The following is a 72,089-nucleotide window of genomic DNA, read 5'->3' as shown; positions in this document are numbered from 1 at the left end:
AATTGGGGTTAAGTGACTTGCCCAGGGTCACACAGCTAGTAAGTGTTAAGTATTTGGTCTGAGGCCGGATTTGAACTCAGGTCCTTCTGACTTCAGGGCTGGTGCTCTATCCACTGCACCACCTAGCTTCCCCCTAAAAATTACTTTTCTAAAGAGGAAAATTTGTGTCCTAGATAGTCTTCATTAGAAATAATGGACAGTGCCCTTCTACTTGAATTTTCTTGGTAATTAGAGGAATATTTCTTGGACTGAAATAATACTGGACTTGATGACACAAATCTTTTAGAGTATATAAGGGGCAGCTAGGTGGCACAGTGGATAGAGCTCCAGCTTTGGAGTCATGAGAACCTGAGTTCAAATCCAACCTCAGACACTTGATATTAGCTGTTTGACCCTGGGCAAGTCACTTAACCTCAACTGCCTTACCAAAGAAAAAAAGAGTATATAATATGTCTATCTTATTACATAGATATCCATCTTATTACCTTTACCATAATGTTTTGAAAAAGTGCCACTTGGAAGGTGCTTTACCCAGGAAGGAACTTATTTATACGCAGCAACATCTAGCAATATATAGAGATAGGTAGTGGTGCACAGAGCTGTTATCTAGTTATATTACAGTAATCAAAATGAAACACCTTTGGTAAGAATGAAAAAAGATAAATATTAGGAAAAGTTTCTTAACTTGGTAAAGGAAATTGTAGCATCACCTTCTTTAGAAATTTTAAGAAAGAGAACATGGACTCCTATTTCAATAATAGTCTAAGCATGAACATAACTGAAAGTAAAGGGATATCTCCCAACTAATGGTTTTAGACTGTAACCTGTTGGATTAGGAACAAAAGGATCTCAAATTATCATACCCCTAAAACATTTGTGTCATACTTTGAATTCAAGGTTTCTATTTCTTTGTTCAACTTTGAAGTTTAAAAGCTTTAGTAAATGTGTAAAATAACATAACATCCAGGTATAATTTTCAGAAGACAGGATAGTGGCTTATATACTACTCCTTACAATGATGTCTTCTATTGTAAACTTTACAGTTTTTTAAAATTAAGTATTATAAACAAGAATGCTTCATATATTAGAGGAGAGGTCAAATACTGGTAGTTTAAAATGTTTAGTGCACTTTAAAATCGTGTTTTTCTTAAGGTTTTGTGTTTTTACTAAAACTATCGAGGCAACATATCCTCTTTCTCTACTTCCCCTACGTTAAAAAAAGACCCTAAACTCCTTCTTTATAGATGTCTTAGTTCAGAATTAGAATTATTCTTTGAGCTAACTGCCACAATTAAAAAACAATGTAAAGATTTTTAATGTTATTTATTTTTGTATTATAGGTTTAAAAGAAACTACAGGAGCATCAGCAGGACAATGGGTGCATGTTAGTGATACTCATGTGCAAATGGTTCCAGAATCCAGAGCACTTAATGCACAGGCGTACCTTCTTTTTTATGAAAGGATATTATAGTGATCATTGTTCATAATTGTTAAAAAGTAATGATTATTTATACCCCCTTTATTTAAATGTTGCAGGGGTAAACTGAATATATAGTGTGCCTTTGTTATGTTTTTTCTTTCATATAGTTTTTTGCATCCCATGGATAGTCCTGAACTTTTAAAAAGTTTTTCATTTATTCCCTTTTAAAACAAGTTATATTTCCTCAAAACTTTTAATGTTCCATCTCCTTAAATCATATGCATAATACCTGTTTTTTCTAAGCGTATGTCAAAAAATATATAATTTATGTCTTGGGATTGGCAGCACTTGAGTTCTGGGTGGTGTAATTAAATGGTATTAGAATTTGTCTCATTATTGTATAGATTTAGATTTTTGCAAGTTACTACCCCTAAAACATAACTGCTAACAGTAAAACCTAACATAATACAATATAACATGAAGTTAGATGCATTCTTTTTTGCCAAATCTTCTATATGGTTTCAACTTTTTTTAGTAATAGGTTTATTAATAAGTAATTGGCTTACTGCTTTGATGTATTTTGAGAACTAAAAGTATAAAAAAAAAAATTGGCCAAGGTTATGTTCTCAGCCAACATGTAATAGAGTTCAAAGAACATCCTGCATGTGGATCACCAAGTAAAATATTATATGTAGGCAACTTGTAATGGGTTCCCAGTAGATAGTTGTCAGTTCGTTTAGTACCATGGGAAAATTGCTAGATTACATTTTAAAGTTATCAGAATTGTATTCTTTATAACATTCTCTTATAAGAAATTATAAAACTTTGTAGTCTTATATTTTAGTAAATATTGACTTCAGTTTTTGGGAGAGAAGTTCCAAGGTCACAATTCCTTTCTGTACTCAGCATATCATACACATTCAGGTTGGGTTAATTTTAATTTAATTAAATATAATGTTAGCTTTTCTGATTGTGTCTTACATACAAGTATTTGGGGAATAGTTTTTTCTTTGACCTTGTGACTATCATGAAAATATTGCTTTTTTAAAATAAATACAAATAATAGCTTTATCAGAAAATGAAAGTACAAGTAAAATTAAATCTATTTATTGTATACTTGACCTGAAAAGTATTAAAATTACTTCTCAGGGTTAGATTTTTTTTTTTAAGATACTCAGAGTACTTTTTTTTCCAGCCATAGAAATATTGCATACAATTTTATTTATTACAAATGAGCCTATAATCAGTATTTAACTATAAAAGTTTGATTTCACAATATCACTTTTAAAAATTCAATAAATAGAATTATTATCCAAGAAAATAGTTTGTCACAAAAAATACTCACATAGGACATGACAACTCAAAACTTTTAAATTGGCTAATAGAAGCAAGCTAAGGTTACATTTTCTTTTAAGTTCCCATTGTATACCACCACTTTAATGGTATATCATTGACCCCAGTCCTGTAAGTTCAGGGTACCCCAGTCAAATGCATAGGAATTAATAGCTGTCCCTATCCAGGGAGTTTGGTAAATGAATGCCTTCCAGTTACATTCTCTTTTTGAGAAGAAAGTTAGGAAATGTTGGGAAATATGAGTAAAACAGTGACTGTGCATTGGTTGAACATTGCTACCTCGTTAGACCACGACCCTCTGACACAAAAATATGAAGTAGACCTCTTAATAATTTAATGACTACTAAAGTTTGTGATTAGTTTTTAAGCTTTTGATAGAATAGAAAATATGAGGCTTGAATAGTACACACTTTAACAATTGTTTTTGTCTCGTAAAGCATCAACATTCATATTTCAATTGCATCTTTATGTTCAGAATTTTTAGTCATTTGAGAGAGATATACATGCTAAGATTTTGGGAAAAGTCTGCATGTATAATCTGGAAAAGCTAAGCTTTTTTTAATTATCAAAATCATGATCTAATAGGTTACATTCTAATCCAAGGAGATGCTAAGAAAGTGTAGTGGAGTTTTTTTTTAGGTTAATTATTAGTAAGCTATCTGTTTGCTAATCTAGCTATTTCTTTTTGATGATGCTAAGTATCAGTTATCTCTGTTTCTAAACCTACCAGGTCATTACTAATAATGGCACATTTCTCAGAGACAATGGACTAAAGAATTTCTGTTGAAAAGCTCTTTCCTATTGTGTTAGGTTGAGTTTTTTTTAAAGGAAAGGAGAGCCAGCCTTTCCTTACTTTATGTCTGCTTACTTAAACAAATAAAACCTTAGATAGTAATGGATTATCTCAGGAAGGTCTAAAATTAAGGGAAGTGAAGAATTCTTCCCAACCAGATAAAGCAAAGTAAGTACGGAGAATAAAGAAATTTCAGCTCCTACTTAGCACTAGTGATTAATTCATGAAACCGCTTCTTAAGCATTGATTTGATTATTGCGTGATTTTTATGCATATTGCATAAATATTGCATAAGTTTTATAATCATAGAATTTTAGAGCTAAAGAAAGCTTTAGTGATCTGATCCAGGGGTTGCCAGGGCCACTGTAGATCTTTACTATTATGCAGCTTTTAGTGTTTTGATTCCTCTCATTAATAGGCAAAAGCCTTAACTATTAGGAACAATGGATTGCTGACCCAAAACTGTCAGAGCTTTCATATTCCAAGGTTGGAAGCATAGTGTCCTAAAAGGAGGAGTTACCCCATCTGGAGCTATTCTCATCATTTAGGCTCTCATTCAGCATAGGAGCAGTGTAGGTAGAGCTTGTTTTTTGCCTACTACCTGTGATTCCTCCTGTCTTATACCTCATTGCTTCAGAGCCAGGTTCTCTCTGCCTTTGACAGCTACTTTAAGAAATTTGTACAAATATGCAAACAGGAAGAAGTTTTAGGAGTTCTCCAGTGCCCGTCTTCCATTTTAAAATGTGTAAATTGCACATAAAGTTGATGTAAAAATCTTTGACATCAATTGTTTTTAAAGAATTATTTTCTAAAAAATAACAAAAATGGCTCTTTTCCCTTAAAAGGTTATTGATTCCTGATGTAGTTCAGTCTATTTATTTTACAGATGAAGAAACTGAGATTAGGAGATTAACTGATTTTAATTGATTTGTTCTGGTTACTATTACTATTTGGTTACTGGTTACTATTTGTTCAGGTTACTATTCTCATAGTGGCAGAGCTAGAGCCAGAACTTCACATGACTGGAATTCCCAGTGATCTTTCCACTCACCCCTGCTGCATGTTTATCAGTGTATTCTGGGTTTGACATTTTACCTCACTGTTCTGAAAGCTTGCACTTACTTTTTTATAGTTCACTTAGCAAATATTTTAGTATGCAAAAGCCAGAGTGGATTTTATTTATTACTCCAGAAATAACATGGAAGAATGGTGGTTCACTTTTAATTTCCTTAGCTTTTATACTAATTATGAAATCTTTAGTCTTGAAATTTCTTCTCAGGTGACCTTGAGTTTAGGAGCTCTCTTTTTTCATTATGCAGAGTCTAGAATATTCATCTTCTGAAAAGATACTGTTTGACTAAGAATATAATATGCTGATAATGGCTTTTGCTATAGAAGTATGTATTCTATTTATCATACATAGTACATTTTCAAATATAATTTTTGTTTTGAATGTTGCCAAAGTTTATTCAATACAATCTTATTAATGGAAAGATGCATACCTTCAGGGATACTTACGTGATAGGCCACTATGATAAGGAAATTTGGAAAAAAAAAAAAAAAGGCAGAACAAGTAACTGAAAATTTTATAGATACCTAACTCAACTGCCGTGGTCTAAAATTCTGCCCTTAGCTGAATGAAAGCTTCAGTAATTGAGGTTTAGTTTATAGTATATGTTTAACTGTACTTTTTTTCCCTAATTTTTTGTATTTCAGTGGTAAAATTATGACTGTCAAGTACATGTATTTGCTAGAGAAAGCAGTATTGCTTACTGTACTCAAGATTTTACCATTTAAAATAAAGCTAAAGAGATGCTTTCTTCAGACTTTTTTTAGATGTCTAGAAAGGGTGGTGGTGAGTTAGGAGATGAATGATGATAAACCATCCACAGAAAGGGTTTTATATGAATTTGGATTTGCAAACAACTGTTTGGTTGTGTATTTAATAGCTTGCATTCTTTCTGTGATTATTGACATTAGAACTCAAATACATACTTGCTGAATATAACTTCCTGAAGAAGTAAATGTAGCTTAATGTGAGAATAAAAATTTTGCTAATGTCTGATATTTTTAGTATCATTAAAAGTGTTCTACCTATTTCTAAGTCCTTTTTCATGCAAATTATTTCTTCTGCATGATCTCTTATAGAATAACCTTAGCAGAATTTATATTTTATGTGCAATAAAACTGAGCCTTCAGTTTAATACTTAGTGCATTATCAAATTGATTGTATTTTTAGTTATTTGAAATGTTTATTGTTAATGTAAAGTTGCCAAGAGAAAATGTATTTATAGTACAACAGGCAGATGAGATGAGAATATATTTTTTATTTTCAGAAATATTTTAGATTGATTATAAATTCATATCTTTCATTATACTTGTAATTTAAAACATTCTGCAATGTTTTATAAAAGATAATCATGCATCTCATTTAACATGTTGATTTTATTGGGGGAAACATGTACATTCTTAATAAATGTTGGTTTGTTTGATGTATGTGTTGAGACTGATGTAACATAATTGGCTTTGCAAAGAAGCCTGTCGGCAACATTTTTGGCTACCAGTGTTTCATATTTGTTAAGGATGCTTTTACTACTTTGGTGGATCCCTGATTTCATTGTTATGGATATTTTCTTCTTTACTATGATCACAAACTCTTCACATCTTATTCCTCATTATGTGTAATTCTGGTTCCTATCTTTAAATAAATCCTCTGTAGTAGTATCCATCCAGGGCAACATCATGGGCCTTCTACTTATCCTTTTTTTTTTTCCCCTTCAACGTCTTTGGGAATGCTTAGCCTACTCTTGAAATAATCTCTATTTTTAGATTTTCGCAAAGTGTTTAATTGTTTCATAAAACCTTAGAGCTAGAAGAAACTTCAGCAGTCATTTAGTTCAATTTCCCACTTGGTACAACAGTACCCCCTCTACCACATCCCTAACTAATGATCAGCTAGTGTTCAAGTCTTTATAATGTAAAATATTCACCTTTTAGATAGCCAGTTCCTTTTTTAATAGCTGTAATTGTTAGAAAAGCCCATAAGTCTTCTCTTTTCAAGGTTCCTTTCAGCATACAATGGTTTCCAGGTTTACCAATGTCCTTCCAAAAATGTGGTGCTGAGATGTGGATATCATCACCTAGTTATGGTTTGATGAGTTCAAGTTAACTGTTCCTCTTACCTCCTTTCAACTTGACATTATGCTTCTAATATTGCTATATAAAAATGCATGAATTTTTCATGTTTGTAATCAGTTAAAATTAGCAGTTACTTCACACAAATTATTAAGCCAGGTCTCTCCTATCCTATATTGGTGCAATTAATTTTTTTAAGCCTAAATTCAGTACTTTATTTTTATCCGTATTAGATATCATCATCTTAGTTTCAACCCATCACTACTATATATTCCATTTGTTCTACTTCTTGCTTTTAGCAATGATTACATAAAAGAAAGGCCAGTAATCCAAAGAGTGATTTGGAGGATTTTGAAATTGTAAAGAAGGTCAGAGACTGAATGTGAGAAAAGAAGTTCAAGAGGACCTGAGAAATCAAGGGAGAATGACTAATACAAAAAGGATTCAAGGAGAGAAACCCAAGAAGGAGGTGAAAGGCTAGAGCTGAAAGGATAGAGAGTCTGAAGAAGAACCTGAGGAGGAGAAGAGCAGAAGGACTTCTGGCAGATAGAGGACTCAAGAACAGTTGTTAGTTCAAGTGCTTCAGTCTATGACTGAGATGTAAAGGGATTTGAGCAGAAGAATAAAAATAATCCATTTATGCAAAGCAACAGACCTTTAACATACAAGAGAAGGCATGTGACTTAAAATGAGACAACCAAGGCTATGAAGATTGAGTAAGTGAAGAAAGTCTTTATTAAGGCTTAATATGTGCAAAGTACTGGGGATATAAATATAAAAGTAGGACAGCCCCTATTCTCAAGGAGCTCACATTCTAATGAGAAGGGAAACACATATAGAAGGATTCAGCTACATGTCAGATGGAAAGGTCCTGTGGTCCTTAGGGTGCAGCAATAAAGCAGATGGTAATACCTCTTTAATGTCATTTCCACTGATAAAATTATAGCAATTTCTGATGTTGAGTCATTTGACAGTTCCAAGGACTTTGATGGCAAGAACTTTGTTTTCTGGGTCCTCGATAGATGAGACTGTTGCAGTGGCAAAGTGGCCAGGCTCTCTCTCTCCACAAGGGTTGCTTCCCAGAGTGATGGCTAAAGGCGTCAATACTGGAAGGTTTGTTTTTCTCAAGGCTTTTGGGTTCAGAATCCTGAGCTGTCTCTATCAAGATCTAAGGGGAGAGAGTGATGAAGGTGGTGATGGTGGTCTGGCATATGCTGCTTCCTGCCACTCCCTCAAGGTGCCTCACTACTTCCTCAGCTGGCAGTTTTGACTGCCCTGTGAGTGGCAGTTAGTTGGCAGTTGGTGGGAATGGCTGACCCCTTCTCCGCAGTTGGTGGGAATGGCTGACCCCTTCTCCACAGTTGGAATTTGAAAAGGGGGAAAGATCTTGGTCACCAGTGAGATGAGGATATGTACAGAATCCAGACGGAACAGGGATAGATAGTCTGGAGCCTTGACTACTGTAATCTGAAGGCCAGGGCAGAAAGGGGGAAAGCAATTAATGATCCTTTGAAAGGCACCCTCCTTATATGACACCAGGGTTATAATAGGCTCAATTCTCTCCCCAATTGTGATTGTCAATCCTGGTAGGCATTTTATAGCAAGGGGCAGAATTTCACAAGGCACAGCTGATTGGTTTTTCACCTCATATTGTAGCCATTGAGGCTTCGGTTAGTGAAGTTTTGCAAGAAGTGGGAGTTTCTAGCAAAGCATTCCTAGCGAATTCCAGAAAGAGTGATTGTAGAGGGTCACAGACATAAGGAGGCATGTCTAAAGCAGGGACAGCCTGTCCCAAAAACTACATTGAAAATGTAAGAAGAAAAGAGCTTGTATTCAAGCTTTATGTGCTAAAAAGACTAGCCATGTATCAGGGTAGAAGAGATAATAAAGAAAATTGACAACTCTTAGAGTTATAGTCATCCACAAGGCCTAGCTAATCTCCAAGGAAAATATCAAGAATGACAAGAACTTGATATTTCACTTCCAATAAACAATAAAAATAGGTAGAATTTTGCAATAACTAATCCTGAGTATAATGTGAGTTTTTTTCATTTTGAATTCCAAATTTTTTGCCTCACTCTAGCCACTACCCCACTTATTGAAAAAAGTGATACCCATTATACGTATGAAGTTGTGCAAAAATGTTTGTATTTCTGTCTCAATCAAATACTACTAATGTTTAAGGTGCAGACTGGTATCCCTCCTAGAAAAAAGGGCAAATGGGCTTGAGGAATACAGAAGGAGTGTGTTATCCAGAATAATAAAGTATAAAAGCTCTTTAGTGTGAAAATGAAGAAGGAGCCAAAGTAGTAGAGGTGAATCAAGTTATACATCAGAAAGTTGGAGAATGAAAAAAATGTCACAGGGAAGAAGCACCGAAAACCTGGAACCAAAAAACATCTTCCCCAAGGAAAACATCCCAACATTTGTCAAAAGCAAATGATTACTACCCGCATTTGTTGATTCACATGAATGCAGATGAAACTTCAAGAAGGAGCCTAGAAAGTATTGTCAAAGATGAGGAAGACTTGGGCAAAAATTTTAGACCTTAAGTCATAGGTGATAGTTTCATCACTGCTGCCTGTCAAAAGACAAAGGATACAGAAGAGGAAAGCAGATTTGAGAAGTGAACCTCTGGTTAAACACCGTTTCAAGGCTAAAATATTCAAATGACAGCCTCCTGGACAGGAATTGAGTACTCCTAACAAAGGCTACTAAGAATTTGTCTTGGAGTCTTGCAAAAATAATCAAAACGTCTTTAAATGGAGAGGAAGGGGAATGGAGAATACCCCCTATGTATACCCACCAAATTAGACACCACATGAAGTAGATGTAATGTGGGAATAAATAGCAGTTAAAATACTCAGAAGTTTAGCAGTCACAATCCAAGAAAGGAATCATTCAACCCATGGTCTCAGAAGTCTACAAATTCACAAAGCATGGGTACCAAATGATAAGAAATAGTAATCCTACCACCAGGACATAAATTTAGAGCCATGACTATAATTATGTGAAAAAATGTGGGAAATAAAGGAGCAAAGGAGAAGCTTTAGGTTCTCAGTGGAGCCAGTAACGTTTTTATCATTAGAGTATCCTGCAAACTACATGAATAGGAAGTTGAAATAGTTAAGTTCAGGAAACATCAGTCTGAACTAGAGGCATCCTCCCAATCGCCTAGGCTTGTGACCTAGTGTCATCTTTGATTCCTCATTCACTGTCCTCCACCCCCATAGCCAATTTGTTGCCAAGGCCTGTCATTTCTACTTTCACAACATATTTCTCCAACTGTCTGCTTTGTCCACAAGGAGGCCTTGAGGCCACACGTGGCCTTGAAAAATAGCATTTGTTCTGTGAAGTTTGGATTCAGTCAAAGGGCTGCACTTCAGGCCCTAGAGGGCCATATGTGGCCTTGAGGTTGCAGGTTCCCCACCCCTGGTCCAGACCCTCAACACTTCACACCTGGGCTATTGCAACAGCCTGTTGATTGGTCTCCCTGTCACATGGTCTCTCCCCATTCCAATCCATCTTCCACTCAGCTTAAATCTTCACAGTTTTAAATTTGACCTGTCATCCCCTACTCAATAAACTTCGGTTATTTTTCAGTCATGTTTAACTCTTTGTGACCCCATTTGGGGTTTTCTTGGCAGAGATACTGAAATGGTTTGCCATTTCCTTCTCCAGTTCATTTTACAGATGAGGAAACCAACCTGCTCCATTTCTGACCTGGACCAGTTCACCCTTCCTTAGGCAGTCTGGTGGTCCCTACCTTCAAGGATCTTATATTCTGTAGTCAACGAGCCATATTTTGTTTTAGAAAGTTCCAGGGATAGTGAATGGAGACATAGGACAGTACACCTGACATTCCCTTAGCAAGAATAAATGGGGAGAGTCAGGGAGAAGGTGGAGGGTACCAACATGGCAGCTGGCAAGGAGATGGCTGGGGAGTGAAGAAGGCTTAGATGTGGGTGAGTAAGGCAACCTACAGTAAGGACATCAGATTTCCATGGTAGGAATTCCGTGGATAAAAGGGTTCCAAGTCTTCCAAGGCTTGAATTTTGGTCCAGGTGGTATGATAGCAGATGAGGAGATCAATATTTTGTCCTAGAAATAAAAGGGAGGCCTAGGAGCTTCATGAACAGGGAAGTAACATGGTTAGATCTGTGCTTTAGAAATATCAATTTGGGAATGATTAATTGGCAAAATAATTGGGGTACAGTGTACAGAGGGAATGAAGACAGTTCAAGTGCAAAACCTGGAAACATTTATTGGGCAAGTATAGCATATGCATGGAGAACAGCAAGAACCTAGTCTGCTGCTCTAAAGATTGGGGATTTAGAGAGTGGTTTATATGGTTTTACAAAAAAGGGAGGCAGAAGGCTAGTAATAAGAGTACCTTTAACTGGAGTGTTTGTCAAGCGCTATCCATTTGGGGCTGGTTTGAACCAGTTTGAACTGGCCCCATGGTTGTTGGCACAGCAGAGTTCATCCAGTGGACACCACAAAGAATCACTGGTAGGTCAAACTTGAGCAACATTCATTCTGCCTCCTGATTGGCTGATTTTGATTCCCAGATTATTTCAGCCTTTCCTGGATAGTAATAAGCTCAAACAAATCAAAGTGATTAGTGAACTCATTATTCATTCCATTTCTACAGGAGCTATATGGAGGATATATTGGAGATGGGAGAGACTAGCAGCAGGGAGCCCAAATAGGAGCTTATTATGGAATCTCAAGATGACAAGATTGACGATTTTAAAAAAAGAAATGCACTACATAGAGAGTAATTAAAGGTTAAGGATTCCTACAGATGATGAAAACCTTATGAAATAACATCAGAGGACTTAAATGTTTAAGAGATTACACTCAGCATCCACACCCTCCAATCCTCTCCGTAAGCCAAGCACAAGTAACATCTCACAAGCTAATGCTTCAGGGACAAATTATGGGGTTTCTTATTTGATCCCATTCTAGCAGTAATAGACTAAACCTGTTTCCCTCCTCCCCGAAAGAGATGGAAGACATAGATTCTGACCATCCAAAGAAAGGGTAAGTTCAACAGGGCAGGAGAAAAAGCTTATCTGTCCAAATAAAAGACTGGAAACCTAGATCAGTCAATTCTTGCCCCCAGTAGTTTACTCTAGGCAGGGACACTGGTCACATTTTTGTGTTCCCCCAAAATGAAAGAGGAAGGTGTCAGTGAAAAAGGGAAATCAACATTAAGCACTTACTATATGTCAAGAACAGTGCCAAGCACTAGAAATACAAAACGAGGCAAAAGACAGTCCCCCACCCACAAGGAGCTCACAATCTGATAGGGTAGACTACATGCAAACAAATCTAAACAAACAAGCTATATACAGGATAAATAAGATATAATTAACAGAGGGAAGGTACTAGAATTAAGAAGGATCAGGAAAGGCTTACTTTAAAAGATGGGATTTTAGTTGGGATTTCAAGGAAGCCAGTAGGTGGAATTGAGGGAGAGCATTCCAGACATAAGACAGTCAGAGAAAATGTCCAGAACTGAGAAATGGAATGTCTTATGCATGGAACAGCAAGGAGGCCAGTGTTATTGGATAGAAGAATATGTGGTGGTGAGTGAAGTGTGAAGACTAAAGGTAGGTGGGGATTAGGTTATAAAGGTCTTTGAATGCTTTTTGATCTGTGAGGTGATAAAAGTCACTGTAGTTTATATGTGAAGGGGAAGGAATGATATGATCAGAACTGCATTTAGGAAAATGACCTAAGTGCCTGAATGGAGGATGGATTCAAGTGGGGAGAGACTTGAGGCAGACAGACCATCACAGGTCATTGCAATAATCAAGGCATGAGGTGATAATCCCTTCATCAGAGGGGAGGCAGTGTAAACCAGAAAAAAGTGACTGGCAGTACAAGAGAAAGACTAAAAGACCAAAAATCCAAGGGAAAAAAGTAAATGCCTTGGTTGAAAGCAGAAAAACCTATAACAAAGCTTATAAAGACTGGAAGAAAAATGAGTAAATGCCCAAAACACAAAACAAAAATATTATATTATGAACAAAAGTGAACCAACATTTTCCAGTCAAAAAAAATTATGCCTTTCTACCCAAAAATCATGCACAATAGCAAAAACAATGATTTGAAGGAGAAAATCTTTAAAAGAAGAAATTAGGTTGGAAATCAGATCTCTCAATATAGAATTAAGAAATATAAATAACAGTGTGCATAATTTAAGGGCAGCTAGGTAGCACAACTGTCCTGGGCCTGAAGTTGAACAGGGTTTCATTCCTTTTAATCTTATTCAGATGCACTTTCCTCCCTGGCCCTAAAAAGAACCTGGCTCTGATCTGTCTACAATTCCCAGAAAAAAACCTTAAACTTTAGATTCCTTGTAGACTCACTCTATCTCTCTTTGAAAGCACCTTTGAAGAAGTTTGTCTACTGGTTCCAGCTCCATTTGAAAGCAAACTCCCCCCCTTCCAGTTCCTTTCATTATATATTCTCATTGTTTATTCAAATCTCTCAGACCTTCCAAACACCTGGACCCTTTTTTTTGTCAACCACCTCCCCTCTTCAACTGGCCTTTCCCATTGTTTTACTTTCCTGTGACCCCTGACCATTTCTCACCCTTAATCCTAGCTAGGTGCCATGAGGTCCAGGACCCAGGAGTCTGTTCACCCCAGCTTACTAGCCACTCCCATCCATATCTCTTTAGACCCCTCCTCCAGTCACTCCAAACTACTTGGCCACTGCTAGACCCCTCCCACAGTCTTTCTGTACTTAAGACTCACCTTTGCCCCATTCTGCTGCTGAGCTGTTCTCAAGCCTAGAGGCGGAGACTGTTTCACGCCCACTCGTCCTTACAGAGTGACCTGGCCTATATGTGATTTATCTTTAATAAACTTTTTCTCTGGCTGGAAGAAGATTTTTGGGTTGAATTCTTTCAGGCAAGCCTTCGTTGCAATCTGGGGCTTTTCCCAGCACCCAAAACCCCCCGCGACCTTGGGGTGCCTCTGTGCAACTAGGAGCACCCCAAAACCCCTCCACCTCTTCAGAGTCAAGCCTCATCTTTATGATTTCAAATCTGGCCTCACTAGCTGTTGACCCTTGGCAGGTCACTTAACCCTGTTTGCCTCACTTCCTCATCTGTAAAATGAGCTGGAGAAGGAAATGGCAAACTCCACTATCTTTTCCAAGAAAACCCCAAACGGGATCATGAAGAGTTGTCCATGACTGAAATGTTCAAACAACAACAATAAGAAGTGCATAATTTAGTACTCAAGATGGATAATCTCTCAAGAAGTAGAGACACAGAGGAAAAACAACAAATTTGGAATACAAAAATACAGAAATGGAAGAAAATTTGCAGAAGAAAAACAAAGGCAACAACTTTAAAAAAAATAGAAAATAATTAACAATGAATAATGCTTCTGGTCTCTCTCCCAACTTGAACATCCACAAATTCAGTGGATGACTACTTCTCCCCTCTGGTGATAACCTTAAAGACGTGGAGTTTCTAGTATTATAGCTCTTGAGCCCCCACTAACATACTCCTCATTATCAATGAGAATCAGTTGATCTCTATTAGCTTTTACCAATGGGATTTACTGAGAAAGTATGCCAAGAACAGTTACAAAAACATTCTTCCCAAAACCTAAAGCACACTCTCCTCTTCCTCCCCCTCATTATCCCCCATCTGTACCCCACACAAGGTTGCTATGGAGAGTAGGTTCAAAAATCAAACTGAAAAATACAAAGATAGTGAGACACACTTGTAGAGAACATGTGGCAAACTGTTCGTGGTTTCTAACTGTTTTCTCTTTGTAGAGGTGTTCCCTTTTGGAGTGTCTCTCTGCTAGGCTCAGAGGACAAATGTCTTTCTGGAGTCCATAGCTAACCCTTCTCTGCATCACTAAAGGCCAAAGTCCATGAAAGCTGCCATCCTTGGGTGATTGTCTACATATGCAGGCACTTTCTCTCTTGTTGGTTATTGATACCACCTCTAGTAGATGATAATATTTTTGTGTATTGAGACTTCTGATGGTTCTGATAGATCACCTTAACTTACATTGTCATTTGGGCCCTCCCTCCTCAGAATATGTATTCACATAGATCAGGAAAGAATAAATACAAAGGAGGTGTCAAGAGCTCATAGCTACACAGTGGGTTCCCCACTCTCTCTACATACACTTCACAGCTGTCCTTGCCTCACTTGCTGCCATTTAATAAGAAAGAGAGATCAGCATGTTGTCCCTTTTGTTGTTTATCCTTCCTTTTCAAAGAGAACCAAAGACATCAGGAAGGTGATGTCTTGACTTGCAAGTGAATTGGATTTAAGTGAGGCAAGGAGGGCTGTGCAAAGTCACCAGCCTGACTCTCTCCTTGGCAGCCATCTGGGTCCAGTGGCAAGATATAGATCAGGACAACTGGAGATGGCCCCAGATGCAGTGGGAGACCTTGGCCTTTTTAAGTTAAGGTATTTCCCAGGTCTCAATTTGTCTGAGGCATTACCCAATCAGTGATTAAACCTAGGTAAGAAATGAGACAAAAAATGACCTCTTTTACCTACTAAAAAAAAAAATCCCATCTGGGAAAGGAAGACCCTCAGGGTTTCTGGCCAAAACAGAAACAATTGCTATTTACCTTCATTGTGAGCCTTCAAAACCCAAACAATCAAGTGAGGCTTCAGCTGGGTCCTATTGTTAGCCAATCAGTGAGAGCCAGAGTGATTTGGGTTTAAGGCATGGTCTAGTACCTCCATTTGAATTCTGATGTGCTTTATCAAAGCCTGTTTTTTTCCATTGCTGTATTTCAAGAAATCATAAATGAAACTACATGGAACAAAGGAGTTAATTGTCCTAGATTTTTTTTTTAATGATAGAATAAATAAGCAGGGAAGAGAAAAAAAAAATCTATCCCGTGAGCCCCAAGACATCTTGGTAGGTTTCAGTGGTCAATATTTATATTCCTTTAGGCAAAGCACAATTTTTTTTGAATGCTCTGGTGGATGTCACTAGCAAAAGTCAGCACAACCCTGGTAAATAGGAAGCAGTACTTAGGTCTCGAAGGTGGGGGAAGGGGGAGAAGACGAAGGAATGGGAGAAAAGATAGCCTCTAGAATACAGGATGGAGGAAACCTCAGAGACAGAGGAGACCTCAGCCTCCAGCTTTCCTTCATGTCAGGGCAAACATTGCCCTGCTATGCCAGGGCCTAAGCACCACTCCCTCTCCCATTCTGGGACCTGAGAACATTTTCACTGCCCCCTGCCCTCAGGCAGGAGCACTGCTGCAGACATTGCCACTGTTGTGGTCTGAGATCCATTCTCCTCTGTTGAAAACTGAACATTGATTCCCTGTGACACTACCTCCCTTTGCCAGGGCCTGAGCAATGCTAAGGGCACTTCCATTGTTCCCCTGTGCTGGGGCAGGAGGGCTGCCAGAGGCATTGACACTACTGGAGTCTGAACTCTGTTTCTCTGCTGGCTGCATAGTAACTTACTTGAAGATGTAATGTTATCTAGATTTTATTGTATTTTTATTTATTTTGTTAAAATATTTCCAAATTATATTTTATTCTGATTGGGGCATTGGAGAGGCCACATATATGACACCTCTGCTCTTGATATATTTAGGACTGTGTCATTAAGGGGTATAGTGTCCTAGAAGATATCTACAGTATCCTCTGCCATCTGAGCCAGGCTGGTTCTTTTCCTTAAAAGGTACTGAAATTATAGGATTGTCGGTTTTGGTTTCCTTGTTTTTCTCATTTAGTGGGGGAGGAAAGTTAGAAGGTAGAGAATTCAGAACAGAAAATAAAATTGAATTACCAAAAAAAAAAATGGAAGATTGTCAAAGATGACAGTATATAAGGAAATGTACAACCCAGCTCTCTCCCACAACTTTTCCAACTAAAATCAAGAAAAAGTACCAGACTGAGCAGTGATTGGGAAATCCAAGGAAAAAATCAAGAGTTTGTTTTTTGTTTTTTGTTTTGTTTTGTTTTGTTTTTCCCCAGCCAGATTAGTATGGGGAAACAGAAATTTTCAGGAACTGGGAGCAGAGGAAAGAGGCTCAGCCAGAAAGATTCACACAGAACTTTACATTACAGAGATTAGCCTGGGGCCTGAGGCTGTGTATCCAGAAAGGTGCAGGGACAGAAAAGAGCCAGCAGTCGTGATGCTCTGACCTTAGAGCAGGATCATAGATCTAGCTAGGACCTAGTGCTAGGGCAAGAAACAAGATCACAATTCCCGCCTGGATGGGATCTGAGGCTGTGTGCCACACAAGAAGCAGGAATGCAAGCCAGCTGGCAGCTGTGCCACTCTGATTCCAGAACTGGGTCAAGGATCCAGTGTGGATTGAGGGTAGAGCCTGTAGGTGTGTAAGATGGCAAGCAGTGGGGGGTCAGGATCAGCATAGTCAGGGCCTAAGGCTGTGTACTGGCCAGGCATTAGGAACACAAGATAACCTAGAGCTCTATCACACTGACCCCATAGCAGCATCTCAGATTTAGCCCATAGATCCAAACTGGGGACTGCAGCTGAGGAAGGAGATTGGGGAACTTGGACCAAAGGTAATCCTGCATTTCTAACCATCTGAACCTGCAGAGCTTTCTGGCTAGTTGACAGGAGCTGAGGTAAGCAGCTCTAAGTAAGGAGCTCTAAGCAAAATTATAGTTTTGTTGCCCAGACCCAAACTAGATTTAGGAGGCTGCAGAATTCAGACCAGATCAGTAATCAGACTTTGGCTTAGATTAGACCACTTGAGGTGTGCTAAAATTGTGCAGCTCTGTGGCCTGAGTCCCCACTGAGATCCTTCAAAAACAAGTCACTCAATACCCAGAGAAAGCAACAGCAGGATCCCAGAGAATATGGACCAGAAGCAAACAATGCCTGGAAGTATCCAAAGTATATAAAGCCTGGCCCTAACACAAATCTCAGTTCAGAAAAGAAGACTGGAAGAATGAGTTAACAATGAAAGATAATCACAAGAAAGTGACATTAGGGAACCAGGGACCTAAGATGGAAACCCAGAAGAAAATAACTCCACAGCTTCTATTAGCAAAGACTTAAAGAATCTTTGAGTTTGGCCACAAGGTCAAATAGAATTCTTGAGCAAAATTAAGCATAAGTTTAAAAATCATATTATAAATGTGAAATATGAATACTAGAGGAAAGAATTTAAAAATAAAACTACTAGAGGAAAGACTTGGAAGGGGAATTAACAGCTTAGTATAAAAGATACAAAACCTTACGCGAGTAAGAGAAATCCTGAAAATTAGAATGAGCCAAACAGAAGTTAATGACTCCATGAAACAATAAAAAACTATTAAAGCAAAGTTTTAAAAAATGAAGACAAAGGGCTGGAAGTGGTTTTATTATGTTTCTGATGGTTTTGAAAGGCAGGAGAGAAAACAAAATAGAAAGAAAGGGAGAGGAGATACTCACTAGCTCAAGCAATGTGGATGCACAGGTAAAACATTGAGGAAAGGATGGGGCCAGCACCTGAACCACATTTTCATCTAAACAGGTTAAAGGACACACAGTTTGATGCTGAAATACATTCAATTCAATAGGGAAACTGCAGGGAATAGGGAGAGGGTAGCCTTAGGGAGAGATTTAGCAAAAAAACAAAAACAAAAACAACCGCAAAAGCCACAAAAATCTCCAATCTTGGATGATGGATCATGCAGTAGAGATTTGAAGGTGGTGGTGGGAAAAGGTTAAAAGGATTTTAGAGTCTAAGGTGAGGGGTATAGGTGTAGACTAGGAGACTACAGATCACTAGTGCTGAGCACACTCCTGTCACCACTTCATCTTTGTAAAGAGTAGGTGGGGGTAGGGCAAAGGAAGGATAAAATATTGAACAGGTTTCTTCCTTTTTGCAGAGGAGGGTTACATTTCATTTAAAATTTTTGAATTGATACTTATTAATGATATTAGCCTACAGTTTTCTGTCTGTGGTTTTAGTTTTCCTTTTCCCTGTTTTAGGTGCTGGAATTATATTTCATAAAAAGATTCTGGTATGGTATTTTCTCAATTTTTTCAGAATGACTTGTGAAATATTGATACTAATTGTTCTTTAAAAGTTTGATAGAATTCTCCTGTGATAGAATTTTAAAAGTTTGATAGACTTCTTCAGGATCAGGAGTTTTTTCTTTGGTAGTTCCTTTATAGCTAGATCTATTTTCTTTCCTGAGATTGGGTTATTTAAGATCTCTATCTGGCCTTCTGATGAATATTCTATATTTTTTGAAGTTATTTCTCTATTTCTTTTGTTTTCTCGGTTTTGTTACCATATAACTGTGCATAATATATTCTGATTATTCTTTTTATTCCTTCTGGGTTTCTTTGTGATTTCATCTTGATCATTTTCTGTTTTATTGATTTGATTTCCTGCCCTCTTTTAATCAAATTAACTAAAGTTTATCAATTTTATAGGTCCTTTTAAAGAACTAGTTTTATTTATTTATCCTTTATTTATTTATTTATCCTTTCTATGGGTTTTTTTTGTTTCTAATTTATCTATTTCATCTCTAATTTTTAATTCTCCTTTTTTGTGCTTATTTTTTATTTGTTTATTGTTGGCTTTCTAATTTTTAAAGTGCATATTCAGTTCATTAGTCCTCTATTTTTCAATTTTATTAATGTAGATATATGATTTTTTCCCTAAGGATTAGTTATAGTCCAGAAATTTTGGTATGTTTTTCATCATTATCATTTTTTTCACATAATTATTGTGTCTGATTTGTTCTTTGACCCATTCACTATTTAAGATTTCTTTGTTAAATCTCCATTTGGGTCTCTTTTTTCTTTGTAGACTTTGAATCAATAATTATTTTAATTGCATTATTGTCTATAAGTGAAGTATTAACTATTTTTGACTTTTTACATTTGTTTGCAATATTCCTGTGCCCTATTATATGGTCAATTTTTGTAAAAGTTCCATGTGGTGCTGAGAAATATGTATATAAGCATGCCTTGGAGATATAGCAGGTTCTGTCCCAGACCACTGTAATAAAGTGAATATTGCAATAAAGCAAGTCACACAAATATTTTGGTTTCCCATTGCATACAAAAGTTGTGTTTACACTATACTATAGTCTATTAAATGTGCAATAGTACTGTGTCTAAAAAAAAATCAATGTATATACTTTAATTAAAATGTACTTTATTGCTAAAACATGCTAACTGTCCTTGGAGTCTTGAACTAGTTGTAATCTTTTTGCTGGTGGAGGGTCTTACCTTGATGTTGATGGTTGCTGACTGAACAGGGTGGTGGTTGCTAAAGGTTAGAGTGGCTGTGGCAATTTCTTAAAATAAGACAACAATGAAGTTTGCTATATCAATTGACTCTTCCTTTCACTTGAATATGTAGAGGCCACTGTAGGAAATTAATTGGCCTGATTTCAATATTGTTGTATCACAGGGAATAAGGAGACCAGAGGAGAGGGAAAGAGATAGGAACTGCCAGTTGGTAGAGCAGTCAGCATACAATATTTATCAATTAAGTTCACTGTCCTATATGAGTGCAGTTTGTGGTGCCCCAAAACAATTACAACAGTAATATCAAAGATTACAGATCACCATAACAGATATAATAATAATGAAAAAGTTTGAAATATTGCAAGAATTACCAAAATGTGACACTGAGAAACGATGTGAGCACATGCTATTGGGAAAATGGCACTGATAGATCTGTTCAACACAGGGCTGCCACAAACCTTCAACTGATAAAAAATGCATTATCTGTGAAGTGCAATAGAGCACCAGGCCTGGAGTCATCTTCCTGAGTTCAAATCTGACCTCAGATATTTACTAGCTGTGTGACCCTGGGTAAGTCACTTAAATCTGTTTGCCTCAGTTTCCTCATCTGTAAAATGGGCTGGAAAAGGAACCCACTCTAGCATCTTTGCCAAGAAAATGCCAAATGGAGCCACAAAGAGTCAGACATGACTGAAAACGACTGAGCTACAACAAAAATACCTGTATTACTTTGCCGACCCATTTTGAAGATGTCATAAGCCTTTAACTCTAGTTTCTACATCACTTTGTTCAATTCTATATTTTCCCTTTTGTTTATCTTTCTCTTAGACCTATCCAAAACTAAAAGGATATTAAAGTCTCCTATCATTATTGTGTTATTATTTATGTCTTCCTGTAGCTCAGTTAATGTATCCTTTATGAATTTGGATGCTAAAGCATTTAGAGTGTATGTTTATTACTGACATTGATTTGTTATCTATGGTTCCTTTCAGTATAATATAATTTCTTCATTTAATTTTTTATATTTTTAAATTGTTTTTGCTTTGTCAAATAGCATGATTGCAACTCCTGCTTTTTGGAATCACCTGATGCATAGTACATTTTTTTTCTTCATCCTCCCAGTTTTATTGCATAAATGTGTTTCTTGTAAGCAACAGATTGTAGGGTTTTTTTTTTTATCCATTCCATCACTTTTTTGTTTTGTTGCATTGTTTAATCCATTCACATTTAAAGTTATGACAATTATGTATATATTCTCCTCAATTTATCTCTAATAGTGTTTTTTTCAAGTTATGATTTTTCCCCTTTTCCTGTAAACATGTTCCTTCAATTACTTTACCTTTTCTTTCTTTCTTTTTCTTCCTTCCTTCCTTCCTTTCATTCTTTTTAAAGGTGACTCTTTCTCAATGGCTCTCTTTCCCTCACCCAGATCCCATCCTCCCATTAGTTACCACTTTCCTTTCAGGGTTGTGTTTATTAATTCTTTTTTCATTCCTGATTTATCTTGTTATTTAATTCTTCTCTCCTTTTTTCCCCCTCTCAATAAAGTAGATTTCCCTTTCTTCTTCTGTCTTCCCCTTCAACTAGTCCTGTTCATTAGTTGTTTAAAATTCTTTTTGCACCCCTTTTCAGAGAGGCTTTCTCTCACTTTCTTCATTATTCATCTTTTCTTTCTGTCTACTCTATACTCTCATTCTCTGGTTCCTGACCTCTCTCATTATCTAAGGGTCCCTCAGTGGCCCTCTTTTCTTCTCCCTCCATACTACTTCAGCTGGTGATCTCATCAGTTCCCCTAAATATAATTGTGTCTATGCTGATGATTCTCAAATCTGTCTCCTGATCTTCAATCTCCAATCTCTAACTGTTTTTCAATATCTTGAACTAGATATCCAGTAGACATCTTAAACTCAGTATGTCCAAAATAGTACTCATTATGTTTCCTCCTATAAATGTAGAGGGCAACATTTTCCTTCCATTCCTCCAAACTCACAACCTGAGAGTCATCTTCATCTCCTCACTATCTCTAACCCTTATATCCAATCTGTTGCCAAGACATTTCAATTTCACCTTTGCCACATCCCTCAACTACACCTCCTTCTCTGACACTGCCACCCTCTGGTGAACACCTTCCATCACCTACACCATTTCTTAAAGCTCAGGTCTAATCATGTCAGCTACTCAACAAACTCCAGTGGCTTCCTCCAGGAGCAAATACAAAAGCTGTTTGGTATTCAAATCCCTTCATAACCTAACCTCCTCCTACCTCTTTAGTCTTCTTACACTTTACTCCCCAACATGTACTCTACAATCTAGTGGTTGTCCCATCAACAAGACACTCCATCTCTCAGCTCCAGACATTTTCTCTAGCTGTACCCCATGCCTGGAATACTTGCCCTTCTCTGCTCCAATTACTGAACTCCCTGGCTCCCTTTAATTCCCAACTAAAATCCCACCTTCTACAGGAAGCCTTCCCCAACCCCTCTTAATCCCAGTGCCTTCCTTTTGTTAATTATTTCCTATTTATCCTGTATATACCTCGCTTTGTATATGTTTATTTGCATTTTGTCTCCCTTATTAGATTGTAAACTCTTTGAGGTCAGGGACTGTCTTTTGCCTTTTTATATTCCCAGTACTTAGCACAGTGCCTGGCACATAGTAGGCCCTTAATAATGTTTATTGATTGATTGGTATCAAAATTTATCCATTTTAGTCATCCCATTTAGACAGTCTCTGCCACTGCCTTGTAGAGTTTGCCCTTAGGATTTCCCTTTTATTAAGCCTTACTCCCAAGACAATGCCAATTATTACAGATGTCAGAGAGGACACTGTCCCATTGTAGGACACAATCCCTTCCCAGCCTCCTTCCTCCATGTAGTCTACCACTGATTTATATCCTCTTCCTGGTTACCTTCTTTTTACATTTTCATCAAACTCTCCTCTCTGGATCAATACTATCCCCATCCTAGGTGCCAGTAGACCCTAGGAGTTCCAGCTTCCTCTTTCCTGAGTAAGTCAAATGGTCTTATCAAGCACCAAATCCTCCTGACCATATCTAACACAGGGTTTTCACTTCCCTTTGCACACCATCTCTATTCACCTGTAGGAACATTCATCAATGGAACCCTCTTCCACTATCAAAGTAAGGTTTCCCTCCTCCTCTCACCCCTTTTCAATCTTTTCTCTCTCCTCCTTACCCCTGTAAGCCCTATAAGCACTTCTCTTCCTTAGAGACCACAAGGGTCACCTTCCTCTCATTGATAGCCATCAATTTTACCTGTGTATACCTTATACTCCCCTCTGTTCTCCTGCTTCCCTTGGTGATGGGTGAAATCTGAAATAACTAAGGAAACAAAAGTTCAAGCTTCTGAGCATATCAATTTATTAAGCAGTGCATGCCAATTGCATAACAAATCAGGACCAGGTGTCCTCAGCTGGATCCTAAATACAGGAGGAGACAGATTTTTATGCATTAAGAGAAAACAATACGCAGGATACAAAACAGGATGTATAATTAGGTAATCTGCTTTCTAATTGAAAGAAAGATTAGGGACTTTCAAAGTTGGGAGGGGGATGAGTGAACAGGTACAATTCCCTGAAATCAGAAAAAGAGGTGTTCCATTCCCCTTCAAGCGTCTGTATTCAATCAAAGGAACAAGAAAACAGTAACGGATTGATCAGTATGGGGCCAGTTTTTAGATACAACATATGGATTGCTTGAGATGTATAACTGTGAGAAAACTTCTTGCATCAGTCTTTGGATCTGACTGGGTTTCTGGTCAACATAACCTAGGTCCTGAGGGTCTCTAAGCAACGGGTAGAAATGGTCCAGCTTCCCAGCCATGCAGGACTAGTTTCAAACAATGCAATAAAGTGTTCTCACAATTCTCATAATTGAATAAAGTTTTCTCACAAGACAGCAATTGGACTAGACCCATAATTGAACAGAAAGGGAACTAGGCAAGCTCCATAATTGAGTCACAAGATGGAGTCAATATGGTTCACTCAATTTCCTCACCTTTCCCAACTTTCATTCACCCTCCCACTTTGTAATATAGTTCCCCACAAAACAAACATTGATTCACCTATACTTAAGGTGTTCCCAGATTCTGTCCATTATGCTTCTCAAACCTGCTTCTATACTGTTACCACCACCTGACTTCCACCTTCCACCCTGTCTCTTTGTACAAATAATGAAAAAAGTCTCTCTGTTAATACTGATACTGTTGTGAGGATTCCCATGCCAAGATCACTCCAGTTTTCCAGAGGTAAGGCCCAGTAAGCAAGCTGTGCCTTGAACTTGGCATAACAAAAATCCTTTGTGCTCACTCTCTGGATGAATTTGGCCACAGCAAAATCCCAGAATTGTTTCACGCCAGCCTCAGGTGATCTCTGAGCTTGGACAAGCACCTCTAGTACTTGTGTTCTGGTCGTGAAGTCCTTCTATGAATCAAACTTGTCTCATTGTTACTGTTACCACTATTATCAGGGCTATAGCACACTATGTAGCTACTAGTATATATACTGAGATTAGCCTTCACTAAAGCAGGTCTTCTACTGGGGTGGGGGGGGAATAAAGAAAGCCTTTTGTTTATAACAACTGTTAGGTCTTTGGTTTTATTTTATTTTACTTTTAGAGTTAACTGTGGTTTTCACAACCTATGTGAGCTCTGGTTTTTTTTAGAGTTAACAACAGTTGCAGAGCTGCTGTGGCTCTTTGGTCATTTGGTCGGGGTGGTACTATCCTTGGCTGCTATATTCCTTTACCTCTCCTACATTTCTGCTGCCTGGGTCTCTTCAGATCTGGTTTTCTTTCTAAGAATGTTTAAAATACCTCTATTATTGAATGTCCATCTTTTTTAATTTACGGTTAAGGTCAGATATGCAGGGTAAGTCATTCTGGGTTGCATATGGAGCTCCATTGCTCTTTTAGATACATTATTCCATTCCTTCCTACATTTTATGGTGGGCCAAAAATAGTCTTATTATTCAAATTTCCTTTGCTTTATATTTCAAGTTCTTTTTCCTGTTTATTTGCAGAACTTGTTTCTGAATTTAATTGTTAAATTTAACCCCTATGTATCCTGAGTTTTCAGCCTTGAGTTCTTGTGAGTTTTTATTCTATGAATTCTTTCAATTGATATTTCATTTTCAATGTTCAGAAGTTCTGGGCAGTTCTCTTTCATCATTTTCTGCACTATGGTGGCAAAGTGTTTGTTTGTTTGCTTGTCCTGTTTTGTTTTTCTGGGAGACCTTTGATTCTTAGTTTGTGTTTATGCATCTTCTTTCAAGATCAGTATGTTTTGCTTGCACAGGGACCATATTTTCTTTTAATGGTATTGTCATTTGCTTCTCTTCTTCTAGATTATCTTTACTTCAATGCATTTGCATTCCCAATCTATTGTTCTCACTTTTGTTCCTCTGATTTGAATTGCCACTGCAGATTCCAGGTTTTCTAATCTGCCCATTATTTTTTTACTGTATAGGCTACAAATTTTGCTGTTATAATTCTCATTCCTCTTTTAATGCCTCAGGAGTAGTCTGTTGTGGTTCCATGTCTTCTTCAAATTCCACAAGGTTCTCTGTCTCATCAAGTATTGGATCATTTGCCTTTGTTTTGCAATATTTATTCAAAGATATTTGGACTTAGTTATTAGTTTTGGATGCCATATTTCTTTTTTGCTGTTAATGTTTTCTCTGTTGATTTCTCTGATTATATTCAAGGACTTTGAGTTTTCTTCTTGAAATCTTCAGTAATTTCAGTTTCTTTCCCCTTCTTTCCTCCTATTTTTCATTGTATGACTCCCTTCCCTCTGACAGTGGTTTCCTTGGGGGCTGGATCTCAAAAGTATTTCAGTTTCCTCCCACACAAGGCAATTCACAGTTCATCAGCCTAGGTTACAACCCCAAGTGACTTTTCAGGGGACAGAACTGGCCTCAGCAGGATCTTGAGCTCTTTCCCTCAGGCTCAGTGGAGTGCTCCTCTAGGATGTGGAAATAAGGAGAGACCATTCCAAGAACTGAAAGACAAGTAAAGAAAATGCCTGGAGCAGAGAGATGGAGTATCTTGTTCATGGAACAGCAAGGATGTCAGTATAACTGGCTTGAAGAGTATATGATGGAAAGAAGACTAGGGGCTAAGGTTATGAAGGTTTTTGAAAGGCAAAGGGAGGGCTTTGTATTTGCTCTTGAAGGAGATAGGGAGCCACTGGAGTTTACTGAGTAGGGGATGACATTATTGGGCCTTCAATTTAAGAAAAGTTCACTTTTTTTGCCAAATGGAGGATGGACTGCAGTAGGGAGAGACTTGAGGCAGCCATACCTGTCAGCAGGCTATTGTAATAGTACAGGCATGAAGTAATGAGGGCCTTCACCAGAATGGTGGCAGTGTCAGAGGAGAGAAGGGGCAGATTCGAGAGATGTTGTGAAGGTAAAATTGACAGGCCTTGACAAATGTTTGGATATAGGGGGTGAAAGATAGTGAGATGTCAAGGATGACATTTAGGTTGCCAGCCTTAGGGACTGGAAGGATGGTATTGCCCTTCACAATAACACAGAAGGTAGGAGAGGTGAGGGTTTATGGGGAAAGATCATGAACTCAGTTTTGGACATGTTGAGTTTAACATCTACTGGACGTTCTGTTTGAGATGTCTGAAAGGCAGATGGAGATGTGGGATTGCAGCTCAGTAGAAAGATTAGGGTAGGATAGGTAGATTTGAGAATCATTAGCATGAAGATGGTAATTAAATCCATGAGAGCTGATGAGATCACCAAGTGAAGTAGTATAGAGGGAAAAGTGGGTCCAGGACAGCACCCACTGGGACATCTATGGTTAGAGGGCATGGTGAAGTGCAGAGATTTTGATGTGTCCTGTTTTTGACTTGGGCCAGGTTGCCTTTCCTTAAGCAGCGTGGTGGCCCCTTGCTCCTGGGAGGTTATTATAATCATTCTGGATTTAGTGCAGATTGGGAGTATTTTAGTTCTAATATAGTTTAGAACTCCCAAGTTTAAGCAATCACTAGCCTCAGACTCTCTAGTAATAGGACTCATAGGTATGTGCCACCAGGTTTCCCACTTCCATCCCTGTGCCCCACCTCCAACTGGCTTGTAATGCTTCCACCTAATGCTCTGTGAGAATCTCCAAAAATCTAATTCATGCCTCATTTCACATTGAGATTATTATTTTCTTCTTTATTTCACATAATTAAAAACCCCCCCACAAAACTTACATTATAGATTAGAATATCTTTACTACAAGAAGGAATTGAAAAAGACATTTTTAGGAGTAGATGTACCACTCAGGTTTGGCTGTTTCAGATATGGTACATTCTACACTTCTTCTCTATTTTGATTGTGAGTGGATTTCACTTTTCAGAGTACAGTATGTTATAATGTAAAGATTAAAATAGATATTCTTGCCAACGAATATAAGCAATCTCCAACTGGAGTAATCAATTGTTGTTCTTTCCCTTCAGATACTTGTGGTTCTCCCAAAGTTTTTTTCTTTCGGATTCCAGATATTCAGCGAACAAATCCAAAATACACTAGAGGCTGCTTTTTTTCTCTTTGCAGTGAACCGAACTAGACTTGGGATTGTAGATTTAGAGATAGGCTCTTAAGGGCCATCTAATGCCCCTCTCATTTGACCAAAAAATAGCTGAGGTTGAGAAGTTAAGTGACTTGTTCCAAGTCACACAGAGCTGGGATTCACATCCCAATTCTCTAATTCCATATCCAGTTTTTTTCACTGTTCCAGACTGCGTTTGCTAGGGGGTGCAGAACATGAAGCTTCCCAATTTGAACGCTGCACAGGAAGCCAAGTAGCTCAAATTAAAGCACTATGTAGTCAAACCACTCTTCTTTATTAATTACAAAGTCCATTGCGTTTAAAGCATCCAAGGCCAGTCTGGGGCTGGCGGTAAGGCGCCGCACTAACTGGACTGACCAGGCTAGACGCTTCCCCCTTTCTCACGGGGCTCTCTCGCTAGGTGGCAGCAGAGCCGAGCGTGCTTCAGGTGGACGCTGACTACACCCAGTTAGGGTTAACTAGGGTCATCGGGCAGCAGCCAAAACCCTAAGCGCTTCTCCCTTCTGGGGTTGGTCTTTCGCCAGGGCCAAGAGCTAGCGGAGGACCGTGCCACAGAGCGGTTCTACAAGAAAGTTGTTCGTGGCAAGTCCACGTGGGGACGAGTCTCCCCTCTCAGATCTTCTTGGGGAGCCCGCTTGTGAGGTATGTTTGACCCAAGCTGTGCGGAGCTCCAGAACCGTAAGGGCTGCTGCCTCAGGGCCAAGCCCGGAGTCAGGAAACAATCGTCGAGGAGCTTCTTAACTTCCTCCCTCCCCTCCCCCTGCCGAAGGAGACTCGCCATAGCAACTCCTCCCCGCTTCCCGCCCTCAGTCGGAAGCACACACGCATTTCACTGGTTGCCCACACTAAAGATGGGAGAGGGGGCCTGTATGAAATGGACCGTCTGTTAAGGGCCGTGGCGAAGACATCCAGAGGAGGTAAGTCCTCAGACATCCCGACCTAGTAATATAAATGACGAAAAAGAGGGCGACAGAACGCAAGCATCCAGCACGGCGGCAAACGGGGCAAATCGAGACCGAGTCACGTGTCAAACCGAGACCGAGTCACGTGTCTTCAGGCCCGGCGGGTTTAACATGGCTAGTGTGACGGGCCGGATGTTGTCAACATTTGCTTCCGGGTGGCGGCGGTCTGGCGCCATCTTGTCTTGCTCGAGAAGAAGTGGAAGGAGTGAAGGGGGTGGAGAAGACGCTGTAGCGACCGCATCGGCGGCGGTGTCCCGGAGCTAGAGTGGGTGAGTGATAGAGAACAACAGTTCTCACACTGGGAGTCGCTATGCCGCTGCCTCCCAATACGGGTCTCGTGGAGCAAGCAGCGAGGCGTTATAAACGGGTTGGTTGTGTGTGTCGCCTGCGGCGGCCGCCAAATGCTTCCCTCCCCATCCCCCTTGTCCCCCAGGGGGAGGTGACTGTGATAGCAGTTAGGCCTAGTTGTAGCAGCAGCGCCCTCTGCGACGGAGATGCATCCCCGCCGGCAGGAATGCTACCTCATCTCTCGGGGCAAGTCCCTCCGATGAGAGGAGGATAATTGTCAGGTTCCGGGCTGGCCGTTGAGCACTGCGCGTGCGCGCTGGGAACACCCTGGTGAGGAGGATGGGGCGGGGGGCGGGGGGCGGGGGGGGGGGGGGGGGGGCGGAGAAGGAGACTCGGCGGCGGCGTACACGCATGTGCTTAGTGTAAGACCCTGGAGCGCTTTTTGCAGTTCTTACTGGAAAGGTGCCTGGCCAACATTCTATTGTAATCAGGTCTCAAGGTATTATTTGTGTTTAATGGGTTGTTATCCTATCTTCCCTGTTACACTGTAAGCTTTTAGATGGTAGAAACTTTGATGTAATGTTGTTTCCTTTGTCCCCGTGGTTTTTTTTCCTGTAACTCTGCTCTCTGGAGGCCTTCAGTATATGCTGACCAGCTTATTGTGTAAGCTGACACTTGCTTTTTGGCATTCTAATAAAAATGATTATTACATTAAGTCCCCCCCCCAAAAAAAAGAAAACCCCACAATCCATACAAAACCATTTTAGCCGAGCATAGACCATTTAATGATAATAGTACTAATGGCTAGCATTTATGTATCGTTTTAAGGTTTGTATGGCACTTTACAATTATCTCGTTTTGTCATCAGAACAATCCTGGTATGTGTTGTTATTTTTCCCATATTACAGATATAGAAACTAAGATTGAGAAGTTGAGTGATTTGCTTAGGGTCACACAGCTAGTAAATATTTGAGGCCAGATTTGGAAGAACTGATTCAAATCCAATAGCTATCTACTGCACCATCTTGAAGCAAAAAAATAAATAAATCTGCTGTTATCCAGTCTTTAGAATAGTAAATTGTGGAGTTTGTTGAGGGAGGAGATAATATAATTATGCTTTAAAAAATAAGCTGTAATCCAAAGCTCTTGAAACTCTATCTTCACTTTTTTATTATTCTATTTGCTATATATATGTCATTGTTATAGTTCAGTTCAGATTTAAACTATTCTGAAACTTAGTCAAGAGTAAACTTGTCACCACATTTCAAGCTGCTATTACCTTTACTAGGCAAACAAAATGGACAGATTAATCACTCTTATGTTAAGGGCCAACCAGCACAGAATTAGAATTTTTTTGTATTTTATTAAAATACTTATTATGTTCAATTACTTTTTCTATGAAATGGCACAGGTTAAAGAAGTTGTGTATTGGGCCTATGAGATTTAGTACTCATTTTTGGGGGGTGAAGTTTGATGTGAGAAGCATTACACTTTGTCTCAGAGTATCGTGAGACACCTATTACAATGAAAAGACCACCAGCTCTGGGAGTCAGAGGACCCAAGTTTAAATCACTGTCTGAAGTACAGGCTACCTGTGGGATCTTGCAGAAGACATTTAAACTTCTTGGGCCTCAGTTTTCTTTTTCATAAGATGAACTAGATGAGCCCTTAGGTTCCTTTTAATTTTATGAAATCTAGTGGTAGGTACTAAGATTTTAATTTTAGTTGATAACTCACTTTTATTAACCTATTATGGTTACAGGGTGCCATACTTCTTTTATTTAATTGATTATAACAACAGCCCTGTAAGAATAGAGCACGTCTTACTACAGGTAATGAAACCGAGGCTTAGAAACGTTGAGACTTTCACAAAGTCCCATAGCTGGTAAGTGATAGAGCCAAGACTAAAATTACTGTCTTCTGCTTCTACATTACTGTGATGTGAACTTCATACTTCTCATGTCTCATTGCAGTTAAAGTTTATTTTTTATGTGGAACTTTTTCTTGGTCTTACTCTTTCTTCATAGTAGAAGGCAAACACTAGTACTGTTTTATCAGTCGAGGATGTATGGGCTCCCTGTTGGGACATTTAATTAGGATTTTTCTCTTTTCCTCCTCAAAGTTAGATTAAATCATTGCCTTTGTTTATATTTTGCTAATGGTAATGATAGACAAATAAATCAATAAATTTAGGGTTCCCTAACTAAATATTGATTAGGCTATTTCTCTAGCCTAAAGAGAAAATGAAATGAGATCATCTTACTGATTGTGAAAAAGGTTCTCTTTACTTCTGAAGCTATGTAATACTGTAATAACCTCATTGTATATGATCTGTTGTTGCTCTTGTTAATTAATTTTCCTATTCCACTGAAGATAGTATTTTCCCAAATTCCACAAGTTTCTCAGGAAAAATGGTTGCTTACTATGAGCTCATCTAATCAGAATAGGGTGACTTCTAGAAAAATTCTGGCCACCTTGGCCATTAAAGTTTTTTGAAGCTAGATTGGCCTTTATACCTATGGGAGTGAGGCTTAAAATAATGAAAAGTTATTGAGAATTCGTTTTCAAATGTGCCTAAAACTAAAGTAGCTGTTTATAGTTTTATGGAGGAAACAAAGTACCATTAGAATGTAATTGTTACATGGCCCCAGAGAACAAATTTGAGAACACACCTCCCCCACTCCTTTGCAGAGATGTGATTGGTTTTACTGAATTTTCTCTCTCATTCTCTCTAATTCTTCATCATAAAGGATGATGCGAACACAAGGGATTCAGGGCAAAATTTAGTCAATGTAAAATATTTAAAAGGCAGTAATTACCATGGAAATTAAAATATTTACTTGGTAACAGTGGATCGACAAATTTTTAGCGTGCCTAACAGAGTTAAGATATTGTCTTAGTTATAGTGGGTGATACCAGAGACATGTAAGACATGGTCCTTACCCTCAAAAAACTTAAAATGTTGTAGACAAGAAATATGAAAAATTATATAAAAGAGTGAGATAGTAGTTCAAGACCAACATTATAAGAAATGACACAAAATGGTGCATGATATGCCAGATGAATGGATCACAAACTAGTAATTGAACCCTTCACTTTAAAACAAAAAGAAAAAGTTTTGTAGAACCCTTGCAATAAAATTAATTAAAAATGACTTTTTGTAATATTACTGATGGTATCACTTAAAGGAGTAGGTGATATTGACTCTTAGAATTCCTTTGATTTGTTTGGAAACAAAATAACAATAACAACTAACATTTATATAGTGCTTACTGCATGCCAGGGACTACATGCTAAATGCTTTACAAATATTATCTCATTTGATCCTCACAACAACCCTGTGAGGTAGGTACTGTTATCCCAATTTATGGATGAAGAAACTGAGGCTCACTGAGATTAAATGACCTGTGCAGGGTCACACAGCTAATTGAGACTGGATTTGAACTCAGGTCTTCCTAACTTCAGTCCTGGCACTCTCTGTTCACTGTGCCACCTACCTACCCTTGGTTTAGAAATATGAAGATCCTTTTATCTCTTCCAAACTCCGACTTAACATTTTCTGTTCATTTAGTGGAACACAAAACAGGGCCTAAGAATCACATTTGATTTCTTTACCAATCACACTTTTAACCTGGCCCCATTAGGAGAAAGGAATGGATAACTAGATGTAGTTTACTCTGTATCAGTGTGGAACTGAATTGGAAGAGATCAGTCTTGTTCATTTTAGGGCCAGGCTTCTGAGTTTTCTGAATGGACCCCTTTGATAATATTTTGAAGCCGTGGACTCCTTAGATTAATGTTTTAAATAATTGAAGGAAATATCAAATGTCATTTAGAGGTTAGTGAAAATAAAGAAGTTTTTTTTCTTATCTATCCAGGTTCAAGGTATCCTCTGAAATTTATCCAGAGTCACCAAGGGGTCTCTGGACCTAAATGAAGAACTTTTTTTTTCCAGATCTACTGCTGTAAGGGACTGATAGCAGTTGAAATAGAGATATGAAAGTCTTAAGAGGATTTCTTCCTTTCATATTTCCTCTCTAATAATGGGGAGTGCCTTTTAATTATTTTAATCATATTCTGTGAACTGACAACCTCAGAGACACAGGATTTGATAGAAAGACTTTTCCCCCCTCATTTTTTAATAGAACTTAGTATTTTAAATCTATACTGTTATGGAAAATCTGAGATGGATGATTGCTAATGATAATGAGACCAGCCAAGATGGTGGAGAATCGGGAAGTACAGCCCAACTGTCAACCACAACCAGTAAACAGAAATCTAGAAAACACACAAGCCTTGAGTTCTGATTTAGAAATCCAAGAAAAAAATTACAGTGACTTATTTTTCCAGCCCAGGATGGCATAGGGTGGGAGACAGAAGGCTTTTTGACATTGGGGTGGGAGTTTAGCCCAGAGCATTTCATTACCACGCAAAGGAATGAGGTCCTTAAGTGAGTCATAATCGTTTTGCTGATGGAGGGTCTTGCCTTGAGGTTGATAGCTGCTAACTCATCAGAATAGTGGTTGCTGAAGGTTGGGGTGGCTGTGGCAATTTCTTAAAATAAGACAGCAATAAAGTTTGCTGTATTAGTTGACTCTCCTTTCACTTGAACACTTAGAGGCCATTGTACGGTTATTAATTGGCCTAATTTCAGTATTGTGTCTTGGGTTATAGGGATGCCAGAGGAGAGGGAAAGAGATAGGAACTGCCAGTTGGTGGAGCAGTCAGTATACAACATTTATTAAGTTTAAGGTCTTATAAATGGACACGGTTTGTGGGGCGCCAAAACAGTTATAACAGCAACATCAAAAATCACTGAGCACAGATTACCATAACAAATGTAATAATAATGAAAAAGTATGAAATATGTTGAGAATTACTAAAATGTGACAGAGAAACATGATATGAGCATGTACTATTGGAAAAATGGTGTTGACAGACTTGCTTAACATAGGGTTGCCACAGACCTTCAATTTGTAAAAATTGCGGTATCTATGAAGTGCAATAAAGTGAAGTGCAATAAAATGAGGTATACCTGGATAGGAAACTGATTAAATTTATAAGAACATGGTCAAAGGATTTGACCAACAGCTTTCAGAAGAAAATATCCAAGCTATCTCAATAGTTGCATGAAAAAAAAGTTCCAAATCACTAATAATTAGAGAAATGCTAATTAAATTGGCTGAGTTTCCACTTCACACAAATCACATAGAAATGGAAGTTAATTCTCTCTGAGGCAACAAGTAATATTAAAAACAAAGTCAAAAGGATTAAAAAAAGAGAGAATATGTATCAAAAGTAACTGACTAGGATGAAGGGAGGGATAATTTAAGAATTTTTGGACTAGCCATGACTGAAAAAAGAGCATAGGTATTACATTTCAAGAAACTATGAAGAAAACTGCCCAGCTGGTTTAGAACCAGAAGGCAAAATGAAAATAGAATCCACTATTCACCTCCTGAAAGAAATCCCCAAAAGAAAACTTCTGGGAATATTTTGTCAAAGAAAAAAGTACTGCATGCATGCAGAAAGAATTCAAGTACCAAGGAACTACACAGTCAGGATCACACAAGATTTATCAGCTGTCACTTTGAAGGATAGAGAACTTGGAATGTGATATTCCAGAGGAGAGCTTATGTAACAGCTTGCAACCAAGAATAACTTACCAGTTTCAATTGAATCTTTTTTTTAATATGCTAAAAAAATTACTTCCCCTCCACTTAATAGCATTTTATTTTTAACAATTACATGTAAAGATAGTTTTCAGCATTCACTTTTATAAAATTTTGAGTTCTAAATTTTTTTCTCCCTCCTTCCCTCCCCCAAGACAGCAAGCAATCTGATATAGGTTATACATGTGCAGTCATATTAAACATATTTCTACATTAGTCATGTTGTGAAAGAAGAATCAGAACAAAAGGGAAAAACCACAGGAAATAAAAAACTAACAAAAAAAGAGAAAATAGTATGCTTTGATCCGCATTCAGATGCCATAGTTCTTCCTCTGTCTGTGGATAGCATTTCCCATCATGAGTCTTTTGGAATTGTCTTAGATCATTGTATTTCTGAGAAGAGCTAAGTCTGTCAAAGTTGATCATCGCATAGTGTTGCTAATGTTGTCCTGGTTCTGCTCACTTCACTCAGTATCAGTTCATGTAAGTCTAGGTTTTTCTGAAATCTGCCTGCTCATCATTTCTTATAGAACAATAGTATTCCATTGCATCATATACCATAACTTGTTCAGCCATTGCCCAATTGATGGGCATTCCCTCAGTTTCCAATTATTGGCCACCACAAAAAGAGCTGCTGTAAATATTGTTGTACATGTGGGACCTTTTCCCTTTTTTATGATCTCTTTGGGATACAGACCTAGTAGTGGTAATGCTGGATCAAAGGGTATGCACAGTTTTATAGCCTTTGAGCATAGGAAACAATTGAATCTTAATGAAATGGAGAAAGAACACTTCCAAGTATTCTTGATTTAAAAAAAAAAAAAAAAAAGACCAGAGCTGAGTAACAACAATGAAATAGAAATACAAGAGGAATAGAAGTATAAAAAGAGAAATATGAGTGAGCAATTATATGGGATTAAACTCGGATGAACTGTTTATATTCTAATATGGGGAGATGTGTCCCCTCAAACCTATCATCATAAATGGTCATAGGGGGAGACACAGGACCCGGAAGTACTTTTATTATGTTTAGATTATCTTAAAAGAAGAATGGAAAGGGAGGGGAAAGGAATACAGTAGGGGAAGGGGATAGGGAGGATGTGGGAAATTATTTCTCATAATTTGGACGTGCAAGTAGGATACCATGCAGACAAGGAGGAAGAGTGGGTTACACTTAAACCTTTCATTTGAATTGTTCAGTGAAGGGAAGACTAGACACAGCTAGATGCAGAAATATATTTCACTCAATAAGGAAACAGAAAAAATTTAAGGGACAGAGGGAAGTAAGAGAGAGAAGATTAAGGAGAAGGGGATTAGTCCTAAGTAAAATAAACTCAACTATGGAGGATGGATCTTGAAAAGGGGTTTCAGAGGAAAGAAGCAAAGAATTAAAACAGGCTCTAGGTGTAAGGAAAAAAAAGATGAGACAATAGGAGAGCAGAATAAGAGCATCAACCTAGAACGCTGGTGTTGAGCACACTCCTTTTACCAGCCCTTTATAAAAAGGAGTGTCAAAGAGAAGGAAAAGTATAAGAGAATGAGATGAAGAGAGAGATGCAATTAACAACCATAAACAGGAATGGGATGAATTAATTCACCCAGAAATGGAATTGGTTAGCATACTGAATTAGAAAGTAGAATCCAACAATATATTGTTTACAAAAAACACACTTAAAACCAAGATTCACTGAGTTAAAATAAAGGCCTGGAGCAAAATCTGTTGTGCTTCAGCTGAAGGATGAAAGGCAAGGATAGCACTCATGATTTCAGGACAAAGCAACAGCAACAGTATGCTTAATTAAAAGAGATAAACAGGGAAACTACATTTTGCTGAAAGGTACCATAGACATTTGGGCAACTAGGTGCCACAGTGGGTACAGACTCCTCTTCCTTAGTTCAAATCTAACCTCAGATACTATTAGCTATGTGACCTTTGAGCAAATCAGTTAACCCTGTTTACCTCAAGGAAAAAAAAAGAAAATATTAAATCTAACCAAAGGTTAGATAAATCTAACAAAAAAAAAACCACAACAATTTAAGGACCTCAGAAGAATTTTAGAAAAGATAGATATGATAAAGTCAGATTATTGAATGGAACTAGAAATGAGTATACATATCTGTAAGCTGTGAATGGTATCATTACAAAAACTGATCATGTCTCAGGGCATTGAACACCTCACAAACACAGAAAAACAAGTATCAACCACATCTTTTACATATAACAATGTAATAAAAATGCTATTCAATAAAGGACCACTGAAGAAACAAATTAATTGGAGACTAATTTAATCCTGTAGATTGGGTGGGCCAAAGAACAAATCACAGAAACAATAATTTGAGGAATAATGACAAGAAACCAGTTTTTTGGGGATGCCACTGAAGTAGTCCTAAGGGGGAAAATGTGTATCTCTAAACATTTTCATTAACAAAAGAGAAAGAACAGATCAGCTAATTGGGTATACAACTAAAAAGCCCTAGAAAACCAACAAATTAAAAAATTATAATTAAACATTAAAAGAGGAATTCTTAAAATCAAGGAAGAAATTAACAAAATTGAAATACAAACCATTTAATTAATACATAAAATTAGAGGATGGGTTTTTTTTTAAGGGGGTCAAGGAGAGTAGTAGTTAACATTTATATAGTACTTATGTGCTTAACACTTAATACTTGTTATCTCATTTGATCCTCACAACAACCTTTGGGAGGTAGGTGGTACTATTATTATCTCTTTTTTACAGATAGGGAAACTGAGGCACACAGAGGTTAAGTGACTTGCCTAGGGTTACACAGCTAGTAAATGTCTGAGGTCAGATTGCCCCATCTCAGAAATTGAACAAGACATAAATGAGCTCTTAAAAGAAAAAAAAAATGACCTAGGGCTAGATAGATCTGTGAGTGACTTCTATCAAATAATTAAAGAATGATCAATTACAATATTATAAAAGCTGTTTGAAAAATTAAAAGGGGGACTTCCTACCAATTTTTTTGTATGGTACAAATAATGGTCTTGATACCTAAACCAGGGAGAGTGAAAACAGAGCAAGAACTTCATAGACCAATATTCCTAAAGAATATTGATGCAAAAATTTATATAAAGTATTATTGAGGAGGTTTCAGCAACATATATCACAGAGATTATACACAGTGACCAGGTGAGATTTATGCCAGGAATTTAGGGTTAGTTCAACATTAGGAAAATTATGAGCATCATTTACCATTTTAATAACATGAACAGCAAAAGATAAGATCATATGAGTATATACAGAAAAGGCTTTTGACAAAATACTGCACCCATTCCTATTAAGAATGCTAGAAAGCATAGGAATAAACAAATCTTTCCTTAATATAAGATATATTTATATAAAACTGTGAGTTAGCATCTATAATGGAGATAAAGTAGAGGCTTTTCTAATAAGTTGATTTAAAGCAGGGATGTCCAATTATCACCATTATTATTTGATATTATGTTAACTATAGCAATAAGAGATACAGGCAAAGAGTAAACACAATTCTCTATGTTTGAAGATGATAATTTAAATAGACAACCCTAGAGTCAACTAAAAATTAATTGAAACCACTAACTTCATCAGTTACAAGATATAAAATAAATTCACATAAGTCATCTGCATTATTTTATATTACCAATTAAACATAGAGAAATTCTATTTTAAATAACTACAGAATATATAAAATTCTTAGAAATCTCTAAGCTGAGATATACCCAGGAACCATAGGACTACAACTATAAGACACTCTTTGCTACACATATAAAGACAACCCTAAGTAAATGTGTGTGTGTGTATGTGTATATATATGTGTGTGTATATATATAGCTCATAGGCAAGCCAAAAAATATAATAAAAAAGTGATTTGCTTATTGCCATGCTAATTAAACTATTAAAGGATTGCTTTCTAGGGCTTGGAAAAAAATTGACAACAGTATTCATCTCTACTAGAGGAACAGGAGGTCTAGAATCTTTACAGAAATAATGAAAAAAAGTGAGAAAGAAGGTGTCCTAGCAATACTGACTCTCAAACTATAATATGAAACAGTAATAATCAAAAGAATTTGGTATTAGTTAAGAAATTCAGTTGATCAGTGGGACAGATTCAGTATACTAAATGCAGAAGCAAATGAGGAGAATAACCCAGTGTTTGATAAATACAAAAATCTCAAATATTTGAGGGTAAGGGATCCCTTTTTGAGAAACACTTCTGGGAAAACTAGAAAACAGTATGACAGAAATTAGATATGGACTAACCTCTTCCAGTGTATACCAAGATAAGTTCCAAATGGGTAGATGACTAAGACATAAAGGGTGACATCATAAACAAATTATGAGAGCTAGAAAAGATTATTTGTCAGATCTATGGATAGGGGAAGAGTGCATAACAGAACAAGGCATAGAGAGAATCACAAAAGGTAAAATGGGTAATTTTGATTATATAACATTAAAAAGCTTTTTCATAACAAAACCAATGCAGTTAAAATGAGAAGAGAAGCAGGTTAATGGGAAACGGTCTTTGCATCATCATTTTTCTGATAAATGTCTCATTTCTAAGAAATATAGGGAACTGATTCAGATTTATTAGAATAAGAGCTGTGCCCCAGTTGATACATGGTCGAAGGATTTGCCAGGCAGTTTTCAGAGTAAGATATCTAGACTATTAATAGTCATATGAAAAAAAAAATGGCCCAAATCACTAACAGAAATGGTAATGAAAACAACTCTACCTCAAGCAAACTAGATTAGCAAAGTTGACCAAAAAAAAGGAAAATGACAAATGCTGAAGGGGCTTTGGGAAAAAATGCATACATTAATGGAGGGTGGTGGTATAGCCATTTTGGAAATCAGTTTGGAACTGTGCCACAAAAGTTACTAAATTCTGTATGCCCATTGACCCAGCATTACCACTAACTCTATACCCCAAAGAGATCAACAAAAGTGGAAAGAATACGATATGTTAAAAAAAAAATTATATCAGCTTTTTGTGGTAGCACAAAACTAGAAATTAATGGTGTATTCATCATTTGGGAAACGACTGAACAAATTGTGATATATGAATATGATGGCATACTATTGTACTATAAGAAATGATGAAGGGGAGCAATATCAGAGAAGCCTGGAAATACCCATTTGGAGTGATTGCAGAGTGAAAGAGGAGCAGAATCAGGAGAGCAGTTTATAGAATAACAACAGTATTCTAAAGGCAAGCAACTTTGTACCACTTAAAAACTCTGATCTAATTGGTGAGCAACAATGATCCCAGAGGACCCATGATGATTCATGCTGCTTTCCCTGATAGGGAAATGGTAGACTAAGGCAGATTGACCTTTTTTTTTTTTTTGACATGACCACAATGAAATTTTGTTTTCCTTCACTCTAAATATTTGCTACAAGGTTTTCATTTTTCCTTTTCAATGCCAGGGAGAGGTGAGAAGAAGAGAAGATAAATTTTTATTAATTGAAAAAAATAAAATTAGAAAACATTCTTGGGGTAGCTAGGTGGCGCAGTGAGTAGAGCACCGACCCTGGATTCAGGAGGACCTGAGTTCAAATTCGGCCTCAGACACATAACACTTACTAGCTGTGTGACCCTGGGCAAGTCACTTAACCCTATTGCCTAGCCAAAAAAAGGAAAAAAAAGGAAAAAAAAAGAAAACATTCTTGATGACCATACAGGATTTCCTAAAAAGCTTCACTCAGTTTTAAATTTGAAGGCTTTTTGGGACACCCTATACTTGTACTACATCACAGGTGGAAAGCACTTTGTAAACTATAAGGTACTATATTAATGTGAGTTATTTTTATAATAATGAGTAAAAGTCCAAGACTGAGAGAATGGGAACTAGTTACAGAATTAAGGTCACAATCCAGATTCCACTTAGTATAGGCTGAGCTCCTTTAGCTCATAGTCTTTTGACTATTTTAGGCTTAAGGAGAATTGGAAGAAAGGAATATTGACTAAGTAGTCATAAAAGTTGTGCCTTAGAAACTTAAGTCTAAGAGGTATCAGAGGAGAACATAATAAATGTTATTAAATGCTACCAAGAGATTGAGTAAAATGATTATTGAAAAGTTTTTTTTTTCTACATGAACCATAAATGTCATTTGCAACTAGTTAACAGTGGAATGAATGAATGAATGAATGTAGCATTTATTAAGCACTTATGTACAAAGCACTGTGCTAAATGCTGTGGTGATACAAATAGAAAATTAAGATAGTTCTTGTTCTCAAGGAGCTTCCATTCTAATCCAGGAGAAAACAGGTTTCATTTACAAGTCAGATAGAAAAGTCACATGGGTAATTGGTGTACTGAGCAGGACACACTTGTAAATTTAATTTGAATTACTAACATTTTCTCACTTTCATAAGTCTAGCCAATCAATAAAACAATAATGTTTTGTAGCATTTGCTGATTTCAGATGCGTAAATGCTCACACTGAAAATTAAACAAGTTAGTGGGAGCTAGCTCCAATCTATCCCAACCATGTTTTTTTAGGGTGCAGCAACAAAGCAGATGTCATTGCCTCTTTTTAAATGTAATTTCCATTGAAGGTATGTTATTGGTTTCTAATGTTGAAACATTTTTCAGCATTAAGGACTTTGGATACAAGAACTTTCTTTTCTGTAGGAGCAGTTGCCAGCCTGCATTTCCATGGAGGTTACTTGGTAGGATGATTACTTAGGCCTCTGTGCTGGAAGCATTGTTATTCCCAAGGCTATAAAAGTTCTAGGTTATTAGGGTTGTGGGCTGTCCCCATCAGGGTCTGAGGAGAGATAGTAATCAAGGTAGTAGTGTTGATTTGATCTGCCTGGCACATGTTGCCTCCTGTCTCTTCTCTCAGGGTACCTTGCTGCTGGATTGCCTGCTATGTGTGTTGACTAACAGTTAGTGAGAATGGCAAGCCCCTTCTCCATAGGAGTTGTTTCCACAAGTGATGGTTAGGAGTACTAGGCTTGAAGCAGAAATGGAAGTAGGGGTTTGGTGTGAGGTGCTGGCCCTCCCAGAGCCCCTGTTGCCTGTATGTTATCCTGTGCAGTTGGTCAGCAGGTATTGGTGGTGAGAGCCATGCATGGTTGTGGGGTGCTGGAAGCAGGTCTGGTGGTTTTGGGTGGGGTAGTCATTGCTATTCCCAAGGCTCTTGAGTTCAAGGTTCAGGGCTTTCCCCATTTGAATTTGAGGGAAAATGATAATCAGTATCGTTATGAATTCGGTGGTGTTTTGGTTTGCCTACCTCGATATTTTGCTGCTTTTGGAACTGGAATGAAAGGAATAGAAATTAGATTATAGTGAGTTAAAGGAGGAGATCTTAAAATATTTGAAGTAGCACTTAGAGAAAATGGTCAGTAGCAAAAGGTATATAAGGTGTGTGTTTATAAGTAGGATTGCTAGATTATTAATTTATTTTTTGTAATTAATAAAAAACTAGTCTTTCACCCTCCTACTTGAAAAAAGAAAAATTGAAATCCTTGTAATATTCGTAAGACAAAACAAATTTCTGCATTAGCCATGTCCACAAAATAGATATCTTAATCTTTACCCCAAGACTCTCTGACAGCATGTTTTAACTTTACTCTGTGTTAGTTCATATTAAGTATTCCCAGATTTTTCTGAAATTATCCCTTGCATCATTTTTTACAGATAGTTTGCTCAACCATTCATCACTCATTGGGCATTCTGTTAATTTCCAGTTCTTTGCCACTACAAAAAGATGTTATAAATATTTTTGTATATGAGTTTTTAATCTTTTATTTCTTTGGGATATAGGCTTAGCGGTGTATCATTGGGTTGAAGGGTGTTGCCTGAGTTAATAATTTTGGGATGTACTTTTAAATTGCTTACCAGAGTGATTATGCCATTTTCACAGCTCTACCAGTAGCGTGTTGTGTGTCTGTTTTTCCATAGCCCTTCCAACATTTTTCATTTTCTTTCCTTTTTTTTTTAAAATTTACCAATATGATAAGTAAGAAATAGAAACTCAGAGTTGCTTTAATTTGGATTTCTCTTATTAATGATTTGGAGCATTTTTTCATATACCCACTGTTAGTAGATTCTTTATAAAGGAAATTAAACGTAGTACCAGCTTTTTAGGATTTTATTTAAGAAACATTACCTTTATTAGGTGATTTGTTTATATACTTAAGACTATGGAAAAAGATGGCTGATAGAGTATTTTTTCTCCTTTCCAGTTCAGTGGGGGGGGCAGGGGGGGTAAGGGGAGTGATAATTTAGTTTTCAAATTTATCATTTATTTATTTTTAGCATTCTTTTAAGACAGGTTTTGAGTTCCAAATTCTCTCCCTTCCATTTCTAAATCCCTTAGTCATTGAGAAGGCAATCAATGTGATGTATCAGTTATACTTGTGAAATCATGTAAAACATATTTCCATATTTTTCATGTTGCAAAAAAAAAGCAAGAAAAATAAAAATTTTTTAAAAATGCTTCAGTCTGCACTCAAACACCCATCAGTTCTTTCTCTGCAGGTGGTTTATCCAGTTCTTAGAAACACACTGTCAGAACAAGTGAGATAAGTAGAACCAGATTGAATAAGCAAATCAATCAATTAACGTATATTTATTAGTTCCCTCTTTTCAAGGAGGGACTGTTTCATTCATAGTATTTGTACCTTTTGGATCATACATGAAAAAAAGTTAATCCATTTATAGGGCCTGAGGCTATTTACTTGAAGTTTATCATATTTTATGTACAGCTTTACATAAAGAAAAATGCAACTCTCTTTGCTTTTTACCCACTTAACTTGTGCTGAAATAGTAAAATATTAAGTCTTTTTTTTAAAAAGATGCTTTTCTTGTCTAATAGTGATGTACTCCTTAAATTATGTGAGTTTGTTCTTTGATTGTAATAATTTAAAAAAGTGTATTTTGAATCATGAGAATGTGGAAAAATTCCATCTTTTAGTTTTTGGTTTATTCCTTTTACTTACCTAATGCTTACTTACATATCAGTGAAAAAAATGTTTTCTCTTCCCCCGCCCCACTTCCAAAATTCAAGTAAAAAAATCAAAAATTTTTATGGTTATTTTGTCAGACTTTTTGGAGGGTACATTTGTCAAATTTGTTTGAGTAATGAGAAAACAATTGTTTGCTAGTTATTTTTTTAAATTTCAGGATGAAAATAAACTTGCTGCTATGATCCTTATGCAACTGTGAAGCAGCCTGAGTTTTAACGGGAAGGCAAACATTTAAGGTCAGTACTAATAGCTGATTTTGTATTTGTATTTGTACTAAATGTTACTTTTCACTTCTCATTGTTACAAAAATAGCTTTACTTTTTAAAGGTATAAGCAAAATTTCTACCTTCGCTAATAATGAGCTCTGATTTCTATAGCACTTTTAGATTTGCAAAGCACTTTACATATATTATTCATTTACTTCATGTTTAATATATATGTATATTATTTATTTTGCTACTCTCTGTGTACATATATGTATGTATGTATGTATGTGTATTTATAGGTAATTAAATGGTACAGTGAATAGAGGGCTGGTCCTGGAGTCAGAAACTCCAGAAACTCTTCCTAAGTTCAAATCTGGCCTCAGACACTTAGTGTGTAACCCTGGGCAAGTCACTTAATCCTTTTTGCCTTAGTTTCCTCATCTACAAAATGACCTGGAAGAGGAAATGGCAAACCATTGCAGTATCATTGCTTAGAAAACCTCAAATGAGGTCATGAAGAGTCGGGCCTGACTGAACAACAGCAACAACTGTGTGTGTGGGGGGGCGGTGTACAATAGGTATTATATCCGTTTTAGAGATGAAACTGAAACCAGCTTAAAGAGTTTGTGATTTGTCCATAGCTACATAACTATGGTAGCCAACAGGGGTGGGATCGAGGATAAGTCAAAGCTACTTTTAGCAGCCTAATCCTTAGCTTGATATAATCAACCAGTTAAAGAGTATCTATGGGTGCTGTTGGTGGGCCTGAGGCATAAGTAGGTGAGAAGAAAAGAGTAGAAAAGTGAGAAAATAAAAGGAAGATGAAGAAAAAGAAAAGATGTCTAGAGATTGGGGGCACCATAATAAATTGGTTTCTATAAAAGAGAAAATATGGCATATGGCGTCACGGAAAGAGAGTTATCTTTAGAGTCAGGAAGACCTGGGTTCAATTACTGAGCGTCTTAGGGCCATAGGCAACTTTTTGGGTATAAACTGCAAAGAAAATGTTGATCTGCTTTGATAAGAGTAAAGTTCTTCGTCTCAGGTTTGCTATACCAATGAAATTACTGGCCTGGTTTAAAAAAAAAATATTGGTCACTGCTTAGTGTCTACTCTTGGTAGGGTCTGCTAATATCTTAGTAGAATGCTCCGTTGGTACTACAAAATAGACATTTTAGTCACTAATGATAGGAGATAAAAGTAGTAATAATTTGAAGTATATTCTTTGGCACAAATTGGAGATCAGGAATCTGCTGTTGGAAACAAGTGTTAGTTCTGATACTGTTGCAGAGAAAGGGAGAAAATATTTTATGCTGATAGTACAAATTCCATCCTGGGTGAGCAAGAAACTTTCACTTCCTTGGGTTAACTGTTTCTGCTTCACCTTTGTCCTTGCTTTAGAAATCTATTATGATATGAAGAGATAAGTGAATTATAGTGGGGGATGGAAGAAATGTTAGAGGAATGATGTAGAAGGTTGGATTTATGAGACTTAGGAAAGTCTTGGTATGAAAAAATTTTGAAAATAATGTTTGTTGTGAATGTTAAAACTGATTTATTCTTGAGAGCATATTGAATCAAATCTAACCTCTCTCTCTCTCTTTCTCTCTTTAAGGTCATTAATCATTCAAACTGTAACATAGCATTACCATGAACATTTCCTTTTCACCTTTTAGCTTGAAAATTCCACTTGCCTCTGGCAACCTGTTGATCAGAATTTTAGAACTCTGATCACATAACGTATCATGTAATAATTCTAGATGTGTTGAACTCAATACATTTCTATTTAAAATTAAATAACTGTTGCTTTTGCTTTTGTATTTGATTTATTGAAGATAGAAAATATAATTTGTAAAGCAAAAATGTGGGACCAAGGAGGACAGCCTTGGCAACAGTGGCCTTTGAATCAGCAACAGTGGATGCAGTCATTTCAGCACCAGCAGGATCCAAGTAAGGAAAAAATTGAACTTTATGTTAAAGATAGTGGGAGGGAGGGGAATGCCCGTCTGAATTTTAATATTTATCATTATAATGCTTTTTGATAACATAGAGCCCCATACATGCACATATGCTTATTATTTTTGTGAGCTTAAGATTTCCCACTTTCATGTAACAGCCCTTCATATATTTAAGGAAAACTAACATCCCTTTTAAATCCTTATTTTCCAGGCCAAACACCCCTAGTTCCTTCAGCAGATCCTCTTATGACATGATCTTGAGTCCTTTTTCATCTTTATTGCTCTCCTCTGGCTGTTCACCATCTAAACCATTTGCTTCCTAAAATATGTTACCCAGAGATGTGATCTGATTAATGATCCTAGATCCTTTGCCCTCATAATACAGCCTAAACTTACATTAGCATTTTTTTGTTGACATGTCACATGACTGACTTGTATTGAGCTTGTACTCCACTAAAACCCCTGCATCTTTTTCACTGTGCTGTTGCCAAGCCATTCCTCCTTCATTTTGTACTTTTGATGTTTGTTATTTTAACCTAAGGATAAGACTACAGTTATTCCTATTAAATTTCATCTTTAATATAATGTTCTTGTCTGTCAAGAACTTTTTGAATCCTAATTGATCCAATGTGCTTCCTATTTCTTGTAGCTTTGTAGTCAGCTGCAACTTTGACAAGCGTATATTCTGTGCCTTGATACATGTTAAATAGCAATATGGCCAAACATGGATGCTTGAAGCAATCTCCTGGAGACCTTCTTCCAAGTTTTCATCAAACTATGAATGGCTAGGCCTAGTGTCAGGCCATTCATCCATTTCTGAATCTACACGTACTAGCATCTAGCCCCTATCTCTGTTTTGTCCCCCATGCCGTGAGTGATTGTCAGATGTTTTACTAACATCTAGATAAACTATATTTGCAGACTAGGAATCTGGACAAAAGAGGAAAATAAGATTAGTCTAGAATGACCTGTTTTTGATGTCTCCTTTCTGACTCTTTCTGATCACTCCTTCCTTTTGTGCATGTTCACTACTCAGCCTTTAACGGTATATTCTAGAATTTTTCCTGGAATCAAAGTTAAGCTCATTATCTTAAAGTTTGCAGCCAATAGGTGGTTCCCTTTTTTGGAACTGAGGACATTTGCCCTTTTCCTCTATTGTAGTGCTTCTTGTGTTCTTTATAGCCTTCCAAAGATAAATGACAGTGCCTGAACTATCATATTTGCTTGTACTTTCTCTACCCAAGAATGTAGTTGGCTATTCTCAAAATAAAGTTTAGAGAATTATATTTTAAGGATTCTGATTACTTGGGGTTTGGTTCATTGGGATTTTAAATATCAGTATTTGACAAGAGTTACTAAGAATTTTAAAGTCATATTTTTGGGATGCCTTTAACACAATATGATATTAAGGCATTTTAGTCTGAATAGAAATATTGTTAATCTTTAAAGTAATCTAAGTGAAAAGAGATAATTTGAAAGTATAGCCACATGTGAATTATAAATGAAATTGTGCCATGTAGTTGTAAAATAGAGTGGTATATTCATAACTTTTTCCTCTGCTAACATCTCAACATTTGCTAAGCTGCTTTTAGTTAAAGTGAGGAAGTGTTGAAAGTGTGATGTGCTGAATACAGATTGAAGCATACTTTTTTTACTTTATCTTTCTTGAGCTTTATTTGTCTATGTCATGACCAATATGGAAATATGTTTTGTGTGAATACACATGTGTAACCTATATAGAATTGCTTGGGAGAGAATTTGGAGCTCAAAAGTTTTAAAAACAAATGTTAAAAATTGTTTTTACATTTAATTGGGGAAAAATAAAATACCAAACAAATGGAGAGAGAGAAAAAAGTTCTCCACGATCAATAGAAGAAACAAACTTAGTGAATAAATAATGATAATATAAAAAAGTATGACATAGCTATTTATTAAACAAAAATTATTATATTTTTTAATAAACATAATAAACACATTTTTAAGTGTCTACCCTGGGCAGAATCCTGAGGTAGGTTCGGGGGTAGATACAACATTTAGATAAACCTTATTGAACTTCTGGTCTGTTAGGGGAATAAGAATGGGGGCTAGACCTATAATTTCATTGGTGGAAGGAGATCTCAATGAGGAGGTTCCTCTGCCAGTGCAGGTACCTTTTTTGGAATTTAGAGTCATGACTTTGAGGTAGTCTAATGATTCTTAAATAATTTCTCCTTTATCCGTTGCCTTGTAAGTTTTTGATATGGGCTACCTTAACATTTTCTTCTATTTTTTTTTCAGTCTTTTGACTTTACTTTAATATTAATTGTTGTTTCTTGGTATCATTAATTTTTTTTGGTTCTTTCTAATTTTCAAGAAGTCTGTTTCTTGTATAAAGTTCAACTTTTGTCTGACTCAGTTACCTAGTCTGTAAAATGGAGTTATAAAAACACCACTTAAATCTTAGGTTTGTTGTGAGGATAAAATGAGATAATATCATGTTTGTAAAGAACTTTACAAACTTTAAAGCACTATATAGATGATAGCTATTATTCTATTGTTGATAATACTGGTAGTAATCTTGTGCTAAGCTGTTAATTCTCTTTCCCAGACTTTCTTTTATAGCTCACATTTCTTTTCAGATTTTTTCCTCTAATACTCTCATTTATAAAATCTTTTTAAACTTAAAAAAAAAAAAGCAAACAATACCCCCTTGTTTCATTTCTTCCAAGAATTCTAGTTGAAATCATGTCCAAAACCTTCTCTTCTGGATTTGCATTTTGTGTGTCCCTGTCACATAATAACTCTTTATGCTGGGGGTTCTTTTTTGTTGTTATTTACTCATTCAACCTAACTTTTCATATTGGGACTTTATGTTAGAGCTGGGCTCTGCACACTTCTAAAGAGAAAAATCTCAATACTTGGCTCTGTTTTATATTCTCTTAGGTCTTGCTGATGTTTTCTCTAGGTGTTAAGCATTGTGTTCTTCAAGGATCTCATGAACACATCAGACTGGGGGTGGACTTGGAAGTTTTCATTGTGTTCAGAGCTGTCTGATTGCTGCCTTTCTGGTCTGAGTTTTATAGGCTGTTGGCCTTGGTTTGGGTCTGTGTAACATGTCAGTGGACTTGTTACTGGTTGAAGCTCTACAGGATTGGGTCATCTAGCTGGAAGGCTCTGAAGGTTCAGAGCAACAGAACTGCAGGCTTCCCCTTGGTTTTCTCTCCTTGCACTGGTTATTCTTCTGAGCTCGGGAGCTGGGTTCAAGACCCCACTGCAGGGTTAGGACCACATAGGAGCACATAATGCCTCCCAACTTCTGTTCTTGTTCATTTCTCAGAACCCAGAACTCATGCCCAGGTCCATGCCTCAGTCCTCATTGGATTTGTGACCCAGGCATGGTGATAGACGTGTCAGTTGCCACCTGTCCCTGCTCCCTGACCTGCACCTTTGAACTGGACCTAAGTGACCTCTTTTTGCCCTAGTGCACAGCCATAGAGCACACTGTTCAATGTCATCATGTTGGAAGGCTTTTTGTGGTGCCCTATCATGACTAGATCAGGACTGACAAAAATGACTCATTGTAGGTTTTTTCCCCCTTTGGATTTCCTGATCAGAACTTGGTCTTGTGCTTTTTTAGGTCTTTTAGGACATCTGTGTTTTTTTGGGGGGGAGTGACTCCAGAGTGCTGAACTGTACTGTTTCCTCCTACTCTTAACATCTTAGCTGATGTCTTCGCAACTTTTAGCCTTAGCTGCCTGCAGCACTGCGTGACATCAAGTCACTGAGTAAGTGACATACTCAGACGTTCCACAGCCTGTATGTGTTAGAGGGAGAACTTGAATTCAGATTTTCCTGGTTCATCCGTAAGCTTTACCTAGTACTATGCTACCTCTTGGTAAGAGAATAAGACAAAAAAAAAACCAGATAACTAAAACATATAACATGTCATAAATTTGTCAGAGTTGCACAAATAAGTGCTTGTGAACAGGAAGCAGAAAATGGGTTTCCCAGAATCTTTTAGTAGATTGTGAAATAAAATCTAATGGTATGTTCCAGTGAAATAATAGCTATAAAATTGTTAAGTTTAAAGTACTTTACCATAATATAAGTTAGGTGGCATAGTGGGTGAGAGTACTTGACTTGGAATCAGGAAGACCTGAGTTCAAATTCCACTTCAGACATTTGCTGGATGTGTGATACTGGGCAAGTCACTTAACCACTCTCAGCCTCAGTTTCCTCCTCTGTGAAATGGGGATAGTACCTACCTTACAGGATTGTTGAGGTTCAAATGAGATAACACGTATAGCACTTTGCAAATCTTAAAGCACTATATAAATGCTAACTTACTAGTACAATATTGCAGTGACTCCAAAGAGAAAAAGAAAGGGATGTTAGTCTGAAGAAGTAGGAGAAATGGGTTTCTAAAAATTTTCTGGCTCCAAATGCAAAAGAAAGTCACAGCCTTTAGACCAAGATAGTTTCTTAATCAGGCATCTAATGGAAGTGATTAAACTTTGATTGTTGGAGAAGAGACTAGAATACCTTTAGATGAGGGATGAAGAAGGGGTCCAATATAAGCCTATAAACAGTAAGAAGACATGAGCAAATAACTTACTAAATGAGACCAGCGTCTCTGGACTAGAGAGGCAGGAGATGTGGAGAACCAGGAGAATTGACATGTGAGTAAGATTATTTTGGTAGTGGTATGGATGGTGAATGGAGCAAGGAGAGGTTTAGAGATGATCGTATTTAGTCTGAGGGCCAAAAAGAGGTCAGTAAGTTCTTTTAGAGAAAGAATTCGCCAGATGTGGTGTCTTAATATGAGGGTAAAGAAGAGAAAGGAATAAAAATATTTTTCTAATTTGTTAAACCTTCTGTATTGGGAAGGAATGATGCCACCAATGATAATAGGGAAATTGATATATGAAATAGAATTAGGAAAAAGAGAAAGTACCAAGATTACAAAATAATATAAGTGCTTTTGATTAAATATGGAAAAAATTTCTGATGTTTAAACATTGAAAAGGGCTATCCAGAGAGGTTGTGGATTCTCTGGAAAGGTGAAAAAATAAAATAGATTATTTGTCTTGCCAAAAGGTACTAGGAGTTGATTTGATTACGTTGCAAAATATTTGGAGACCCTAATGTTGTCTGTGTAAGCTTTCTAGGCAAGAAGTAACTTGAGAGCAATGATTTTTCTTTTAACAGAATGGATATAGGTAGGTAGTAGTGGAGATATGACATTATACTCAGAATCTCAAAAGGTTGTTCTACTAATTTTTAGGTCAGATTGATTGGGCTGCATTAGCTCAAGCATGGATTGCCCAGCGAGAAGCCTCAGGACAGCAAAGTGTGGTGGAGCAGCCTCCCGGAATAATGCCAAATGGACAAGACATGTCAGCGATAGAATCTGGTCCAAACAACCATGGGAATTTTCAAGGGGATACAAATTTTAACCGAATGTGGCAGCCAGGTTTGTTCTTTTTATAAAAATGGGAATTTTCCATGTAATTTAGTGTTAGATTTTTATTTTTAAAATATAAAAGTAGGATTGAAATCATTTAACTTATTTTATGACTTCTTGAAAATGAATGTTTTCTTTAAAAGAATTCACTTCAATTTGATTTGGCCTATACATTTTATGGATGAAATTATTCTGTACTCAGCCTGCTTAGTATGTGGCATTCAGAATTTGATTCTTTTCTTGATTCTTCATTCCTAGGCTGACAGGGGCTGGGAACACTGGAAACCTCACTTGGCATCTAGGGAAGAGAGCACTTAGTGCCTCTCTGTTTCAACCTCTGGCCTTTTCAGAAGCAGCACTGGCAGAACAAAACATGTCCAGCCTCTAGTTAAAGAAAAATGTATATATTTATGGTCACTGTAATGACCATAAAAGAGAAATTTGCTTTGTCAAATATCCTATTGCCCCTATTTTCCCACACACCATTTTCTTCCCTCTCTTCAGATAGTGATGTCTTTCCATGCTTTGTTTATCTGTTTTTTTTTACTTATTTATGTGATTTGAATTGCTTGATATCAGTTCACCGTTTTTATTTTAATGATTTGTATAGTTATTTCCATTAGTGATTTTCATTAATACAGAGTAAATCTTCCAGATTCAGTTCTGCTAAGGATCAAATCATTCGCCCTTTTTTATGTTGGGTGAACAAGCTTTTTGCTTGAAAGACTATGTCTTATAGGATGTTATATCGCCCCCTCCTTCCCACCCCAAAAAATAGCATTATACAGAAACACCCCAATCTGATGCCATATGGTGGTTTCAGTTTGTCTTATTCAATTATAGCCTTGAATCCATACCAGTTTCATCCCAGGTTTAAAAATGTTTTGGCTTCAAGTCTAAACTTTTAAAATGATGCAACCTGTGACTTCCCTCCCCTCAAACCCCGAGTTCTAACAGTGTTTTGCTTTGTGACCCTTGACAGGTAACTGTGTGCCTCAGTTTTTCCATAAGTAAATTGGGGATATTTGTCCCCTCCCCCTACCTCACAGGGATGTTGTGAGGGTAAATGTTTTTCATGGAAGAATTTATACAAATTTATGATATTTTTCATACTATTGCTGAACAAAAAACTAATTAGGAAATTCAGCACAAAAATTGTTTCAGATTTGATCATTACATTCAAGAGAATATTTAGGCAGGCATTTGATTTTCATTTGTATAAGTCGAGCATTTGGGTGGATGAAGTTTTTAATCTGTTCAGATTATGTGTTAAGGCCTAGAGAATAAATTTATCTTGAGTCTTAAGATATTTTTATTGGATGTATATTAAAGGCTAGTTCCTTTTTTTCCACAGTCACATACATATCTCTCTCTCTCTATATATATATACCTATATAGATAAATATATACATGCATACAAACTTGCATGTGTGTATATGTGTGCATATGCGTGTGTGCGTGTGTGTGTTTGGTAATATATGAAAAAAAATTGACCAAGAAGTCATAAAGTGTCTTCTTAAAGAGCTCTGATAAAAATTTTACTTTCTTGAGATCTTTTAAAAAAATAACATTTGTTGATATTTTTATAACTCCCTCTTGAATGTTTTTATGCCTAAATCCTAAATAGAATGGGGAATGCATCACCAACCCCCACACCCCCCTCCAGATCAGCCATGGATGCCACCAACACCAGGCCCAATGGACATTGTTCCTCCTTCTGAAGACAGCAACAGTCAGGACAGTGGGGAATTTGCCCCTGACAACAGGCATATATTTAACCAGAACAATCACAACTTTGGTGGACCACCCGATAATTTTGCAGTGGGGCCAGTGAACCAGTTTGACTATCAGGTGAAAGATATTTTGTTACTTTAATTTAGTAGATGTGAACGTAATCCATTCTTTGGAAGTATCCCATCAAGAATACCTAAGATGTGTGTTTCACTTTTCAGTCCTGTACAGATAAGAACTGGTTTTTTTTTTATTAATAGTGTTATTTTTGATTATTAAAGTATTAGTAATTTTTTTTCAGAAGATATTTGATTTCCTAAGTTAACATTTTAATGATGCAAAGGCCCTTCATAGAATGAAACTTTGAGAAATTGGAAAAAAATGTTAAAAGTGCGATAACTACATGATGTTTTGTCTTAAATTTATATTTTCAGAGTGGCATATTAAGTATTAAATAAAGTTTAGAAAATGCACAGTAGTTGAATACCTTATTTATTTAAAATAGATTATATACTTAAGACATGCATAGCATACATGAAGAACATAGATCATCATCCTAAATGCATTCATAGTGTTACATAGGATTGCAGCAGCTTTTCTAGAATCATCATTGTTTTTTTTTTTCCTCATCTTGTTATGACATAATGAATTGTAAATATCCTTTGTAGCATCCAATTCATAACCAGGGACATAGAACTCTATGGAGGGTATTAATATTAGTCTGTTGGGATTCTCTTTACTTTTCCCTCCACTTTGTTTGGATCTACTCTTAAATTTTAATGCGAGGTGTCATTTCAAGATAAATAATTCAGGAAAAGTTAAATTTATAAATGGGGCAATTAATATTTTAAAAAGAAATAAAAATTTACAAGCTGAATTAGAAACAGTAATGGACAAGACTGTAAATAAAAGTTTGATTAAGACAGTAAGCATTTGTCAGTTTTATGTTCCAAATTGGTATCTAGTTATAACATTGTTTCATAAGAGTATTAACAGTAAAACCTGAACATTTAGCCACATTTATTCTGTATAGTCCCATGCTTTGTAAAACAGAGCTACATAATCACCCAGCTTGGGAGCCTAATGACCTCAGTAAATTTGCATATGAAATTGCCAGTTTAATACATACTCGACATTTTTAAGAAGTTTTTTTTCCCTCTATTGATCTTGTCTTTTCTCATTAAATCACTGAGCAAGTATCCTGTAACAAGGGACATGTGTAAATGAGACACGGGGAGCATAGGCAGCACAAACTAAAAATACCAGATTTAGCATCAGGGAATCTGGGGTTCAAATCCTTGCCTCCGCTGCTTATTACTTGGGTGGTCTTTAGCAAGTCACTTAACCTCTCAGGTCCTGGCCAGCTCTAAATCTTTAGTGGTGGTAATGATTCTAAACATAAACCCCTTGACTAACTGTCAACTGTTTAAAGTTCACCAGCAATAGAAAACTATTATGAGGAGATTTTTGTCTGTTTACTCTTTAAAGTGATTAGGTCTTTAATTATTTGATGGTAAAAAATGTTTATCATCCAAATGGTTTCGAAATCATCTCTCACGATGTGAGAAAGAGTCATACATTCCTTTCCTGCCATTTTATAAGAAAAATAGTCTATCAATTTATATTGTAAAGGTTCTTTGCAGTTAGATGGGCAGAACACTTCTTACCTTTCTTAAGAAAAGCAAGCTTAGTCTCTAGAGGCTACAGAAAAATCGGTGGACACTAGTACCTTGGAATTCATGGATTTGCTGCACGCATGGATTTCTACTGTCCCAGTTCATAACACGTGTGTGTCCCAGAGAATGTATAGTATTAATGTGAAGAAAAATAAACTGCAATACTCTTTCAGCATGGGGCTGCTTTTGGTCCACCACAAGGTGGATTTCATCCTCCTTATTGGCAACCAGGACCACCAGGACCTCCAGCACCTCCCCAGAGTCGAAGAGAGAGGCCATCATTCAGGGATCGCCAGCGTTCACCCATAGCATTACCTGTGAAGCAGGAACCTCCACAAATTGGTATATATTAACTTTATTTAGTGCACTATAATCAACCTGATTTTCTCCTCGTGCAAAGTATGAGTTCTGTTGAGTTTTGCTATGGATATCATAAAAGTTTTGGCTAATTTTTATTTTTAAGCTTTGCTTTTAGTGGGTCTGGGCCCCCCCTCCCCCTTCTCAAGCACTTTATTGGCAGCATGGCATAGTGGATTGAAAACTGACCTTAGAACTAGGAATCACCTAGGCTAAAATCTTGCCTCTGAAAATTAACTGCCTGTGTGACCCTTGGCAAGTCACTCAACCTCTCACTGTTCTGATCATAAGTTGTGAAGAACTGTTCTGCATTAATAAAGAGAGTTTTCTCATCCAGGGAGTTCGTTATACCAGTGAAATCAAGGTCTTTTCCTGTCCTTATCCCACTATCTTACGGAAGACCATTAATCATCCCTCAGTTTCTCCTCCAGAGGGTGACACTTCTTACCAACACTGGCCCCTCTACTTATACCTTTGAACTCATTCCATCTTGTCTCTCTTGCCCCTGCAAATCACCCTTACTCTCTTGCATTCTCTTTCTAGTCTTTAATCTCTATTTATGGGTTCTTTCACTTCTGTCTTCTCTCTCTCTCCCCCCCACCCTCTCCACTCCTTCCCTTTCTCTTCTCCCTCCCAAACTCCTAGAAAGTTATTGATATTCCTTGACTCTGCTTCCTCTCTTCTCACTTCTCAATATCTTGCAGCTTTATCACTCAACTGAAACTACTCTCCAAATTTACCATTGATCTCTTAATTTGCCAAATCATCTTTTCTCAATCCATATCCTTTAGGACCTTTATACAACCTTTGAACAACACTGACCACTTTCCTGTATTCGGGTTTTCCAGAGCCTGATTTCGCTTGCTTCTTTTCCTACCTGCCTGACTGCTCTTTCTTAGTTTTATTTGCTAGGTTCATTGTGTCTTGCTTCTCAACTCTGAATGGACATTAGTGCTTTGTCCTGTGTACATACTCTGTTTTTATCAACTCCCATGTGTATACACATACTCACACAGACACACATTTACGTGAAACCCGTATAGCCTTAAACATCTCAAACTCAACATGTCTAAAACAGACCTTGTTAGTTCTTCTGCTTCCCCCACCCTATCCTTATTGCTAACTTACTTCTTTAGAAAGAATCACTCTTGTTGGAACCTAGGTTTGAAACCTCATAGTCATCATCAAATTTTCACTTTCTCTCACTACATATATGCATTCAGTTGCCAAGTCATAGATATTTTGTCTCCTCAACAATATCTATCCCCTTCTGTCTATTCATACAGCCACTACTCTAGTTCAGGTCCTTATCATTCCTCTTCTCGACTGTTGAAATAGCCTCTTAATTAATCTCTTTGCCTCAAGTCTCTCCCATCTCCAACCAATATTCTGCACAGCTGTCGGCATGATATTCCTGAGGAGCACGGGCTTATTCATGTTACTTCCTTACTCAGAAAGTTCTAATAGCTGCCACTATCTGGTGGCCTCTAGAATAGAATGTATACTCTCCTGTTTTCATTTAAAAGCCCTTCTTACTCTGACTCCAACCTATCAAGCTTATGGTACATTACTATGACATTTCCATCTTCTATGTCTGTATCTTTGTATAGGCTGGCCCCATGGCTAGAATATAAGATTATAATGTGACCCTGTTGAACTTCACATTTTATAATCCTTAGAGTCCTTCAAAGATAAATTCAAATACCATTTTTTACTTGAAGCTTCCCTTCAATCACCTCCAGCTGAAAATGCCTTTCCTTCCATCCTTTTATTTAATTCATATATATTTTGTACTTTACTTACATTTGTACATGTTTCCCTTAATAGACTTTAAGGTCCTTGAGGGCAAGGCCTGTTTTCTTTCTTTCTTTCTTTCTTGTTTTTTGGTCTTAGTATCCTTAGTACTTAGTATAATTAATGCCTGGCTTATTGGTTGATTAATTTAGCATGCATCATATACTAGCAAATGAAGCAGCAAAGAGTAATGAAGTTGACAATATTCTATTTTAAAGCTAAAATAATTTAAATGAAACATATCCCTAAAAAATCTAGACTACCTTTATTGTGGTCAAGTTTCAATGTAAAACAGTTATAAAACATCTTAATATGTTGCTAGTGTTGGGTGTTTATCATGCAAATAACTGAAAAAATATTAACTTAAAGCTTATAAACCGATATTGTCTACTGTTGACACAGGTAATGAATCTTTACATTGAATTAATGTAGTAACCTAATATTTCAAATAATAATTTGCATTTGGGAAGCAAAACCAATGATATTTAATACTACCAAAAATTAGTCTGCTCTTAATATAGTAGACATTTGAGGACTATTCATCTTTAAAATGTTAACTTTATTATGTGACCCATGCATTCATTTATTTTGTTTTTAAATGTTTCTTGATGCCCCCCTTTTTATATCACTGTCATTTTCCAGTGATTAAGCATCCCCTCCCCCCTAATAATTGGAACAAATAAGTATAACCAAACAAAAGAAATTAACCCATTGGTTTTGTCAGAAAATGTCTCCTTTTGTACTTAGAGTTCGCCACATTTCTACCAAGAGGCAGGAAGCACACTTCACCATTAGTACTTTGAAGTCATAGTTGCACACTGTATTGGTCAGATCACTGAAGTATTTCAGTGTTATTTTATATTATGGTTGAGGCTTGTATTCTTCTGCCTTTATTGACTTCAGGACTTCAATTCCATAAGCAGTTATCAAGTACTTAGTATGTACAGAGTATTGTGGTAGGCCCTGGGACACCTAAAGAATTTAGTTAAAACATCATCCTTGCCCTGATGGAGCTTATAGTCTAGTACATTTCTCCTCGAATAGCTACTGAGCCTATTCTTATCTTAACTTAAAATTCTTATGTAATTAAAATAAAATGTGTCATTTTAGGAAAAAATATAAAATGTCCTATGGAGCTTTTTTATTATTGTTTTTGTTCTGTCTTAACAAAGATAATTTATCACAAGAATTCCAGTACAACAAAAATCTGTTTCATTTAGTTATTTTTCCTTCTTTTTTTTTTTTCTGGAGACTGGTTGGGAGAGGCATATAAAGAAGGGAGGGAATCAACCACAAAAATGAGCTCAGAAATTTGGGGTTTTATTTCAGTTGATAGAATTGTAAAAATTTTCCCATGTGATGCAGATGCAGTAAAACGCAGAACTCTTCCAGCTTGGATTCGTGAAGGTCTTGAAAAGATGGAACGTGAAAAACAAAAGAAATTGGAAAAAGAGAGAATGGAACAACAACGTTCACAATTATCCAAAAAAGAAAAGAAGTCAACTGAAGAAGCTGAAGGAGGGGATGGTCCTCGTTTGCCTCAGAGAAGCAAATTTGTAAGTAAAATCTGACTTTTAGTTAAATGAAGGAATAGTTTTGCAACCCCAGCACCACAAAAATCTTTTTTCATTTTTATATTTTAATATATTAAAAACAAACTGGTCAATTAGAGAAACTTATTTAGTACATGTCACAGAATCATGAATAAATGATCAAGCATTTCTTAATTGTTGTGTACTAGGCATTGAAGATGAGCGTTCAAAAGTCTCTTGCCTTCAAGAAATCTTACTGTGGGTGGAGAAACTTAAGTGAAAGGGTTAGGCGATAGAGTACCTGAAGCAGAGTAAGGGTCAGGTAAAGGGAGTTTTGGTCAGGGGATATTATAGGGACTTTAAGTATAGTTGGGAGCAGGCAAGTTTGTTGCATTTTTTTTGGTAGTATTGATTTAATTTCTGTTGCCAGTGCTATACGGGGAAAGTGAGGAAGGGGCAGTAGAATATATGTGAGGTAGAGGGGCAGTAAAGTATATGTGAGGTATCCAGGGTAGATGGCAAGATGGGTGAGTTCTGGTGAATGACTGCCTTCCTGCCTGATAAAAGGCTGGCTGGAATGTGAGGCATGGTCTGGGAATAGCTAAATATAATAAAGATGAGTTTTCACTTACTGACTCAGTAATCAGGGTAACTCATCCCCAGAGCAGAGTATCTCAGCTGAGTGGCTAACTTGTTACCCTAGGCATTGAGGCTTGGTCTCTGAGTCTGTAGAGTTGCAGCTTCTAATGGGAAGGGGGTGGAGCCTGGGGTGAGATGGAGTGGCAGGACAGTATCATCACTGTTCATAAGCTCATTCTATTGTTTTGTATCTAACACAGTGCCTAGTGAAATAGCTGGTTCAATACTTGTTGACTAATTTAATTTTAGAATTAAAGAGTGAAAGAAAAAGGACATTTCAATTCAGAAAGATTACTTAATTAGGATGTTAGAAATGTCTGATAAACATGTCCTAATACTGTAGTATAACTGTGAACAATGAAAATAAGTCATCTCATGTTACTTAAAAAAATTTGTGAGTCTGTCATATGTGATATTTGGGATGAGATACTGTTGCTAATATATTGTGCTATTAAAGTCTCTGCCATGTAATTAATCACCCTTCATTCCACTTAAAAAATGTTGTAGGTAAGAGTTGAAGTAGTGACCTAGAGCCAGAGAGATTTCTCATTTATCATAGTGTCTATATCCTATGATGAAAATTTTAGGCTACTCTGGTGATGGACTTTTATTATTGGTAGCAGTCTGTCTGAGAAGTAATACATTTCTTACCCATTTACTAGTGATATAAAAAAAAAATAAGGTCCTAATAAACTAAAAAAGGTTTTAGGCTTAGAATGTGACTGTCCCTTTGCATCTACCCAAAGATCACATAGTGTCCAAGGCAAGATGACTCTGGAGAGAGAGTGAGGCTTGATGACTGTATAGACGTGACTCATTTAAATCCAATTCACTTGCAAGTCAAGATATCACCCTCCTGATGTCATTGGTTGCTTGTTCTGCTATTTGGGATGAGTTTGATCTATAAGTAGATGATTTTACATTATAAATTAATTTAGCATACATATACTATTTATTTTATAGGATAGTGATGAAGATGATGATGATGTTGAAAATATTGAGGCAGCAAGCAGTGGAAAAATTACTAGAAGCCCATCTCCAGTTCCTCAGGAAGAGCAAAGTGAACCAGAGATGACAGAAGAAGAGAAGGAATATCAAATGGTATAGATAAAATGTTTTTCTTTCCATTTACTTAGGATTTTATTTATAAGAATATGTCTGCTGTTGTTGGTTGTCCAGATATTCTTTCTAAGTTAGGTGTTTACTAAATACCAATATAAAATGTTGCAAAATTATACAGATTTTGGGGGACCAAATCATATACCATAAACCCCAATAAATACTATGTACAATAAAAATGATAAAATACAGTATGAAGGAGGGAAATAAACATTTATTATATATCTTATTTGATCCTCACAGTAATCCAGTGAAGTAGGTGCTGCATTTTTCAGTTGGCAAAACTGAGGCAAACAGGAAAAGTGACTTGCCCAGGGTCACACAACTAGGAAGTATCTGTAGAATTTGAATTTTGTTCTTCTATACTTGAGACCCAGCACTCTCCACTGCACCACCTACCTGCCTCTAGCATGAAAAACAAGTGTTAGTTTTATCACCTTGTGGCAGTACTTAACAGTAGCAGTTCGTTTTTTAGCATTTAGTATTTGCCAGGAATCAGAATGTTAGACCTGGAAAGAGCGAAACTGCTCATTTTACAGATAAGTTTAAGGGATATGCTCATAACTGTATAACTATTTAGTGTTCGGGCTAGAACTAGAACCCCAGGTCTTTTGAATTCTAATTTTTAAATTAAAAGAAAATTTCTTTTTGGGTAGGCAGTGGGATTAAGTGACTTGCCCAGGGTCACACAGCTAGTAACTGTCAAGTGTCTGAGACTGAATTTGAACTCAGGTCCTCCTGATTCCGAGGCTGGAACTCTATTTACTGCGCCACCTAGCTGCCCCGTCTTTTGAATTCTAGTCCAGTGTTCTTTTCACTACTCTGTACTGCCTTCTAAAAGTCTTCCACTTTAGTTATTATACTACCTTCAGAGGAAAATATGTCTAGTTAGAGCCTCTGTTCTTAAGAAGGAAAGTGTTAGGGACAGCTATGTGATGCAGTGGATAAAGCTCTAGCCTTGGAGTCAGTGGGACCTGAGTTCAAATCTGGCCTCAGACACTTGACACTTAGTAGCTGTGTGACCCTGGGCAAGTCACTTGATCCCAATGGCCTCATCAAAAAAAAGACCAAAAAAAAACAAAAAAACATGGTTGGAAGTGATTGTTTTTTTTTTTCAGTTTAACTGATCTGCCTCTTTGGGAAGTTAATAGAATGTGTTATGTGTTTTAGTTATAAGTTCAGTGACTTTCTTAGTAAAAGTAATCAATAAATTGCATACTGTCTAAATATTTTTCCTACAGATGTTGTTGACAAAAATGCTGTTGACAGAAATTCTCTTAGATGTCACAGATGAAGAAATTTACTATGTGGCCAAAGATGCACACCGGAAAGCAACAAAAGGTATACGTGGGATGTTTTTTTGTTGTTGTTTTTACTATTCTATGTTTGGATATTCTATTCTTGCATGGTTTTTTTTTTTTTTTCGAAGAGTTTAAATTTTTAGCCACTCTATATACATAAAACAAACCCCCTTAAATATTTTGGTCTCATCTCAAATATTAGGGCACAAATTAGCAATCATATAATGTTGTCCTGTGCAGTGTATTGTGAAAAATTTCAGTCATTCAGTTTCTTTCACGTAACTCTTTTTTTTGTTTAGCTATGATGGTACTGATATAGACGTGTTACTAATATTAGTTTGTATTGAACTGATGAGATGAATTGTGCATCAGTGCTTTGCTTTCACTGTTTATAAGATACTATAGCCATATGACAGTTTTTTCCTCTTTATTTTTGAGTATTATTAAATTAGCATTATGAAAACTTTAAAGGACAAAACACAGAAAAAGACCTATGAGACCCTTCCCCTTTCTAACCTAATATAGTTCACATTTAAATTCTAAATTCAAAGCCAGACCTGCTCAAACTAGTTTTAAATGAATGTTATGTTTTTAATGTTTCTTCTCTCCCCAAAAAGCAGCAATAGTAGTAGATTTAACAATACCATAGAATCTCATGACTATGAAATCGTGGCTATTTGTGTTAACATGTTGTTCCTGTTGTTGATGTGATACAAAGCTCCTGCAAAACAGCTGGCACAGTCCAGTGCACTGGCTTCCCTCACTGGACTTGGTAAGTATTTTCCATATTTTTGAGAGGGGGCTTAATGGGGAAATCACACTTATCTTGCCTTTCTACATATTCTATTTTGAAATTGTTATAAAAGTAGGTTTTAGGATTTATAATAGCTTAAAAGGTTTGTTTATTTTTCTTTTGGCTGCTGTTTTTAATTTCTAGAGCATAAATTTCACACTTAAAAAAGAACATTAACTTGATTGGATAAGTCATAACAATAGGAGCAAATTGTAAAAGAGAAGAATTCCTTCTTGTATTAGTTGCTCCTAGGTTGACCTAGTTCCTTTTTAAGTTTTAATTAAGGCATTTTAATATACATACATATATGTGCACGTGAAATATGCACATATATGTATGCATATATAGTTAAGTTCAAAACTAATGCATACATAAGCACTACTGATTTTCTTTTGAGTACTGTCATATTTAGAGTGCACAGAATCAGTTTCTGATATATGGTAGGAAAAAAAGCACCCATCTTCCCATCATAACCTAACTAGTGATGTGTTAATAATGTGCTATTTGCATGATATGTGACTGTGGCCATAAAACCTTTAATTTGCTATTTCAAATATCCTCACTTTAAATTGATCATTGTAAAGATTGAGAGAAATGGGCAAAACCAAACCTTGTCATGATGATGATTACTTGGATCACTTCAGGGTGGGGAGTAGTTTTAGCACAGTACTATTGAGAAAGTCTAGTAGTATCCAAATTTTTAAAAAGCTTAGCTTGATATTTGGGATTTCCCAGTTTTATACAACAAAAGAATTATCCCATAAATATTTTTAGGCTTAGCATCCTAGTCTCGTGATATATGAGTTAACTTAAGTTTTGGTGAGGCAAAATTATTGCCCTATCAAAGACTTGTTATAATTTCAAAGAGTTATTGATATCATTATGACCTTGCCTGGTTGTTGAGAACTAGATGAAATGTTCCAGAAGAATAGGTAAGATAAAATATTGAGTAGCCATTTGACTCAGGGCTTTGTGGGTGACAGTGACATGTCTGCTCCTCCCCACCCCGAATAAACATCTTCCAAGAAGAAGTAGTGAAAAAGAGGAATAAACTTTCCTTTTGGCCGCTCAGATTTTTTTAAAGTAAGATATAATCTTTCCTTGTGATAGACTGGGCTTTATGCACGCAGGTGGACTGGGTGGTTATGGATCAGGAGACAGTGAAGATGAGAGGAGTGACAGAGGCTCTGAATCATCTGATACTGATGATGAGGAATTACGACACCGAATCAGGCAAAAACAGGAAGCCTTTTGGAGAAAAGAGAGAGAACAGCAACTGTTGCATGATAAACAGGTGGAAGGTATGTGTTTTTTACATTAATCTATTTAGATATCAAATAGTTTTGATAAATTAGTCATTTAAAAAATCAAAAGGATGGATTTGAGGTTACTTTTTTTTTTAAAAAATAATACTACTATGTGATTTACTTAAAAACTGTTTCAGTTATATTGCAAGTTTTTAAATTCCACAAAGTTGAGATAAAATAAAATATTTTAAAATTTGGATATATTTCCTGTTTCATTTCTTCATTTCTCCTCCCCTTAAAATTTTTAAAAAATATTCTCACTCTCTTAGGTAATTGACTTTTTAAGAGTAAGGTACCCTTTGGCATGTATTACTAAATATCTTCTTTCATATTCAGCTGGCATTTAAGTATATTTGATAATTTGGAGCTTTTTATTTGGAAATGAAAAGTTAAATTCCTATTAAATAATTTCACTTGTATGGTAATTTCTTAATAAAATGAGTCTGTTTACTGTAAAGTCATTTCATTGATTTCACTTTGGTGTTGGATCATAGCCACCAATGTGTATAGGTTGAGCTTATGTGGGATGGGTGTCAGTTGAGGTTGATAGAACTCTGGAGAGTCTTAATAATTGCAGTGGATCTCTTGGGGATTTTAATTTCAGTGTCTATGTTATTTTTTCATTTTTGTTCAAATTCACTAGTTAAAATGTATATATATATATATTTTTTTCAAACAAAAATGGGGACATATTTTGACAACCAAGATTATTGACCAATTATTGCAATGGCTTGTTGGAGAAAGAGTATCATTTTTGCTACAGGTATCAAATTTAAAGCTTGATTTTGCAAGAGTTTCATTCTGTTAAAGAGATTTTCAGGGATCTTCTGTTGTGGGAAAATATAAAATTTTAGAAAATTTTGAAAAAAACTTTTTACAGTAAGTATCCAGTTTGATCTGCTTATTTTCTGCATTTAATAGAACTGTTAAGGTTTAGCAGCTACATGGCTTTTTATTACTAATTTATTAGTGAGTGCATTACTTTAATTGTTTGATTATACCAAGGGATATATGGCCGAAATGGCCACAGACACATATCTTCCATCCTTTTCTAACTCTATAAAATGGTATTTTAAATAAATGAAAAAATAGTCTTGTATAAAATTATTTTCTCATTTTCTGACCATTATTCTTAGGAAGACTTTTGGGTTTCTTTTTCAGAAGAAAAGCAGCAAAATGAAAGGGTTACAAAAGAAATGAATGAATTCATCCATAAAGAGCAAAACAGCAGTTTATCACTGCTAGAAGCAAGAGAAGCAGATGGTGATATGGTTAATGAAAAGAAAAGGACGCCAAATGAAACTACACCAAATTTAGAACCAAAAAAAGATCATAAAGAAAAAGAGAGATTAGGAAGGAGTCAGTCAGGAAGTTCTAGTAGTGGTAGTACTAGCAGCAATAGTAGAAGCAGCAGTAGCAGCAGCAGTGTATCTAGTTCATCATACAGTTCTAGCTCAGGTAGTAGCCGAAGTTCTTCACGTTCATCTTCTCCTAAAAGGAAGAAGAGACATAGTCATAGCAGATCTCCACTGCATAAACCTAGGCGCAGTAGGAGTAGAAGTTACTCTCGTAGAGTTAAAGGAGAGAGTAATAGATCTAGGGAAAAGGTGAGAGATCGGAGGAGATCTAGTAGAAATAGTATAGAGAGAGACAGAAGAAGAAATAGGACTCCTTCCCGAGAGAGACGTAGAACTAGAAGTCGTTCAAGAGACAGGCGAGCCAATTGTGCTACTCGTAGTAGAAGTCGAGAGAGACGTAAAACTGATGACCAGCGTGGTAATCTTAGTGGGAGCAGTCATAAGCATAAAGGTGATGGTAAAGATCAGGAGCGAAAAAAAGAGAGGAGTAGAAGTTTAGATAAAGATAGGAAAAAGAAAGAAAAAGAAAGGGAGAGAGAACAGGATAGAAGAAAAGAGAAGCAAAAAAGGGAAGAAAAAGATAGTAAGTCTAGTAGCCAAGATGACAGGTTAAAAAGAAAAAGAGAAAGTGAAAGAACATTCTCTCGAAGTGATTCAATATCTATTAAAATCTTAAGACAGGATTCTAGACAGGAGAGTAAGAAAAGTTCTACCAAAGATAGTAAAAAACATTCAGGCTCTGATTCTAGTGCAAGGAGCAGTTCTGAATCTCCGGGAAGTAGTAAAGAAAAGAAGGCTAAGAAGCCTAAACATAGTCGGTCGCGATCCGTGGAGAAATCTCAAAGGTCTGGTAAGAAGGCAAGCCGCAAACACAAGTCTAAGTCCCGATCAAGGTAGTATACTTTTTAAAGTTTTTTGTCTGAATTTATTTTTAATTTGACTGAATTTGTTCAAAGTTGAAAGTGTCCTTTCTCTCTCTCTTTTAAATGAACTCAGTTTGGTACTTGATATAATGATCATAGACTTAAAGTAACTTTAGAAAACCTATATACTTTTATTTATTTATTTTAAATTGCAGATTCTTTAGTCTAAAATGAATTTTATCTTTAAATTTTGTCTTTTCCCTTTATTTTTCAGATCACCATCCCCTCCCCGTCGTAAGCGCTGAGGAATGATGTGGCATGATGCCATGATGTTGTTAAAAAATTCCATGAGTTTTAAGGGCTTGTCTCATTATAGAGGCACATTGTGGCTGTGTAGGTGAAAACAGAATCTTTTTTTTTTTTAAAATCTGTAAATAGGTGTATTTTTTCCAAATGCTGCTCCAAGTTACTTAATAGGATTTCTTTGTATTACTTTTTTTTTTCAAAATAGTGCTTAATAAGAATATAAAACATACCATTCTCTCTTTCAGCTGTAATGTTCTTAAAATTACTATTGAATGTACTGTGATGTCAATAAAGCTCTTTAGTTCATTTTTGTTAACTTCTTGCACCTTAATTTTATGATTTTTAACTAAGAAAAGTACTTTTATAAAAAGGCAGCTGGATTTTTGTATAATAGGTTTTAAAGATAATCCCCAAAATGGTTTTAACCTTATAGTTTGTCAGAGTTTGTAAATTGTATTCATGGACTTGTCAAAATCCACCATTGAGGGTGTGAGAGAGGGCCAGAAATAGACCTATATTTTTCTCTATGGAAGTATTTAATAGCTTTCTAAGCTTTTCCTCCTATTTTGGATTTTCCAGTAAAGTATTCTCTGTGTATAAAGTATGGATCACTCTGTAAAATGAAATTTGCTTAAATCAATCAAGCCAATGCACAGTAGGATTATTCGCAATGAACTGATCGTGTTTGACACTAATATTCAGCTCTGGAACTATACTATGAAACCACCCACTTCTATTTTAAAAGTATATTCTGAATATGGGTAATTATAGAAATGAGATTCAATTCAATTTGTGGTGCTTTTATTAATATTTTTGAAGTGTATAACTTCAGATACATTGAGAGATACTCTGTAATACAGACACACATCAGTTGCATAGCATCAAAACTGTCAGTTTCCTAAGAATTGTGATTAGTGGTATGGATCTAACAATTAAACTAATTGTAGGCTGGTGGATAGAACAAAAATATGGAGGCATTCTAATTTAGTGCCCAATAGCTTCTGTGCTTATATGGCAGTAACTAAGTTATTCTGTGACTTTAAACATTTTAGTTTTCTTTAAAAGAAAAGCATACGAGGTACAGGACACAGAGAATAAATTTTAAAATGTTTCTCCAACTGTAGTACATTTTAAGAATAATGCCACATTTTTGCCAAGGTCAGTGTTTTCTCAGAGTTAAAGATAGAAATAGATATGTATAGTGTGCACTTGTACATCTACATAGGTTCATAAATTTTTGGCAATTATGCATTTATCTAAAAGTTTACAAATGACTGAATAAATGCATGTTTATCAAAATGACTTTTACAGTGCATTTAGTTCTGATATTTGTAAAGTTGAAAATTCATGGAATAACTTCAAAACAGTTTGGAATTATATGTGGTTAGTCACATCAGGCATCAAAATCAAGGTAAATGTGCAATATGATGTTTCTATTTAGATTAGTTAACACATTGTACATATCTTTAGAATCATCTGATTAATTTGTAATAGCTCAGTTGTATAAGGCTTTTGTATCTAAAAATGCTTTTCCAGAACAAACTTCCAGTGAAAATTTATTTTCAGAATAAAATTCTACAGGGAAACTCAGCTGGCACATTTTTGGCTAGAGCTTTAGCCAAAACTAATATTTAAAATTTTATATACTTAAACATTTTGAAAGCTTCTCACCACCTATAACTGTGGAAATTGTTTCTTTAGCACAATCATAATGTATATGACTGTCAGTAAATACAGCAATATTATAATGATATATTTGAATTTGATGTTTTCTAAATTTCTGTGGATAATTTGCTAAGTTTCATCATTGCATTGGCATGTAACAGTTTGTTCATCTTAACATGTAAGCCACCAGATGTCATAAAATAGGGTGTCCATGACTGTGAGAGTGCTAAAAAGTATTCCTAGTTAATTGAAATTCATTATTGTATCATTTGGAAAAGAAACTTTTGGCAAAATGGAGTTCATACATAAATTAAGACAGAATTAAATACTTGGAATGGTCATTGGACTAGTAATGAAATGGCTAATAAATGCCATCCAAGGAGTACTTTTTTTCCCCCAAAATCTTCCAATATCTTAATAGCATTTGCACCCTTTGACAAATTAAAATACATGTAATTTGGGTATGGTGGTCATAAGGTTTGTTTTAGATTCTAAACCACAAATAAAAGATGGTATGGAATCTCACCAGTGTAAACATTTTCTGCCACTGCAATTGTCTTTTAGGTGTTCAATTCATGAATATAGTACTGAATTGTAATGGGTTTATTAACATCAGGAGTTTGAGGAAGGACCTGAGTCAAAACTCTGACCAAACATCAACACTGTAATAGGTATGACTAAAACAGTTAACATTCCTTTTTGTAAACTTGGATCTTTAAACTACCAACTAGGAATGTAGGGAATGTTCTCCATTAGGAATATTCTCTTTAATTTTTAAGTTAAAATGCATGTATTGCTAACCTCTAGACAAAGAAATAAGAGGTAGGCAAAAGAACATTTTATTTGGACTGAGGAAATATGGTTTCTAATCTGGATTTTAAGCTGTGTAATGGGGGAGTTGAATTTAAAAATGGGTAAAGTTTTAGCCTAAATTTTTTTATTCTATGAATGAAAATGAATTTTATTGTCCAAAATACATATTACCACATTAATAAGTAAAAACATCCATCTACATTAAGCCCTGAATTATAATTTATGACATATTTTTATTGTAAAGGCAATCATTTAAGACTCCAGGTATCACTCCTTGAGATTTGCAATAAAAATGTAAAAGGTTTGTTTGGCTAGATCATAATTGCTATAAGGATGTTTAAGTATGGCTAGATCATGATTGCTATAAGGATGTCTAAGTATGGAGAAATTATCAGGGTAATTTAGTTAATATATAATTTTACAAATTTAAATGAAACACATCGGCTAATCTCTTTCAGTTGATACATTAACATGTATTTTGAAGGCATAAAACTTCTCATGCTTCTAGAGAGCAACTTCTGATCAAATTTCATGTCTTTAATTAGGTGAAAGAAGAATTCATAAAATTAAATCAAGTAAGATATGAATCTAATTGACTTTTGCACAGTCTCGTGAGAAGAAAATTGGATGTAACCATGAGCAGTTGCTTAACTTGTGAAAGTCTCAGACTGGATAAACACAGTGATGTCTACCAACATATATTGCTTTACATTCAAATTTAAGTACTATTGGGAAAGCCTAAAGGCTTTCAGTATTTCAGTCATTTAAGAATATCATTTAAGAAAATACCTATCTTCCTGAGATTAGCATCTTATGGTGTGGAACACATTGACATGTCAAATCGGCTGTTCTTAGGTATAATCAGTGTTTTGTTCAGCGACATTGGAGCATGTCCTCACAATTATTTTTCTTGAGTTAGTACCCGAATTTCATCATTGATACATTGGTACATTGTAGCCTATTTGTATTCACCAGGACATATTTCCATTGCAGAGTGGTTCACCCACAGTTTTATTTTTCAGAGACTGATGTCTCATGATTTGTAACCTTATAATACCATTGGGTAAAAGATTTTTTATTTTTAGGTAAAGGTACAGTTTTGGAGTGATCAAAGTACTACGTAACATCTCAAATGCAGTCCAACCCATTCTCCTTCCTTTTTAATTTGTTTTTTGTAATGCCTGTCGAAGACATTTGTTCTGGTAGACTAACCTACAGGGGAAACTCATCTAGCTCGTATCATAAGTCTGAACAGGAGACATTCTTAGTCCATCCTTAGTTTTAGCCATATGAATTATGAGACTCTTCTCTTTTGACTTGGTCATAAACTTCAGTGAGGTGTGCCCAATGTTCAGATTTCATTGAGTTTATTCTGGGGTTTGATGCCATCAATTCAACATTACCAGTAAATAGCATCTGACGGACCTCACCATCTATGGGAAATCCTTCCATTTGGACTGCAGGATGCTTTCTTTGACAGTCGAAAACTTTAGCAAGCTCTTCCTGTTTAAGTTGATACTCAGGATTGTTCTCTGTAGTTGCATCCATTAAGGTATCTTTAACATATATAAGACACCTGATCATACATCTTTGAGGCTTTCTTTTGTTCTTCCAAGTCAGATGCCTTTTCCCAATCAAAAAATAGTGGAATCTTGTATGTGTTGGCATCAGATATGAGACTATAAAATCTGTGTTCTGCTATAGAAAATCAGTTTGATGAGTGTGTGGTAAAACCTCAGAATTGCTTTAATTTGCATTTTTTTAAATGTTGGTGATTTGGAGCATTTTTTTCATGTGGTTATTAATAGTTTATAAACTTATGTCTGTATTATTGCACTGATCTATCAGTAAACTTATGTCTGTATTATTGCACTGATCTATCAGTCTAATATCTCTGCTAAAATACTAACAATATTACATTGGCATGACCTATTCTTGTTGAGGCATATTGGATCTTTGGGAACCCTACTTTTTTTATAGACGTACACTAATCATCACCTTAATAGTATGGTTTAGAATTTTGTCAAGCATTTAAATTGAAATTGCAAACTCAAATTTCTAAAAAAAAAAAAAAATTTTTATTTACTTTAATTTTTAGGCAGTTGGGGTTAAATGACTTGCCAAGGGTCACACAGCTACTAAGTGTCAAGTGTTTGGTCTGAGGCCAGATTTGAACTCAGGTCCTCCTGACTTCAGGGCCAGTGCTCTATCCACCTAACTGTCCCCACAAACTCAAATTTTTAAAAATGGGACTCTTTTTTTTCCCCCAAGTTTCGCAGCATTTCTCCCATTCTACATGGTATTCCAAAGATCACTGATAGTGGTACAGCAATTATTTCTGCCAGTTCACTTAGCTGCTGACTGATTTGTTAGTTTTTTTCCATCTCTTGTACTCCCAGTTTCAACTGTAAATGATGAGATGATCTCAAAAGATCTTGTGTCTTGGTTTCTGCACATTTGTTTTCCGCTCCATTGTTTTTTATATTATGAGGTAGTGACTACTCAAAATTTTATTTCCTGTATAATGTTTTATAAATGAGTTTATATTTTAATGTAGTGTTTCCCAGTTGTTACATTTACTTGGCAAAGAGGTTGTGTTTGCTGGCTGAGGTAGTTTCTGTACTGTGTTGCCTTCTCATTGTGGCAGGGTATGTTTGTTTTTTGTCAGGGTTGAATGATTTGTGGGAAGCTCCTAGTTTGGAAACACCCTCCATTTATGCATATCCAACTTATCCACAACGTAATGTTTAGAAAGTTGCGTGGGAGTTTAAATTACTTGGTCGTGGTGATACAACTAATATGTGTCAGAGAAAAGACTTTAACCTAGGTCTAACTGACTCTAAGGCTGTTAACTAAGCTACATTTCCTAATGACACTTGCTTTGCATCAGTTAAATTATAGAAAGTATTGATAATTGGCATCAATGTCTTTTTCTTTATCTTTTTTCTGTTTGGGGACATCAGCAACTTGCTTTAGTAGATCAAGCTGAAGCTGTTACAGTTGCCTATGGTGTCATCATCTTGTCTGTCTCTTGCTTTCTCTCTCTCTCTTTTTTTTTTTTAATTTGCTGTTTTGACCTTGATGTAATTTTGATTTGGTCTGACTGCACATAAACGGCTCATTCAGAAATGACTTCCAAATTGATAAACACTTTTTTCTTGTCATATTTCATTATTTTTTAATGTTGTTTGATGTCCATATCATTGTCTTCCAAATTTCTCCTTAAACACAGTATTTGTGATATAGGTAGTTGGTGTCTGTTTCTACAAGCCTCTTTTCTTAATCTGAAACCATATTTTCTGACTTTTTTTTTTCACTATAATTTCTTAAGCTCAACTTTGCATTGAAATCACTTAGTATGGATGCTATATGGCGTATGTTCTGTTTGGAGGGTTTTACTTAATTTATAGAAATTTCTCCATTCTGTTGACATGTGGATGTTGGCTGCAATCTACTTGACCTTTTGCTTATGCTTATCACAAGTGCTTCAAGGTGAGCAGAAGCAGAGTAGTATAGTGGAAAGAGCCCTGTATTTGGAGTTAGAAAGAGTCAAATCATAACCTCTTGCCTTTTCCATTTGGTACATGACCTTGGGCAAGTTACTTTATCTGAGCCTGAGTTTCTTCATTAACTAATATCCCATTAAATGATATTTCTCATTGCCCTTGGAATCACAAGAAAACCAACTTTGCCAACTCTTTTTGGTTCTCCAAAGAGAAATTTTGACCCGTCCTTCCCTCTACTTGCAATTTCCTTGTTTTCTGCCTTCATTTATAGTGAAAATGCCAATACTG

General features: G+C 36.3%; 2 protein-coding genes across 5 annotated transcripts in view; both read left to right on the top strand.

Moving 5' to 3' along the window:
- USP45 (ubiquitin specific peptidase 45) overlaps window positions 1–2,437 on the top strand; it is an 81,926-nt gene extending 79,489 nt beyond the window's left edge. For both annotated transcript variants that reach the window (XM_027854520.1, XM_027854511.1), the window contains exon 18: window positions 1,341–2,437. In XM_027854520.1, the coding sequence (XP_027710321.1) occupies window positions 1,341–1,471 (131 nt within the window). In that variant the 3' untranslated portion in view covers window positions 1,472–2,437. The remainder of the gene's footprint in view (window positions 1–1,340) is intronic.
- A 25,727-nt stretch (window positions 2,438–28,164) lies between these two features.
- PNISR (PNN interacting serine and arginine rich protein) lies at window positions 28,165–68,002 on the top strand. Of its 3 annotated transcripts, none has more exons than XM_027855161.1 (13): window positions 28,165–28,761; window positions 43,592–43,670; window positions 45,480–45,590; window positions 50,862–51,050; window positions 52,669–52,892; window positions 54,622–54,790; window positions 57,965–58,155; window positions 59,734–59,871; window positions 61,131–61,230; window positions 61,909–61,962; window positions 63,114–63,284; window positions 64,452–65,541; window positions 65,786–68,002. In XM_027855161.1, the coding sequence occupies exons 3-13, from the start codon at window positions 45,503–45,505 to the stop codon at window positions 65,814–65,816; spliced, it is 2,445 nt and encodes an 814-aa protein (XP_027710962.1). In that variant the 5' UTR covers window positions 28,165–28,761; window positions 43,592–43,670; window positions 45,480–45,502; the 3' UTR covers window positions 65,817–68,002. The 3 variants fall into 3 exon arrangements, with proteins under 3 accessions (XP_027710962.1, XP_027710952.1, XP_027710971.1); XM_027855151.1 differs by having other exon boundaries at window positions 28,167–28,761; window positions 45,476–45,590; XM_027855170.1 differs by lacking the exons at window positions 54,622–54,790; window positions 57,965–58,155; window positions 59,734–59,871; ... (3 more) ...; window positions 64,452–65,541; window positions 65,786–68,002 and having other exon boundaries at window positions 28,632–28,761; window positions 45,476–45,590; window positions 51,300–52,673.
- The last annotated feature ends 4,087 nt before the right edge of the window (window positions 68,003–72,089 follow it).

Source organism: Vombatus ursinus, unplaced genomic scaffold, assembly GCF_900497805.2.
Source record: "Vombatus ursinus unplaced genomic scaffold, bare-nosed wombat genome assembly UNPS02000582.1, whole genome shotgun sequence".
Lineage (NCBI taxonomy): Eukaryota > Metazoa > Chordata > Mammalia > Diprotodontia > Vombatidae > Vombatus > Vombatus ursinus.
The sequence above is the reverse complement of the archived record's forward strand: the minus strand, read 5'-3'. Positions and strand labels throughout refer to the sequence as shown.

What these genes read in the sequence shown, in the direction of transcription:
- PNISR (XM_027855161.1), top strand. Translation starts at nt 45,503, where the DNA reads ATGTGGGACCAAGGAGGACAGCCTTGGCAACAGTGGCCTTTGAATCAG. An exon ending in AAGAGAAGGAATATCAAATG is followed by an intron (nt 59,872 to 61,130) that starts GTATAGATAAAA and finishes TTTTTCCTACAG; the next exon opens with ATGTTGTTGACAAAAATGCT. An exon ending in GGCTTCCCTCACTGGACTTG is followed by an intron (nt 61,963 to 63,113) that starts GTAAGTATTTTC and finishes TTATGCACGCAG; the next exon opens with GTGGACTGGGTGGTTATGGA.